The sequence below is a fragment of the Dipodomys merriami genome, unplaced genomic scaffold, assembly GCF_024711535.1.
Source record: "Dipodomys merriami isolate MVZ:Mamm:240054 unplaced genomic scaffold, mDipMer1.0.p SCAF_7, whole genome shotgun sequence".
Lineage (NCBI taxonomy): Eukaryota > Metazoa > Chordata > Mammalia > Rodentia > Heteromyidae > Dipodomys > Dipodomys merriami.
This window is the reverse complement of record NW_027206290.1, coordinates 28,744,494-28,816,582: the sequence shown is the minus strand read 5'-3', so window position 1 is coordinate 28,816,582 and position 72,089 is coordinate 28,744,494.

Sequence of the window (72,089 nt, the reverse complement as noted above, 5' to 3'; positions counted from 1 at the left end):
TAATGCTTGACAGTTTTTGCCTCAGTGCCTTTGAATTCCAAGTGCATGCACACATTGCTGACTGCTACAACAGGTCTTTCCCCAAGGATTATGTGGGTTATGACTCCTGATTTTTAATTGTTTAACCAGGAAATAACCTTAGATTATCTTACTACAATGAAGACGAAACAGTGGAAGCTAATGATCACCATTAAATTCTTAGTTTGTCATTAAAATCAAGTAGGAACAAATCATTTAACTAATGTGTGACAAAATAATATTTTCTTCTAGACAGACACTGTGGCTCGTGCTACTCAAGACAGTGAAAACAGAGGATTGCAATTCAAAGCCAGCCAGGCCAGACAAATCTGAGAGACTCTACATCAAGAAAAAGCACCCTAAAGTGAAGGTGTGGCTCAAGTGGTGGAGCATCAGCCTTGAGCAAACAAAGCTAAGCAAAAGCAAGAAACCTGAGTGCAAGCTCAAGTACTAGCTCAAAAAAATAAAAATAAAGGAATATGTATGTGCATTTAAAAACAAGTCATTTGTAGCCAACACAGCATATAGGATAACAGTCATTTTCTGCAGTTACACAATCTGAAATCTATCTGATTGAAAATCTATTTTAAATTGAAATGAATTTTCTCTAATGGGTGAAAGTTTTAGTTATACAAGATATATTCTTGATTGGGATGCTAAAATTCTGGGCCAACTTCCACCCCTCCTGCCTCTTCCTCCTTTTTCCTTCTTCCTCTCTCTTTCTCCTCATTCCTTTTCCTCCTCCCCCTTCCTTTTCCTCTTCCTTCTTTTTCTTCCTTCTTTCTCCTTCCTCCTTCTCCTTCTCCTCCTCCTCTCTCTTCTTTACTTTTTCTTGACTGTTAAGAGGTGGTCATCTTTATGCCACCATATGTTCCTCTGTTACTATCCCATAAGCTCAGTGTAAAAGGCTATAGACAGAAACTTGTGAAATATGAGTCAATATAAACTTCTCCACTTCCAAGTGTTTGTTTTTTTCTTTTTTGAACATATTTTATTGTAAAAATACTGTATAGAGGGGTTACAGTTACATGAGTAAGGAAATGAGTACATATCCTATCCAGCATTGTTACCTCTTCTTTTGTTTTTCCCCTACCATCCTTTCCCTCACCACCTCCCCAATTCCTTCCCACCCCTTAGTTGTAAAGGGCATTTTTCAACATAGTGTCTTGCACATCTCATTGTTACAATGGGTCAACCTGTACCTTTATTTCAGAATTTTGTTATTTCCTTTCCCCTCCCCAAATTACAAAAATGTTTATACAAGATGCAGGACACTGGAATAAAATACAGTGACAACAGGGGTTATACCATGGGGGAAGAACATATATAAGGAACACAAAAATCACATGGTCCATTATAAATACATTATAAAAACAACAGCAAGAAAGATAAAAACTACTTGTGTCCCTATCTTTGGGGTTCATTTCACTTAGCATTATCTTATAGGGTCATATGTGCAGAGCTTTTGACCTTTTCTGCTTGTCCTAGACATATACTAGTTATTGCAAATAAGGGAAACCATGGGACCTATGTTTTTTGGGTCTGGTTTACTTCATTTAGTATAATTTTTTCCAAGTCTTTCCTTTTCCTAACAAATGGGGTGGGAGTCATTCTTTCTGATGGAGGCATAGAAATTGTGTGTGTGTGTGTGTGTGTGTGTGTGTGTGTGTGTGTGTGTGTGTGTGTGTGTGTCTATCACATTTTCTTGATCCATTCATCTATTGAGTGGCATCTGGTTGGTTCCATATCTTAGCTATGGTAAATAATACTGCGATAAACATAGTTGTGCTAGTAGCTTTTTCTTTTTAAAGGTATTCTGCTAGACTAATGGAAAACTGTATAATTTAGGGTAAAACTTCACTTCAAAAGTTCATTTGTGTCTCAGGTAGATAATGCAACAGGCATAAAAACTTTGGTCATTCAAACAATGAGAATGTCTGAGCTAGGGCAAGGTATAAAATAGCTGCAGAAACAGAGAAAGGAGACTGGCTTTAATTTTTCTAGTGTTTAGAGACTAAAGTCTACAAATGAGTCACTTCCGTTGTACTTTGCACTGATGCCAAAGGAAAGAATCATCTAGGTGTCTGATCAGCTTTTCCAGATGTTGACCTGTAGGTAAGAGTAGATGGGTTGAAAGCTTTTGTGAGCGAATTATCAAGAGTGCAAAACACATTTAATGATCATATCATAGAATTTTTCTACTCTTAAGAGTGATTTTGAGATAGTTCATTTTCATTATAAGTAAGAATCTTCTCTCTAATTCATTAGCAAAAAGCTACAAGTGAAAGTTTGGCTCGAGTGATAGAAAGCCAGCCTTGAGCAGAAGAGACTGAGAATGTGAGGTCCTAAGGTAGAGACCCATCACCAGCACACACACACACGCACATACACTACCACCACCACCACCACCTAAATATGTTATGCTGCAAAATCAGCAACACATAGCCTATCACAGAAAATATGTGTGTAACAGAAAGTTATTTCTAATAAGACTATAAGGATATGCATATATTATATAAAATATAAATTATATAATATAACTTACAAAATTTCTTTATAGCTTTTACAAAGACAATTTAAGCCTATAAATCTTTGTATTTTATAACAACTATCTAGTAATGATGTCATCATCAAAAAGAATGATATACATGTTATATATATATATATATATATAATATATGTATATATCCAAAAACATTTGAATGGCTCTTTTAAGTCAATGCAACCTGAACCATTGAAATACAATGTAAAAGCCTAGACCTTTTGCATACTGTTTCCAAAAAAAATTAATGAAAGAAGTCATCAACATAAGTTAGAAAATTAAAGTAAACAATGTTTATATAATTTGGTCAATGGTTACCTAAACAAAAAGAGCTTAATTAGAAGAAATCATTCTCCAAAACATTGCATATATATGAACAGAATAGTTAAAATTTGTGGTTAAAAAGGAAGAAGACTAAGTTTAAGATATTCAAGATTTAACTTTTTAAATTCTCTTCAAGCGAAGCACTTTTGGAAAATAAAATAAAAGCACTCCACTAGCTGTCACATCACTTGTATGTGTCTCAACGAAGCATGACATGAATTTTTGCAAAGCAGATACAGCTCTTGTCTTTTGTCCCTTTTTCCTGTATATTCATACTTTTAATGAGGTGACAGCATCTCTTAGGGATGTTTGAAAGTGATTTTAACTTCCATCTTTCTAGTCCCTATTAAGATACATTTTTTATTATCATGGAAAGTTAAATAGATGATACTAAAGATGTATCCAACCTTTAAAAAATTCCACAGGGATTCCACAGTTGTTGGTGGTTCACATCTATAATCTTAGCTACTCAATAGGCTGAGACTTGAGAATTATAGACAAAACCAGCCTAGATAAATCCTTGAGATTAATATGTGGCAACTCTGAGAAATGTGGTGTGAGCCTTAAGCAAAAAAGCTAAGGTACAGAAACCAACCCAGGAGTTTAAGCCCAGTATAGTCCCCCTGTAACTTTCCCGCCAATTCTGGAGGGAAAAGGAAATCTCTTCAGGGTGGAAAGTTTTCCCTAATATTGGGAAGGGAATGTAAACACTTGAAACGCTTTCCTTATTGAACAAAACTGTTTATGAATCAAATATTGAAAACTATTATGCTGTGTAAAAGGTCAAGCATAAATGTGCTCATGTATATTAGTATATTATACTGTTTATATATTCTAGTAGGTTTGAAATGCTTGATGGCTCTAAAACTCATGATTTGTTTCTAAATGTCTAGGTGAGTCTATGTTCCATTGTACTGTAGCTTCAAACGTGAAAATGTATAATTTGTGTCATATCAATAAAATATTTTAACACCTCAAATAAAATTGAATATCCTAGAGTAAGTAATTTTTTAATCATACATTTGTTTTAAAGTCTGACAATAAAGCTGAGTGGTACCATGTATATACCATGAACAAGGTAACCAGAAACACTCAAACACATACACGAGCCCCAAGTGAAACTTATTACATTTGATATTTACATTAAGCAAGTCAGATGTATATTGATAAACTCCACAGATGGTACATCATGTTGGTTATCCAATTTTGATAATAATGTCTTGAAAATTTTTTCTGCTGCTTGTCAATAACTACTTTACTTTAAACTTGTTTTTCTTAATTTTAGTTTTTAGTTTTAGTTTTTTATTGGAAAGGTATTGTACAGAGGGATTATAGTTACATAAGTAAGACAATGAGTACATTTCTTGTAGAACATTGTTACCCCCTCTCATTTTTCTCCCACTTTCCCTTCCCTCCTGATCCCCTCCTCAAGCTGTAAAGTTCATTTCTGACATAATGTCTTGTGAGTATTGCTGTTGCATTGGTTCATCCTATGTCCTTTGTCTCACCATTTCATTATTCCCTTTCCCTTCCCATTGCAGCATTATTCACCATAGCTAAGATATGGAACCAACCCAAATGCCCCTCAGTAGATGAATGGATCAAGAAAATGTGATATATATATATATATATATATATATATATATATATATATATATATACACACACACACACACACACACACACACAATGGAGTTCTATGCTTCCATCAGAAAGAATGACAGCACCCTATTTGTAAGTTAATGGAAAGAGTTGGAAAAAATCATATAAGTGAAGTAAGTCAGACCCAAAGAAACATAGGTCCCATGATTTTCCTTATTTACAATAATTAGTATACATTTAAGATAATCTTAGCAGATGAGCAGAATAGCTCAAACAGCTGTGTGCATATGACCATATAAGATGATGCTAAGTGAAATGAACTCCAAGATATGGACATAAGAGGTTTCTTTCTTTTTTCTTTTCTTTCTTTTTTTTTTGTCAGTTGTGGGGCTTGAACTTTGGACTGGGCACTGCCCTTGTTGTGCCCAGGTCACAGGACCCCCACCAAGAAGACCACCGAGAGTCAAACTTTACAGCTGTTTTAAGGTTTTATTTAGATGGGCTGCAGCTTGGGCCTCATCCTATACTCTGACACAGCGGAGCCTAGGAGAGCCCCAAGCTAAGGATTTGCAGGTCTTATAAAGGCACACAACCAACGAGGTGTTTGGATTATGACCACGTGTTGCTCTGCTAAACAGAATTTGCTGATCTTAAACAAGCAACAAGTGGTCACTGCCTCAAGACGTTAACCCTTCATTCCCCTCCTTGACTTATGGTCCGGAGACACAATCTTGTGGCTCCGGCCCAAAACTACACTCCAACAGCTCTCGATCTTGAATGAGTTCTTTTCTTTTCTAGTCCCTCTCTGACCTTAGCCATACTATTAAACAACAATACCAATAACAATCAGCCCATTTTTCTTTTCTTGAGGTGTACATGGAGTGGTTGGGTAGGATGCTTGGAGACTTCCCATGTTTCCCCACAGTCGTCCAGGGCAAAGGGGTCAGCCAGTATGGCGTGGGAGCAGTGGATCCAAGCAGCAATGCCATCTACCTTAAGGGCAGTGGGTGTAGCCAGTATCACCATGGAAGGTCCCTTCCACTGTGGTTCCAGAGATCTCAAGTTGTGCCTTCGAACAAACACCCAGTCCCCTGGTTTAAACGAATGGGGGGTAGAAATAGAAGCAGAATCATATAATGCTCTAAGCTGGGGCCACACATTTTTGTGGACAAGCTGTAGATAGTCAAGTTTACACAGAAATTCAGTATCACTCAAATCAGCAAGCAATTCAGTCTGAAGGCTAAGGATAATGGGTGGCGGTGTCCATACATTATTGCAAAAGTAGTAAAGCCAAGCTGATAGGGTGAATTTCTTACTCTGAACAGGGCAAAAGGAAGGAGTGATACCCAGTCTGTGTCAGTCTCCAAGGCCAATTTAGTTAAGGTCTCTTTTAGAGTCCGATTCATTCTTTCTATCTGCCCTGAACTCTGGGGTCTATAAGCACAGTGCAATTTCCAATCTGTCCCCAGTGCCTCAGCTATTCCCTGACTTACTTTTGAGATGAGGCTGGTCCATTGTTTGACCCGATGGTGGATGGGAAGCCATACCTGGGTAGGATTTCTTCCAAGATCTTCTTAGTCATGACGTTCGCGGTCTCATGCTTTGTTGGGTAGGCTTCAGCCCTGAAAAGGTGTCTACAAAAACTAGCAAATATTTATATCCAAAATTTTCAGTTTTCATTTCTGTGAAGTCTATCTACTTCCCAATACACACCTGGCCTATCTCCATGGAGGTGAGCTCCTTTTGTAACCACTTGATTGGGGGCATTGATGAGCTGACAGGCTTTACAATTTTTAACAATGTCCTCAATGAGTTGATTTCCTTGCCTAATTTTTACTTCTGAGTGTCGGAGCAAGTCCTGCATTCTTCAGGTTCCCATGTGAGAGACCCGATGGATTCTCTTAAAAATCTCCTTGCCCAATCTTTGTGGCAAAATAAGTTTCTCCTCACCAGTTTTCCACCAGTCTTTGTTTCCTTCTCTGTCCGGGGGTTTATAGGCCATGGGAATTTTCTTTATCCACTCCAAGTCTTCTTGGGGGTACTGAGGCTCAGGAGGCAAAGCCCATGCCCTGGGTCTACTAGAGTCAGTACTTCCACTGGGCTGGAGGGTCGCCTCCTTAGCTGCTTGATTGACCAAGTTATTTCCTTTGGTTATAGAATCAGTTCCATTTTGATGGCCAGGGCAGTGCATAATGGCAATATTTGCTGGTTCCCATAAGGCCTGGATGAGGCTTAAAATTTCTTGTTTGTTTTTAATAGTCTTTCCCTCAGCTGTCAGCAGCCCTCTCTCTTGGTAAATGGCTCCATGGACATGCACAGTGGCAAAAGCATACCAACTGTCCATGTAAATGTTTAGTCTCTTCCTTTTTCCCATCTGTAGGGCTTTAGTGCCACTAGTTCTGCTCTTTGTGCAGATGTTCCCTGGGGGAGTGCTTCTGCCCACACTATCTCAGTGTCCGTGGTGACTGCTGCGCCCGTGTACCTTTTTCCATCTGGATTGAAACTGCTGCCGTCTGTGAACCAGGTATGCTCGGCATGCGATAGTGGCGAGTCCAATAAGTCTGGCCTGAGACAATATACTTGGGCCAGGATCTGCTCACAGTCATGCAGGGGCACTTCCAGATCTGGATCCGGCAGCAGAGTAGCTGGGTTTAATGCTATAGGTATGCAAAAGCTGATCCAGCGGGGTTAAGTAACAAGGTCTGGTAATGAACTATTTGGCATTGCTCTTCCACTGGTCAAGCGGTTGTCTTAGCACCCCCTCTAGAGTATGTGGAGTGGCTTCAGTCAAGTTTTGTCCTAGAGTCAATTTATCAGCATCTTTTTCTGCCCATGCTTGGGGAAACACCTGTAGCCACTCATCCTCTGGAGGCTCAGGCTTAAAATGTTGGTATAGCCTATATTCTTCTTCTAACTTACTGGTTAGCAATATACTTATGGGATTTCCCCTGGAGTCCATCACAGAAGCCCCACTATTTGTGAACTGTATCTGAGCTTGCATTTTTGTTAAGGGATCACGCTCAAGCAATGGAAAGGGACAGTCAGGGATCACTAAAAATGAGTGGGTTACCTGGCCCACTCCCAACTCCACTGTTCTTCGGGTAGTCCATTTATAGGGTTTGATGTCAGTTGCACCTTGCACCCATGTTGTTTTAATTGACATCAGCCCTCTCAGGGCTAGTAATACTGAGTTTTCTGCTCTGGTGTCTACCATGAATGTGACTAAATTCCCCTCCACTTTCAAAGTTATCCTAGGCTCAGGGAGGGGCTCTGAGCCCCGACTCCCTCAGTCACTGTCCTCAGCCAATTCTAAGGTTGACAACACTCAATCTTGCCTTTAGTTCTCTCTCTTCTCTCTTGGTTACCTTTGGGCATTTCTTGACCCAATGCCCCTCCTCTCTGCAATAGACACACTGACTTTTGCCCACTCACAATCGGGGTCTAGGTTTCTGTTCCTTACTTGGAGAGGAGGACTGATTAAACCTTCCGGTTTGCATGAAAGTCAAGATTTCCCTGAGGTCCTTCTTACCTTGTACCTGTTGTTGCTCCAGAATTCTAGCCAAACTCTTTTCTTTGGCCCAGTCTCTCTTTTCATGCTCAATTTCACATTCTCTGTCCTTCCTTTCCTGTCTTTGCTCCTCCATCTCTCTCTTATTGTAAACCTTTTCTGCTGCGGCTACTAGATCCCTAATAGACTTTTCACCAAGTCTGTCTAGAGCCTGCAATTTTTGGTTTATGTCTGGTGCAGCTTGATTTATATAGGCAAACATAATCATTTGAGCTGACTCCTGGGTCTCAAGATCATACGGGGTATATTGACTAAAAGCTTCTATGAGCCGCTCAAGATATGCTGCCAGACTTTCACTTCCTCACTGTCTAACATCATAAACTTTGGACATATTAGTAGGTCAGCCAGCTGCCACCTTGAGACCTGCCAACAGAGCCTGGCGGTAGACAAGGAGTTGCTCCCTACCTTCAACCGTATTGTAGTCCCATGTTGTTTGGATCTCAGGAAAATAGGCAGCAATCAGGGCAGGATCTGTGATGGGTGCTCCTGTGGGGCCATGGATATGTTTCCAGGCCAACTCTTGGATATGGTCTCTCTCTTTGGTGGTTAAAAGGACCTGCAAAAGCTGACTACAACCATCCCAATTGGGCTGGTGAGTAAAGAGAATAGTTTCAAGCAAACAAATTAAATCCTGGAGTTTCTTAGAAAAGGGGGCATTTTGGGTGCACCAATTGTATAGATCATTGGTAGAAAATGGCCAATATTGGAATTGCTGTTGACCATCCGCATCCACAGGACCTATGGTGAGTAAGGGAAAAACAGCTGCATTAGAAGGGGGGTTGATCCCCCGGCATCGTCAAGTGACTGTCCCCTCAGAAACTTTAAGGGCAGGTGCGGAGGGTTCTATAGCTCCCTTCTCCTCTTGATCATTCTCAGGTTCTGCAAAAGGAAGCTGGGAAGGGGAGTATGGGGGAGAAAACATTTCTTCTTCCAAGTTATCTCCCTGAAATACTGGGGGGTACCTTTTCTTTTCCTCTTTCTCGGTTTCTTTTTGTAAGTCTAGGGGGGTAGATGGAGTGGTGCCCATGATTTCCAGTCCCATCAGTCATACAGTCCAAAAAAACCAATAAACAGTACAAAAAAAACCACAGGCAGGCCTGACAGTTATGAAGTGGAGATCTCCCGAATTGGTCAGCTGACTTCTGTCACAGCAGGATTCCTCACCCCCGCCCCACAGTAGAAGGAATGGACCCCACAGTGGGTGAGTTGGGCCTCAGTTAGGCCCTCTTGGTCAGTTCCGACCCAACACCAAACTGACTCCCACCCCACAATTCACACGGTGGGGTTCCAAGGACCCCAGCCCCACAATTCACATGGCAGGGTTCCCAGGCCCCCCCCAAGAGGATCTGGGACATCTCCCAGTTCCTCCAGGGTTGTCATGCAAGCACGTCCACTTCGAGAACTCTTTACACAATGTGAATCAGAGCGGCTGTGTCCTCACAAATGACAAACAGACAACAACAGGACAAGACAAATTAACAAAGACAGCACTGTATTACCTTTGGAGTCTGAGGTCTTGGGAGTCTTTGGGGGGATCCCGGGCAAGCCCCCGTAATGTGTTGTGCCCAGGTCGCAGTACCCCCACCAAGAAGACCACTGAGAGTCAGACTTTATAGCTGTTTTAAAGTTTTATTTAGATGGGCTGCAGCTCCGGCCTCCTCCTACACTCTGACACGGAGCCTACGAGGAGAGCCCAGAGCTCAAGATTTGCCGGGGTTATAAAGGCACACAACCAACCAGGTGTTTGGATTACCACCACATGTTGCTCTGCTAGCCAGAATTTGCTGATCTTAAACAAGCAACAAGTGGTCACTGCCTCAAGACTTTAACCCTTCATCCTGAGCTCTTGAGCTCAAGGCAAGCACTCTACCATGTAAGCTACAGCACCACTTCCAAGAGGTTTTTTTGTTGTTGTTGTTTTTTGTTGTTATTTTTAATATACTATGTGATTTCTTGTTTCCTTTTGTATGTTTTCCCCCCTATGGTATATCCCCTGTTGTCATTGTATTTGATTTTGGTATCCTGGTACTGAATATATGTTTATCTGAACTAGGGACGGGAACGGGAATAACATATTGGCGGGAAAAAGGACAAGGAGGAACCAATGCAACAGCGATAGTCACACGACAATATGAACTGTACAACTTGGTGGAGAGAGATTTGGGTGTAGGGACAATAGGAGAAAATGAGGGAAAGAGTAACAAGTTTGACAAGAAATGTACTTATTACCTTACTCATGTACTCATGTAACTGTAACCCCTATGTACATCACCTTGACTCTGTGTGTGTGTTTGTGTGTGTGTGTGTGTGTGTGTGTGTGTGTGTGTGTGTGTGTGTGTGTACAAGACTAAGGGTACCAAAATCAAAAACGGTGATATCAGGAGATATACCAAAAGAAAAGAAAAAATTTTTAAAAAATGAAATAACTTCACACAGTACATTTAAAACAACAACAAAAAGCCCTCTTGTTTTCATATCTTGGAGTTGATGCTCAATAGCATCATTTTATATGGTCATATGTACATAGTTACTGAGCTATTGTGATCCTCAGCTAGGACTATCATAGACATAATTAATTATACTAATTATTACAAATGAGGGACACCATGGAGCCCATGTTCCTCTGGATCTGGCTTATTTCACTTAATATGATTTTTCCCCCAAATTGTACCATTTCCTTATGAATGGGGCTATTACCTTCTTTCTGATGAAAGCATAGAATTCCATCATACACACACACACACACACACACACACACACACACACACACACACACACACACACACACACACACACATACACACACACACACACACACACACATATCACATTTTCTTCATGTAAAGACAGACGCAGGTGTAGCTATTCACCAGCCTGAGATGTGAGAATTGGGTTCAAAGCCAGCCTGGACAGGAAAGACTGAGAGACTACTAAATTTAATTAACTACTAGAAAGTAAAAAATGGTGCGGTGGCTCAAAGTGGTAGAGCATTAGACTTGAGCATAAAAGTTCTGGGTCTGAGTACAAGTTGAAACTTGAACTTTTCCTTCAAAGAAGTAAAAGCAAATTCATAAGTAAAATAACTTCTAAAAACACAGATGCCTGTCTTAGCATTAGCATTATTTTACGAATGTACCACAGTGTTTGTATGACCAATTAAAGTAGTCTTAGAATATTACATCAGTGTAGAGTCTGTTGTCTTTAGGAATTTTTTTCTAATTGAAACCAGCTATTGTAAAAGAAGAAAACATTAAAAAGATGTAGTAAAAAAAATCTTATTTGCTTTTCTGCTGGAATTCTGACAGGTTGACATGAAGGAGAACTAAAATTGCTGGCACTGGCTGTGTGTAACAGCTGTGCTTACACTATGTGTAGGAGTTGGAACTCAGGGTGAACTACAGTGTTCAAGAGAACCTCAGCAGAAGAAATTTGGAGACTAAGAAAGAATCCAAGTGATTAAAGCAAATCTTGTATTTTTCAGTATTGCATTTAAAAATAAATGATCTCTCCACATTTAGCCATGTAAATCTGTTAGTTGGCCTAAGAGTAGAATACCACCACAATATATATTTTTTTGTATGTGCAGTTCTGGGGCTTGAACTCAGTGCTGTCCCTGAGCTTCTTTACTAGCGCTCTACCACTTAATCCAGATGTCCACTTCTGTCTCCTTAGTAGTTTATTGGAGATAAGCATTGCACAGTTTCCTTCCCCGGGGCTGGTTTGGAACTGTGATCCTCAGATCTTACCCTGATTAGCTAGGATTACAGTACAGTAGAAGCACCAGGTACATGTTAAAGATTTAACTGAGGCTCTCAGATACAAACAGAACAAGGGAAATATGGTTCATAATGTTGGTTGTAGACATTGTCATGAGAATCTCCTAAATGGCCATCAGAATACCTGAAATTTATAAAGCCAAATAAACATGAAAAAGTCAATATCAGTTCCTAAGGAGAATGTAGAGCAATTATAATTTACTCTTATTTAAGGCTTATAATTTGTTTTAACTGGTTTGGAAAACTTTGTCCCTGACTTCTATGTCTGCACATCTCTACAGATACAACCCCATTCCTATCAGCAGGCCATGTTCACCCAAATCCTATGTTCAAGAATTATCCTAATATTCTAATATGCAAATAGCCAAAGTATTGTAAGAGCAATAGGAGAGCTAGTCCTCAAGAGTATTTCTATTCATACAGTGTGACACTCCAGAGCCACAAAACGGAGTACAGTATTGCCACACTTAAACCAGATGCAAATGACTACAGTTGGATTTGTTGCTATCTTTCTAGTACATAAGAAACAACAAGAAATTTTGTGTGCGAAAGTAACATATGTTTTAGTATTTTATAAGTAGCTGTGGTCCTACACCCAGGGAAACTGAATTCAAGCTGCTAGATGGACTTCAATCTCCTTTGAGGCATAGAATTAACTTCAAAACCCATTCAGGTTGTTGACAGAACACAACTTTTGCAATCAGAGGACTGAGGTTCATGATTTCTTGATGGCTTTCAGCAAGGTTTCTTTTTTTATTGTGAAAATACTGTACAGAGGGGTTACAATTACATGGGCAAGATAATGAGTACATTTCTTATCAAGCATTGTAGCCTCCTCCTTTGTTTCCCCTTCCCATCCCTTCTCATCCTCTCCCTGCCCCCCCCAATCCTCTCCGCAACATAACAACTTGTACATCTCATGGTTGCAATGAGTCCACCTATATTCCTATTTAAATGATTTGTTTTTCCCCTTCCCCTCCACAAATTATACCGACATCAAATACAGTGAAAGCAGGGGTTATATTGTGGGGGAGGGACATACAAAGCAACAAACAAATAATTTATAAATGTGTTAGTAACAAACACATGAAAGAAAAAGAAAACATTTGAATACATATCTTAGGGTTCATTTCCCTAACATCAACTTACCTGACCTTTTCTGCTTGACTCAGACATATACTAGATATTGCAAATAAGGGAAACCATGGAACCTTGGAAAAAATTATGTTAAGTGAAGTAAGCCAGGCTCAGCAAGGTTTCTTGTGATCAGCTACTGAAGATTGCCTTCAGGTATCAACCACAAAGGCATCTAACAAAAAGGCAGTCTGTTTATTCAATGATTTCTTTAAAGACAAAATGAGGATGTCTGTAATTTCCAAACTCCCTCTTCCTCTCCACCTCCCACACTGGGGCTTGAACTCACAGCCTGGGCAGCACTATCCCTTAACTTTTCCATTCAGAGCTTGCAAAGTACCACTGGAATCACATATCCACGGTCTTCTTTTAGCCTACCCAGGCTGATTTTGAAGTGGGATCCTAGTATCTCAGCTTCCTGCAGGTTTAGAATTATATCTGTAACTTCAGGCACCTGGCACCAAACTCTCCCTCTCAAACATCTTGATGCATTCAAGCTGATAAACAAAACATATTAAGGATAATATTTCATCTGGATAACTCTACTAGCTCATAATCTAATCTCACCAATCAATTCTAGTGTCCAAAGTGTCTCTTAGAATTCTACTAATTTGGGGCTGGGAAGGTGGCTCAATGGTAGAACACTTGCCTTGCATGCCTGAGGCTCTGGGTTTGATTCCTCAGCACCACATAAGCAAAAAGAAAAAAAGCCAGAAGTGGCGCTGTGGCTCAAGTGGTAGAGCACTAGCCTTGTGCTGAAGAGCTGAGGGATAGCTCCCAGGCCCAGAGTTCAGGCCCCATGACCAGAACCCCTCCCCCCAAAAGAATTCTACTAATTTGTATTTTATGGCTGTATCTACATAAGGTTTGGAAATTAACTTTGGAGAAAGAAATCACAACCATGGTCACCTTTAAGGGGAGCAGCAATGGCTATGGTGGAGACAATGGGAAAGCTTCTCTAGTGCTGCTAACCTGGGAAGTGGCTTGATATTCTAACCTGGTGATTACAATATGTACTCATTCTTCAAGCTGTTCATATATGAGTTTTATGTCTTCTAGCACCTATATAATAATTTAATTAACCACCATACTTAGCTTAACTAAATTATGAATTTTTATTTTTAAAAATGAACTAAAGTATTCGTGTTTTCCTTCCATTTAAGAATGTACTAGCCAGGCATCGGTGACTCATGCCTGTAACCCTAGCTACTCAGGAGGCTGAGACCTGAGGATTGCGATTCAAAGCCAGCCCAGGCAGGAAACTCTGTACCACTCTTATTTCCAATAAGCTACCAGTAGACTGGAAGGCCTGCTGTGGCTCAAGTGGTAGAGCGCTAGCCTTGAGCTGAAGAGCTTAGGGACAGCGCCCAGGCCCAGAGTTCAAGCCCCACAACCAACAAAAGAAAGAATGACATTGCCCCATTTGTTAGGAAATGGAAAGACTTGGAAAAATTTATATTAAGTGAAGTAAGCCAGGCCCATAGAAACATAGGTCCCATGGTTTCCCTTATTTGCAATAACTAGTATATGTCTGAGACAAACAGAAATGGTCAGATAAGTTGATGTTAGGTGAAATGACCCCCAAGATAAGGATTCAAATATTTTTTTTCTTTCTTGCTATTGTTTCTAACATATATATATATATATATATATATATATATATAAAAGATATTTCTTTGTTGCTTTGTATGTCCCTCCCCCACAGTATAACCCTTGTTTTCACTGTATTTGATATTGGTATACTTTGTGGAGGGGAAGGGAAAAAACAAATTGTTTAAATAGGGATACAGGTGGACCCATTGCAACAATGAGATGTACAAGATGTTATGTTGAAAATGAACTTTACAACTTTCGTGCGGTGAGTGGAGGGGCAGGGTGGGGTGAAGGGGAAGGAGGTTGAGGGGAGGAGGGGGGGAGGGGGGAGGATGGGAAGGGATGGTAAGGGAAAACAAAGGAAGAGGCAACAATGCTTGATAAGAAATGTACTCATTATCTTGCCCATGTAATTGTAACCCCTCTGTATGGTATTTTCACAATAAAAAAAAAAGAAAAAAAAGAGAAAAGAATAAAGAAAAAAACTATGTACTAATGTAGACCTATCCACATAACATTCTAAGTAGAGAGTGGATTTGGCAAGACATCAGTTGTAAACTAGGAATTATTTAGTGGTGGTAACTATATATGTAACACATTGCAAATTTGGTCAAACTATTTCTTTTTGTTTTCCATGATCAAAAACAGAAAAAAAATGCACTCTATTAACCTTTTTAGTAATTCTTGATCTATATTGTCTTAATTAACTACATCACTTAAAACTGTAGGCCACAGAATTAAATTTGGGCCAGTAACTTGATGACAAAATTTCATTGCACACTCAGGCTCTTTTCCCCCTAGCTATAGAAAGGTTATATTCTGGCTTCACTAATATTCTGTAACAGCTGAAGATAAAAGAGAAGTGATGAGTGGTGAAGAGATACTTCCTCAAGCTCACTACTTACTTTTTCATTTGCACCACGAAAGTACAGGGTACACATTTTTATCTATCATAGAACTGCCGGTGTCTTTGCTTTTCTTCCATTGAAACGACTATTTCATTGGAAATTCTTGCTTACTTCACGTCGCATAAATACAATCCTCTCTCATGGAAGGCATTAATTTTACTCCCAATTGCCAATGCTGTCACCTGTGTAACCACCTCATAGATTTTTTTTGGTCTTTTAGATTTCTACTATTGGGATTGGCAGAAGTTTATAATCATTAGTGTAGAGGATGTTCTTTATTTGTACTGTAATTCTTTCTGTGGACAACATTCCAGACCCTTATCATAATTTTTGGTGTAGATAACACTCCGTGTATTTGACTTTGATTTCCTTTAAATAATCTGAAGTCAATTACCTTGCCCTCCACCACTGCCCAGCCCTTCCTTCAGATACTGTCTGTACCAATATCTGTATCCCTTGCAATGTCAATTTTCTGGCTCATGTTCATTCCAATGCCTCTTATTTATGTGTATGTTTGTTTGCTTGGTTTCCTTTCTTTGACTTTGTTAATAATTATTCCCTGTTCCTAGTTATCTAAATATCTTCTGTCTTTCAGGCAAAATGTATGTACAATGATATAATTATTCTTTTTTGTATATATATCCTTTACTGTCTTGCAACTCTTAAAACATTTCATTTGTTTAGGTTTATCTAATTTTAATTCACCAGCAATTCTTTGATCCACTGAAGTGGAGCTGTGCTTCAAGTGACAGGGCATTGACTGAGCAAAAAGCTCAGGAACAACACCCAGGTTTTCAGTTCAAGCCCCATGACTGGCACACACACACACACACACACACACACACACACACACACACACACACACACACACACACACACACACACACACACACACACACACACACACACACACACACACACACACACACACAGCCAAAATTAGTTTCAGCTTCCTGGTACATATTTTGTTAAGCTGTTAGTTCTTTGAAAGGTTTATTCTATGGAGTTTCGCACCTCCACTCTGTTTGAAAACACATTGCCTTGATTATAACAGTTTAGTCCTTCACTTATCTTTCTTACCTCTATCTTTGTTCACGACAAGTCAACTTAATCATGGAGGGGTCTAGCAGGAGAGAGGCAGATGAATAAAAAAAAAAAAAACAGGAGGCAAATGCAGTCACAATACTTAAGGTACACATGTGATAAAGGACACGGTAAACGTGAAATGCAGCTGCAGTGAAGGAGAAGATAGGATTGGAGAGAATGATGAGAGGGAAGGCTCTGATTGAGAAGCAGTGAACACATAAATGGATATGCCAAATTATAACTCCCTTGTACAACCTTTTGAAGCCCAGAAAACAATGAACAACAAAAACAAACCAAAGAGAAATGTTCTGGTGTATTTCAAAATGGTTACTTTTCTGCTCCTCTTGCCAGGCCCGTAGGCCCTAGACTCTGCCATTCAACTTGAGAACCTAACAGAACATCCCAGAATTAAGACCGTAAACATGAGGATGCTTCCCAAGAACCATGGTACTCAGGAGGGACATGCTCTTGGATTTGTTCACATGCGTCCCCTAGCAGGTTTTAAGGTAGTTTGGCTAGATATGTATACATATATCTAGATATATGTGTATGTACATAGATGATAGCTGATAAATAGAATATAGATATAGACATATATACATACTACATATACAGTATATATAATATTTAAGCATAAACAAACAATTTGTAAGTAATTGGTGGTACTAGGTTTTCAACTGAAGTCATTGTATTTGTTAAAATAAAAGCCCTCTGCTCTTTTATCCACATTTCCCACAGTTTTTTGCTTCAGGTTATTTTTTTGTTGTTGTTTTTGTTTTTGGTTTTTTTTTTTTTTTTTTGGTCTGTCGTGAGGCTTGAACTCTGGGCTTGGATGCTATCCCTGCGCTTTTCAGCTCAAGGCAAGCACTCTACTGCTTGAGCTACAGCACCACTTCCTCAGGTTATTTTTAGATAGAGTTTCACATTGTTTCCAGGGCCAGCCTTGGACTGTAGTACTCCTCCTACCTATGTGCCCTCCATAGTTGAGATCCCAGACACATGTCACCAGGCTAAAAACGATGCAGATGCCTGTTAGAGAAGATGGTGTCTCGCTAACATGAGTGATGAGCAATCTTGAGCCATGACCCTCCTGATTTCAGCCTCCCAAGGAGCTGAGATTTTAGGCATGGGCCACCATGCGTATGAATTCACTTAACTACCCTCTGATATTTAAAATCATTCCTCCTTTATCCAGTTTAAAATGTTTTGCACAGCATTTCTCGCCATCTAGCATACAATATTATGCATTTGTTTATTAGGTTGTCTGTTTGCAGTCTGTCTCCTTTTGCCCTTGCTTGTACAACATGATGTTAGAATATTAATAATAATAGTAGTAAGCCTCATGGGGAAGTTGAGCAGAGACTTTTGTCTGCTCTGTTCCTTAATATATTCTGAGCACCTAAAATGATTTATAAAGTAATAGGCACCTAATAATCTATAGACTCCAAAATAGAAGAAAAATAACATTGGTTATATTTACCTTCAAAACCAATTTCATTGTCAATTATAGTACACATACACACACGCACATGTATATACACACATAGACACATACACACAAACACCAATTATATTAAGCTCCTTAGCTTACTTTGATTCTAGAGCTCTAATGTTAGCAATAAATATAAATGTTTTTTAATTTTATTTAAAAATATTTCAAGTTATTTAATACCAGATAGGTCTTAGCATAATAACATAATGGTATCTTTTAGTAAGAGGAACCATTGGTAATCACTGAAGTTCATTCATAGACTCTACTTCAATTGTACTTAAAAAAGACAATATATCTTGATCAGTGTCACCATAAACTGCTTTATTAAATGGCAACTCCTTTGTACAACTTCTAAAAGATAATAGTTAAAATGTTTAAATGTAGTCCTAGCTCTGCCTCCCAAGTAGCTGCTTTTCTTTTATTTCAAGATTGTTTTCTTCTTCACTTTAATGAGGTGCAATTGACAAATAAAAATATATATCTGTCACTGTGACTATGGATAGAAATGTGGCAACTTTGTTGCTCCTCACTTACCTGCACCTATTCAGAGTACTATAGTACATCGCCCTTGAGTTTCATTGTTCTCTGTTCCCTTATTCATTCTACCTAGCTCAGAAAGTCTAGGATATTCAATCAATCTCTGTTAATTAATCAGGACATTCTGACGGTACTAAAATTGGTTTTATATTATATCAAAATATCTACAGTTCTGCTAATGTTGAAACCTTGAAGATTTCATATTTTAAATAGAAGATGGTTTTTAAAATGTAATTTTTCAATCATGCTTTCAAATGACTATATGTGGATGGCTCTGGAAATGATCATGAGAGCAGTGAGAATAATATTCAGGATATCATTCCAGGCACTGTGCACACCCAGCTATTTAAAGATCATCGAATTATAAGAAATGCTGTTTGATAGCACTGTTCACTGGTTCTCTACCAATACATTTGTAAGATTTATGTGTGCCTTCCAAATTGGCTCTTTACTCCAGATTCTCAGAAAAAATACATATCTGATGGTTAATAAAAATCTCTTCTACTTTCCATTTATTACAAGCTATACTTGAAAAAATTTATTGAGCATTGAAGTACATTCTTGATATACTATAATAGAAAAGGTTCCTTGGTGTGTCTAAAGAACAGAAAGTAACATTAGTCTCACCATGAATTAATCCTTGGGAAAAAAATAGACAGAGAAAAAAATATGAGAAACTATCATCAACCAAAAGTGGTAATGACACGCATTCTGAAGAATAAAAAGTCCCACATATTCTAAGAGTGTATTATTGAAAATAATACTTACCTGTCCCGGCAAAGATTCCCAACTCAAAAAAAAACACAAAATTATGTCATTCTAGTATGAGTAATTATTATAAAATAAATTGAGAAAGAGAATTTGGAACCAGGATTTGTACATAATTTGTGTTTCTGTACTTTTGAGGAGTCATAAAACAATCCTTTTTTTCAGAAGTGATATTGGTTGTTTGAGGTCTGTTTAAAGTTTTCGTTTCTGAATTGTTTTATACTTATAAAAAAGTTACAAAAGTAGTTTATAGAGCTGATATGTACTGCATCTGTAAAATGCCTGTTTCTTTTCTCTTGTATGTAGAAATTAGACTTACAATATAATCATATATAAAAACACATATGCTCTATTATCTATCTCTCTCTATCTGTATCCATGATCAAACTGATTAAAGTACACACAGAGATAGATCTACATTGTGCAATTTCTTTAAAAATTGGCAGTCAGTTTAAACAAAATGAATACCAGGAAACTGAAACATTTCTTGTCTGGAGAAGAGGTAAGGGCAAGGGTCAGAGGAATGTAAAGAGAAACAGCAGACAATTAGAGACATGTAAAAATATACCATACTATAATAACATTGTTAGTTAATGTACATAACACATTAAAGTAGGTTTGTAAAACCATTTGATAATAATTTTAAAAAGCCTTTCATGAGCATGAAATGTATGACCAGTGTTGAACCAAGTGTTGTGAGTTGTTATGATTTTTACTATAATTTTGCGTGTATTTCAAGTTGGCCTTAACTTTTCATTCCTCGGTCTCAGCCTCTCCAGTTCTGAGATTATAAACACACACGACAAAGTCTGCCTATTATTATTTCTACACAGCTTTATTTAGTCTTTAATCTATTTTTCCTGTTTCTAAGTTTCTTTCAAGATACCATATTATATTTCACTGTCATGTCTCATTAGACTTTTCTCAGCGGTCATACTTTGATTTTTTTCTGATGACTGGAAGTTTTACCATTTCTGGTCAGGTATTTTTAGTGTACCTTCCCCCCTACCCCCCCACACCCGCCCACCCACCACAACCCACATACACTGGTGTCTGAACTCAGGCCCTTGTCCTTGAGGGGAGAGGTGGTGGACCACTTGAGCAAGACCTCCAGCTCTTTTTCATTTAGTAATTTTTGGATAGGGATTTGTGCTTTGACATTGTTTGGCCTAGACCATGATCCATCTACTTATGTCTCCTGAATAACTGACATTGTAGAGGTCTTACCACCATGCCCAGTCTTTTGTGTGGAGACGACATCTTTCTTATATGTTGTTTGCTTTTGTCATTAATCTTCCAATCCCTTTCTCTTAAATTGTTGGGATTCCAGGTGTACACCACCACACTTAATATCTATAACATATTCTTTAGCTGAGATCTGGCAAGACTTGGAATGATGTGTGTTTGGGGTGTGGGTGGAGGGGGAGGGAGGAAAACCACAGGAGTAGAATACAGCTTTAATCACACTATTATCCGCAAGCACTGTTCACAGGAGTTGTTAGAAATGGTGCCAACCATCACCAGCTGGTACAGGTAGTCTTGAGTTTTGTTGCTGTAAAGCTTCCCACCTGCCAATTTACCATGGTAAGTTCTTCAGAAGTAAATTATTATCAGCAGCCTATATTCAGAACAAAGAGCTATAGCATACCTTCTTTACAGAGCACTACCAACTTTGGAACTCTACCCTAGCTGACTTTTTTAATCATTTATTTTCATCAGTAAGAACACAGATAAATGTCCAAGAGTGTGATAACTGGGTTATAGAGTAATTCTAAGACAAGTTTTTTTTAAGGGGCCTCCAAACTTCCTTTCATTGAAGTTGCACTAATTTACATTCCTACCATGGTTGGAATAAAGTACATTTTCCTCATAACTCCAGTTGTATTTGTTATTGTTCATACAGTGTCCAATCTAAGTGGGTGCTGTATGTTTAAATTCTGTGATTTAGGTGTTAATTTATTAGTCATATTGTGTGTGTGTGTGTGTGTGTGTGTGTGTGTGTGTGTGTGTGTCTGTGTCTGTGTGTGTGTAGCAAAGATTTTGGATACTTTGGCATAGTGTTAGTCATTCTGATTACTGCTTTGCCTATGCTATCTCATTTAATACTTGCACCAACTGAACTGTGTAAATCCAATACTGCACTTAAAATAATGAAACAAAGAGATGTTCTGTGTGTTTCTCAATGATATACAATTAATAAAGAACATTATAAAATCAAATCCAGTAGGATTAACAGCACAGATATTCTCTTGAATATCTTTACTCCATCAATTAATATAATTAAATGACTGAGAGAGTTCCTCCATTAGACTATTAAGAAAAGAAATGTATTATTTATTTTTTTTTGGTCAAAAGTACTTTATTTTTTTTTAATTTAATTTTATTTTATTTGTGAACATACTGTACAGAGGAGTTACAATTATGTGGGCAGGATAATGCGTACATTTCTTACCAAGCATTCCAGCCTCCTCCTTTGTTTACCCTTCACATCTCTTCCCAGCCTCCCCCCTCCCCCCAATCCCAATCCTTCTCCTTCCTCCCCCCATCCCTCCCCCCCCACCGACGTTGTAAAGCTAGTTTTGGACATGACAACTTGTACTTCTCATTGTTGCAACAGGTCCACCTGTATCCTTAAACAACTGGTTTTTCCCCATCTCCTCCACAAGTTATGTGTATTTTAATGTTTTTTTCTTTCATGCATGTGTTTCTAACGCATTTATAAGATTATCTCTTTGTTGCTTTGTATATTCCTCCCCCACAGTATGACCCCTGCTTTCACTATATTTGAAGAAATGTATTATTGAGCCAGGTCCCGTGGTTCATGCTTGTAATCCTAGCTACTCAGGAGTCTGAGATCTGAGCTATGAGGATATTCTTATCTCCAATTAACCACCAAAAAAGCCAGAAGTGGAGACATGGTTCAAGTGGTAGACCACGTAAGGGACAATCTTGAGAAGAAAAACTAGGGGACAGCTTCAAGACCTGAGTGTCCTAGCTCATACTAGCACCAAGAAAGAAAAGAAAGAACAGGAGAGACGGGAAGAGAGAGAGAGAGAGAGAGAGAGAGAGAGAGAGAGAGAGAGAGAGAGAGAGAGAGAGAGAGAGAGAGAGAGAGAGAGAGACTGAGAGAGAAGAAAAAATATTCTTAGTAAGTACTTATCAATTACTTTGTATGTAATACAGATCTTATATTCTTTTGTTTTCTTAGGACCGACAATAAATTATGAAATGAGTTTTGTAGAAGCTCGATCCATGCAGCACATAGGTTTTTCTCTTACATGTGATTGCAATGCATAAAATAAAAAAAGACAAAAAACTCATTAGGATGAGAGTGAGTTATTTTACAATGAATATATATATGCATATGTGTATGTATGTATGTTTGTATATATATATATATATATATATATATATATATATATATATATATATAAAGTAACCATAGAGGTTAGTGTGAAAGACAAAAAATTATTGACAAGGAAAGATAACGGAAAGAAAGCTCAGCACAAGGAGCAACAGACTGCAATATGGAACAATTGGAGATGAAGCGTGAGTACTCAGACTTTTGGTAAATGTTATAATCATAAGCATTTCCATATTATTAAGCTAGCCTAGAGTTATCAACAAGAAAATGAAGTTTAGAAAAAAATTCATTCTCTCCAAACAGTTAAACTTATTAGTTCAGTTAACATTAAGAGAGTTCAATAAAGCCCATGTCAGAAGAGATGGAGGTTAAAGGCAGGTAAACTTAGAGAACTGTGATAGTCATCTCTGAGTGGGTTCTTGTTAGCTGAAATCATTTTCTGACAGTCAAGAAGCAAGAAATGTATGGGTAATTTTCCACAAATTAATTTTCTTGGTTTGTTAGCTCTGAACCTGATGGATAATTTGGTGTACAGTATGTCATTTGTAACTTCAACTTCACAAGTATGTGAGGTTTATTAAATGGAAACCCTTCATAGATTATATTGAAAGTTTTATAAATTATTCTATGAATGACATTTATTCTGGTAGGGAGATTACACTGAAGAGACAATGAAAGTCAAAGGGTTGCAGAAATTCTATTTTTTTTCAGGATAAATTATTTTCATGATATACATCCCATTTTTAAATCTTCATGCTTTTCAAATGGTGTTTGAATAAATACTTTATGATAGACCCATGAAAATTTTTTGATGAAATTTGAATGTTTTTCTTATTAAATGTGTCTAAATATAAAAACAGTGTAGAAATAACTCAGAGCTCTCTTTGTGGTGAATGATTTTGAACATTAAATGGGTAGCCAAATTAAAAATCAGACAATAATAATAGTCTTTATGCAATTCATTTTTAGTTACAGCATTTAACATTTTATTTAGCTACGGTGTAATTATCTTTTCATTTTAGAATGCTCTTCTACATGTTCTTTATCTAAAATTTGTTTGAATTTCTGACACCCATCACATTTAAATACATATTTTCAACTCTTCTGAAGATATTTTTAAGGAAGTTAATCCTGAGATCAAAACACCAATTTGTGCTTATAAGAGTGTATATTAGAATATAATGCTATATTTGCCCATTTGTTGACCCTTACTAGCAAGGAGCCAGTAACCAAAATGATGTTACTTTTATTTTATATTAGGAAATTAGGTATAGAAACTTCAGTTTATGTTGATAATTCAGCTGAAACCAAAATACCTCTGTCTTTGAGTATCACAGATTTAGATACATTCGTTCAATATATAACCTTTAATTTGTGGCTAATCATGTCTAATAGAAAGAGTAGGGATATATCTAGAAGTTCCATAAATTCTAAATATTATTTGTCATTTATAGCTTATAAAAAGTTGGAATTAGCTGAGCGCTGGTGGCTTGCTCCTAAAATCATAGCTGCTCAAGAGCTTTGAGAACTGACGATCTTGGATCAAACAAAAGCTAGTCTGGTCAAGAAAGTCCATGAGATTCTTATTTCCAGTGAACCAGGAAAAAGACAGAAATAGCAGGGACTCAAGTCATAAAAAGCTTGCCATGGCAGAAAAAAGTAAAGGACAACACCCAGGCAAATGAATTCAAGTTCCCATATAAGCACATGCATACAAAATGTTGATAATATTAAATACTACTCATCTGAACAGCTACATTATTATTAAACTCTATATAATATCATTAAACCTTCCCTTACTTGCCTTTGCTTTTTTTCTTTTTGTTTTTCTTGCCAGTCCTGGAGCTTGAACTTAGAGCTTTAGCACTGTCCCTGAGCCTTGTTTTGCTCAAGGCTAGCACTCTACCACTTGAGCCACAGCACCACTTGCAGGTTTTCTGAGTAATTTATTAGAGATAATAGTTTCATAGACATTCCTTTCCAGTCTGGCTCTTGAGTTTAGTTTTTGCATTAATTCTAAGTCTATTATTTTGGCTGATGATAGAACATAGAGATGGATTTTATGAGTAAATTCTATTTCAACAAAATCAAAACCTTTTTCAATTATTGTGGCAATTAAGTTTAGTGGTTGCTATAAATAAAATTTTGTAAGGAAATAAAAGATGGGGTAGAGGTGGGAAAACTATTAACATGAATGCTTTTGTTGAAATTTGAATCTACAATTAGAAAAACATCGTTTGTTCCATTATTTATTTTGTTGGTTGAACTAGGATTTGAACTCAGGGCAAGCAGCTATTTTGCACAAGCTATTGTTCAGATACGATCTTCATTTTGCCTGGCCAGCCTTGTACCCCAATCCTCCCGCCTTTTCTTTCCAAGTAGCTGAGATTACAAGTTTGAGCCATTATTACTAGCTCATCCTATTAATTTTTAATGTCATAATTTGATTTTTTGGCTCGTTGTAGAATTCTATACTCCATGTCTGCACTGTAATTTCTAAAAAAATCATATAAATTACTGAAGAATTAATCATTTTTTTGCTTGATTAAAAGCTTAAATTTGAGGAAACACACACACACACACACACACACACACACACACACACACACACATCACTATTCAGGAAGGAGGATGGATTTGACCATAGATTCATCTCCAAAGCATGTACCTGTTGTTGGACACACGTACTAATTAAAAACAGAGCAGAATACAGCACATACTATTTATATCACATCAAAGACTTTGCTTATGTTGTTGATTGAAAACAGAAAAGAACAAAAGCCATCAGGTAAATAATTTAACAATGAAAAGTATGATTTTTTAAAAAAAAACTATTTTCAAACTAGAAAGAAAAATAAATCAAAGCTGTCAAATGTGAGATAAATTGTTCTTCAGATCTACAGTGTTAACATAAAGTTTAATTTTATTATGTGCATTAACTGTATTTTGAAATTCCCCTGATCTGATTTTTGTTCAAAGGAGCACTTCCACTGAAGAATTGACTAGGTTTTCTGAAATATGTGTATAGGGTAGGATCAAAGGGAAATTATGAGAGAATTTATTTACCCAATTTTTCCTACCTTGTTCAGAGAGATACTTAAAGTGGTAGATTCTTATCTACTACAAGCTTCCAAGGGATTTATTGATTTCTTCATTTATGTAACTGTAAGTGTCAACATTGTTTAACCTGTTAGACTTTATGTTATTTGAGAGTATTCAGTTAGGCCTTCACTACGTGTAGTAACCCCTGTGTCTACCACACATTTTATCATATCTCTTTTAGTCTAAATAAATTTTGACACACACAAAAAACTTCCTGCTGTGCTATGGTTGTGCTTCTCATATTTGATTCCACCTTAACACTAACCTACAATTTTAAACAAACAAACATGTCCTGCACAAAACTCAGAAAAATTAGATTAAGATTTTCAATTATGAGAGTGGAATGTAATAATATGTAGTGTTTAAAACTCTTCAGAGTGTGTGTGTATAATGTATGTCTCTCACATATAAAATATATAGAATGTGCAATAACTTGTAGTGCTTAAAATTGCAGAATATATATATATATATATATATATATGTAGTCTATGAATAGGGAAAGTAGAGCCTTGAATGCATTGTAAAGTACTTAAAAATAAGGTAGCTATTAAGAGACTATATGTATGATTGTAGGATCATTTCCTAAATTACCAAAGCATAAGCAATCAACTTCCCAAACAAAATGTCAGGAGTCAATAACACTATCTTTTCTTGGTAGGTAGTAAATGAAGGATAAGTCGTAGCAACAGGAGTTAAAGTTAATCATACATCCGAAGAATATGAGGGAACTTTGATTTAACTGCAGACTTTTTCATACCATATAATGTGTTCTTGGCGACACACAGTAAATCAGCATTGAAGAGACTGATAGAAACTGATGTATAACACCAACCTTTGGTCTTAATAATCTTCACATTGGCTGGAAGATCAAACACTTTATTTACCAATTATACTCTCCAATTTGTATTCTGGAAAATAATGTTAGCAGGCAATACCCTGCTAAAGAGGTCTTTTTCATTTTTTTCTTTCCTTTTTTGTTTCATCCAGTGATAGGTGGCTTTGTCTGGATATTCTGCTTTTATAAATTTTTAAACAGATCAGTGTATTTGCTAGTAGTTTGTTCTTGAAGCTGGATGCAGTTTATCACATTGCGGGCCTCTTTCTGTGATGATGTCTTCACAGTGTATATATTTTTGGAATCTCTGTTCTGAAGTAAAAGATAAACAAACTATCATCTAAGACATATAGTGTGTTACATAAGCAGCATAAATCTTTCGTGCTCTCTCATAAATATCCCTGTGTGACTGGATCTTGGGATTTCCTAGTGCAAAATGTACTTTTGGTAACCAATGGTTCTTGGCTAACATCATTAATCAAATGTATAGGCAAAACCAATAATGTGCCCATTGTTATTTTCTCTAGCTTAATAGATGAGATATATGCTTTAACAAGTAGAACTTGTGGGTGAATTCAAGATATCCAACAGAATTTTACTTACGTTCTTTCCTATTCAACTCACTTGCTCATCCTAATCCTCAGACCCTTCCCCAATAATTTTTATTCCAAGGCTGGAAACAAAGAATCCGTTTCCAACATATATTATTTAGATCTACATGATATTTTTCAACTGTGGTAATGAAGTAGAAAACATGGTATCTTTGGAGGCAGGAAATTAACATAGCAGATTCTTCCATTCATTCTGAAATTAGGCTCCTAGACTACAGATCTGACCATCCCTCAGTAGCATCTGTTCTAGGATTAATGAAGCAAATACTCTCTGTTTTACTCTTTGAATCCTATATAAAATACGAATGACATATACCAATTCCACAGGGTTGATTTAAAGCTCCATTAAAATCATTTAGAGAATATTTCTCATTTTGTGCTAAAATCTTCAAACTCTTTTTGTCATAGTCTAAAAATGTTTTTGTATCTTTGGCTTGAATTTAATTTAGCTCATGATTTTGACTAACTGTACTGATGAGATAAGAAGAACTAGGTGGGAAAAGAAAACAAGTAAGTAAACAAAATAATTTTGCACATGGAAAATGCTAAGAACATGGACAATAGTTCATACCTTAATATTTTATGTATTTTAACAATAGTTCATACCTTAATATTGTACGTATTTTAAATATAGTACAATTTAATCATCACAGCAAACCACAAATTAAGCTAGCATAATTTAAGTAAAACATACCTACCTGACAGTTTACTATTCAGTTTAATTCATCATCTGAAACTCACAAGAACATTTCCATATTCTTATAACCTAATGGATTCATTATATTGAATCATTGAAGAGGGCATCAATATTAAGGGTATTGCATAAAATTTTCTCCCAGTCACCTTTCATTGGATATTTGGGTTATTTCCAATTTCATGGTATATATAACTTTTAGCTCCCTTCTTGGCTATGTCTCATAATTCTTATTTGGTGTGATATTAAAAAGGAACATGGAATGAGTTAAAACTGGCTAATTCGTAGGGTATAGTGGGAGATGTAGCATCCAGGTGTACACACGTATATGGAGCATATATGGTCCACATGTACTTGGTTCACCTTATCTGAAACTTCCTTCATTGCAAATTCAACGAACCATCAAAATTTATTTTGAATCCCCAAATCAGTAATTCTGTGGTGTCTCATTCATTATGTGCACAGAATGTCAAGACTTTGAGTCAGCTGGGCAAATTTTCTCTTTTAAGTGGCTCATAACCATAATGCTGGAGTTCAGTCTAGGGTTCCAAAGTTTAAGAAAGCTGTGATATACCATAAGAAGAGAGAATATGTGTCAGACAGCTGCCTTAACATGTAATTTATACTATGGTTGAATGTAAGTTGAATGTGATGAACCAGTCGAATGCTGATGAACCAACAAGATATACTGCAGTGTCATTAAACTGAAATCAAGGGATTACTTTAGTTAATTTAATAAAAATGCATGGCATGGTTATTAAAGTCAGAGTTCCAACTTTATTTAATCTCAAGATCTGAATAATCAAATCACTTAATGTTGCCAAAAGAATAGGCCTATAGGTATTTATTTATTTTTTATTGTGAAAATACTGTCCAGAAGTGTTACAATTACATGGGCAAGATAATGAGTACATTTCTTATCAAGCATTGTAGCTTCCTCCTTTGTTTCCCCTTCCTATCCCATTCTCCCCACGCCCCCCCAGTCCTCTGCTGCCCCCCACCAAAGTTGTAAAGTTCATTTTCGACATAACGACTTGTACATCGCATTGTTGCAATGGGTCCACCTGTATCATTATTTAAACGATTTTTCCCCTTCCCCTCCACAAATTATACCGACATCAAATACAGTGAAAGCAGTGGTTATACCGTGGGGGAGGGACATACAAACCAACAAAGAAATCATCTTATAAATGTGTTAGAAACAATAGCATGAAAGAAAAAAAAACATTTGAATACATGTCTTAGGGTTCATTTCCTTAACATCAACTTATCTGACCTTTTCTGCTTGACTCAGACATATACTACATATTGCAAATAAGGGAAACCATGGGACCTGTGATTCTTTGGGCCTGGCTTACTTCACTTCATGTAATTTTCTCCAAGCCTTTCCATTTCCTAACAAATGGGGCAATGCCATTCTTTCTGATGGAGGCATAGAATTCCATTGTGTATATATACCACATTTTCTTGATCCATTCATCTACTGAGGGGCATCTCGGTTGTTTCCATATCTTAACTATAGTAAATAATGCTGCAATAAACATAGTTGTGCTGGTAGCTTTAGTGTGGTCTTGTTTGTGAACATTTGGGTAAATGCCCAAAAGTGGGATTGCTGGGTCATAGGGGAGCTCTATGTGGAATCTTTTGAGGAAACTCCATACTACTTTCCAAAGTAGTTGAACAAGTTTACACTCCCACCAACAATGAAGTAAGGTTCCCTTCTGTCCACATCCCCTCCAGCATCTGTTGTTATTAGAGTTCTTGATTTTAGCCATTCTAACTGGAGTGAGGTGGTATCTCAATGTTGTTTTGATTTTCATTTCTTTTATGTAGGCCTATAGGTATTTAAAAACAAAACAAACAACACTATAAACAGGAAAGAGAACACAGAAACAAAACAAATTGATCTTTGTTAGAAGACCAAAGAAAATTCAAAGTTCTTTTTTTTTAATTAATAAGTTTTTTATTGTTAAAACACTGTACAGAGTGGTTACAATTACATGAGCAAGGTAATGAGTACATTTCTCATCAATCATTGTTGCCTCCTCTTTTGTTTCCCCTTCCCATCCCTGCCCTCCCATCTCCCACTCCCCACCAAAGTTGTAAAGTTCATTTTTGGACATGTCTTGTACATCTCACTGTTGCAATGGATCCACATGTATCCCTATTTAAACGATTTGTTTTTTCCCTTCCCCTCCACAAATTATACAAACATCAAATACAGTGAAAACAGGGGTTGTGCCATAGGGAAGGGACATAAAAGAAACAAAGTAATAATCTTATAAATACATTGGAAACAACAGCAAGAAAGAAAAAACATTTGAGTCCTTATCTTGGGGTTCATTTCACCTAACATCAACTTGTCTGACTGTTTCTGTTTGTTGCAGACATATACTAGCTATTACAACAGAACTGAAAGAAAAGAACATTCAAATACCAAATACATGCATACATACATAAATACATACATACAAACATACATAGGAAAGAGAAAAAGGAACTCAAAGACGATACAAACTTTATAAAATCAAACCATACCATAAATCAATTCATGAAATACACATCTACAAAATAAATACAAATAAACTAGATAATGTTGCATTTGAGGGTGAGTTTTTAGATGCAACACTAAAATCGAAATCCATAAAAGGCATGTTTTTTTCTCATATGTAAATCTTCAGCCCCAGAATACAATCCCCCATGTAAATGCTCAGAGGGGAATATATATGTATATATACACTGACATCTTGCTTAAGAATATGCAGGAGAGAAATGTCATGATATAAAGACTTCGCACAATTAACAGCCAGTTTAGCAAAATAAATATTAGGAAGCTGAAACATAGTTTGAATGCAGATGATAATGAGAGGAGAGCAAATAAATTGAAAAGGGAATTATTTTGGACAGATATCACTCAATGTACGTATGTGGAAAAGCAAATGAGAAACAATGTGACTGCTAGGTGAAGAGGTAGGGAGGGAAGGGGAGATGATGGAAGGGGTGACACAAGAATGGACATATTCAGTTTTAACTCCATATATAACCAGATAAGAACAAAAGAAAATGAAAATTACATTTAAAAATACATGATTATGAGGATGGAAAAACATTAAGTACACATTGGGAGAAAGTCTTCAAAAAACACTCATCTGTTAATTGACAATTATCTAAAATACACAAAGACCTCTTTAAAAAAAGCAATAAGAAAATAAACTTACCAGTTGATACATATACCAACTAAATAACTGATCAGATTACTGACTAAAATAAAATAAACACAAGAAAACAAAAACAAAAAACTACGTATATGGCTAATAAATACATGACAAATTTTCAATGTCATGTCATTTGGAACTCACAAAGTAACACTGAAATATTATTGTACATCGATTAAGAAGGAAAAGAATAGAAAACATAAAATCAAACATTGGCAAGAAAGAACAGCAACAGTAATGCAAGACTGTATTGTTTATTTGTATATTTATTTATTTATTATTCTTATTTTTTGTCGGTCATAGGGCTTGAACGCTAGGCCTAGGCGTTGTCCCTCAGCTCTTCAGCTCAAGGCTAGCGCTCTACTACTTGAGCCACAGCACCACTTCTGTTTTTTTCTGTTTATGTGGTGCTGAGGAATCAAACCTGGGGCCTCATGCATGCAAGGCAAGCAAAGCACTCTACCACTGAGCCACCTTCCCAGCCCCTATTTATTAATTTTTATGCCAGTCTTGGGGTTTGAACTCAAGACTGGGGGCTGTCACTGAGATTTTTTTTTTCTCAAGGCTAATGCTCTGCCGCTTGAGACACAGTGCCATTTCTGTTTTTGGTTTTTGGTTTTTTATTTTTTCCCTGAGTAGTTTACTGGAGATAAGATTCTAATGACTTTCTAGGGCAAGCTGGCTTCAAATTTCAGTCTTCAGAACCCAGCCTCCCAAGTAGCTAGAATTACAGACATGACCCACCAACACCTAGCTTGTTCTTATATTTTATGAAAGTAAGCAAGCTACAAATCCAACAGTTAGGATCATTAGCATTTATTTAGTTGAATTTAAATAGTATGTACACCCTACCACTACAAAGTTATCTTTCTAACAGCTTGATAACAATTTCCCAAGTTTAGGATTGTCTAGTGAATATTTTGAAAGTTGAGTAAGTGAATGAATGGCACTGCATTACAGCTATGGAGTATTTCTCAGAAATACAATGAAATGAACTGTTAAGACATGAAAAGACACTGACAAAGGGTCAGTATGCATTGCTGTTTTAAAGAAGCCAGTCTAAAAAAGGCTGAACACTATTGATTTCAAGGGACGATGACATTCTGGAAAAAAGATAAACTAGGGAGACAATAAAAAGAGTAGTGATTGACAGTAGCCAGTGGCTTACACCTATAAACCTAGCTACTCGGATGGTTGAGATTGGAGGATTGCAGTAAAAAGCCAGGGTTTGCAGGAAAGTCTGTGAGACACTTATATCCAATCAACCACCAAAAAGCCAGAAGTGGAACTATGATTCAAGTGATAGAGCATAAAAACTCAGGGACAATGCATGGGCCCTGAGTTCAAGCTGCAGGACCAGAGCCACACAACCACACACACACCAAACACAAACACATACACACAAACACATAACACAAGCACACAAATTAAGCTCAGTGAATGGTGGATGCTAACATGAATGCAGAGTTTAATAGTGAAAGCACAGAAGATTTTTAAGGTACTGGACCTATAAATCCAGGTGATAATGTAATTGTGAATATACGTCAATGTGTATTTACTAATCTGTAATGTGCACAATATAAAGAATAAACCCGAATATAAACCATGAACATGTAGTCATTGAAACAATCAAGTAAGTTGTAAAATATAAGTATAGGTATATCTCTGGTTTTATATATATATATATATATATATATATATATATACATATATATGTCTGTGTGTATAAGTATTTATATATATATTTCTTAAACTATGTTCATATATATGCAGTTTTATACATAATAAGCATGTGTATATATATTAAATAGAAATATACAGTAAGTAAATATATAATAGGAATATATTGTAGGTATTTATATATGAATACATATAAATATATAATATATAGTTCATATAAATATATGTGTATATGTATACATATACACAACAATGAAGGCCTCATGTTCTCAAGTTTTCTAGGCAGATTTTCTACCACTTGATGCATTCTGTCAGTACCTTGATATAAATTCTAAGAAAAACTTATTTGAACAGAGACATAGTTAATTAAAAACAATATTACATATTTAATAGCCTTGTTGAATCACAGTATAATGTTAGTTTTGATCATGTATTTTATGTGAAGTCCTCAAAGATGAGAATAGTTAGATGGTGAGAAAATATATTAACAATACACTTGCTGATATTGGAAATCGGGTACATTTAGAACAAGGATGATGATCTAATGAAAAAACTAATTACTAAAAATAAAAAATATTAAAATCAGTAGAGAGTAAGCTACAGAAAAATTTGTGATTAAAAGCATATCTTCAGCAAAGGGTACATTATAGAAGGCAAACCATGATTGGGGAGAAATAAAATCAACTGATAATAACAAACAAAATAGCATTTGAATCTATGGGAAAATTAAGGCACAGAATGCACTCAAATAAACTCTGATGGAATTCGCCATGACTTTTCTACAACAAAGCAAATAAAGCAAGAAAAATGAGAGCAAAATCACGGAAAGGCAAATTTTGAGAACCATTTAGGGGTATTTTGTCATAGATTCAGACATCCTAAAATACAAAAGAAAACTACAATTGGTGAGATCTAAAACTTAGGAAAACTTATTATAAGATATCAGGGAACAGGAATTTAAACAAGAAAAAATAATAAATTATTTTACATGTTGTTTTTTTCTCACAGGATTTATGACCAGGGTTTTTTGGATGGAAATTTCAATGTCTCCTGTACTTCCATACTTTTGTGACTAGTTAAATTAAATTTCTGTCAATGTTTAATAAACCCACAATTTAAACAACTAGCAGTAGCCAAGCACCTTCAAATTTCTGAAGATTTACATATTGGAACATTCCACATTCCATTATCATTTTCCTCTGTAGTCATATCCTTTGAGATAGACATTTCATTTCAAAGTAGACTGCCTTGTTACTTAATAAGCTGTATTTAAAAACTATATATTTAGCATGTCCTCATTCTTCCATGAAGGCTAATTTACAACAATATCTCCATTTACTTAGATTATCTTGTTTTCTTTAAAAGAAAAAAATGCCTATATTTTCCCTCTCTACCCCTTCAGACTTATTGCAACCAGCTAAAATTACATTCTGCCCCTGGGGTGTTCAACCTTTAAATATTACTGGATAGCTATCATTTATAGTTCTCATTTAGCCAAACCACACCTATTGTAGTTTGTTTCAATCACTGCTCATAAATCAATCTCTCAGTCCTTAGAAAACTGAATAAAATAGTGTGTCACCTGCTTTCCAGTCTGATGGGTTTTCTTACTGAGATTGGAATAGAAAGCAACTCTCAGTACAAAATTGCAGTCCTCACTTCAAAAACCCCACTCTAGCTGCAAAGAAAGCAATAGTATAATAGCATTGCAGAAAGACCTTTAGTAAGTAAGTGACATTTCTTCAAGTTTTGCCTAACTTAATCAATAAATCAGTTCATGTTGGGTAGAGGGGAGTCAGAAAGGATAGCCCTGAACACTGGTTATGCAGATTTGTACTAGTTGCAAAAATGATGCAGAGAGATAATAATAGAAGGCTGTATATAATTATTCATTTTCCTTCTTTTCCTTCATATTTTCTCTTGAGTTCATTGCTGTGATTGCTTTTCATGAACATATGAAGTAGTACTAATGGATACCTTATTTGCTATTTAGTTAACATCCTTAAATTAAATGTTTGGTTTACTTGTAGTGAAATGGAAGGCTTAGATGATTTGTGTATTCAAACTTTTTAATCATACCCTGAATAATTTCTCCTTTCATAATTAGAAGAGGGTTTCTGTGTTTTGTGGATTATATACTGTAAGAAAGCCTGCAATGTTTGAAAACTTCAATAATTTTGTTGTTGGCCATTTACGAAACATTTCTACATTTGGCAACCTGGGCTAATTCTTAGGTTAATATTTAAGACCTATATAAAGCTAGTTGGTTATGTTCTCTCTCATCAGTTGTCTTCTACTTGTTGACTCCAGGAAATCCTTTGTATTATATAAACACATCTCTCCCTGAGGGTTCTCCTTCAAACTATTTCTTCTAGTAAATGCCAATTTCATGTTCTCCAATTCCTCTTCACCATTTTGATCTTATTATTTACTTACTGTAATATTTGTAGGTAACTTTTTTATTTTAACAATTGTTTTCTTTAACAACATCTCACATATTTATTTCAATCTAACCTCATATTCTGCTTCAGCTTCTATGGAAAAGACGACCTTTCATGTATGACTTTCACTAAACTCATCCACCTTTAGTGGAGTGAGTTTAGCAATCTTGTTCCAGAAACCACTCTTCCTGTCCATAAACTCTGGACAATATATTACTTGCTTGCTATTCTGATCATTTTTTCTTAGTGAGATTAGAATGGCAACAGTCATTACAAGTTTGCAGGCCTTCAAAAACTTAGCAGCAACAGTGGGCATGATAGTGTAATAGCATTAGAGAAAGATCATCATTAGCAAGCCCCTTCCCTTCCCAGCTACTGTCCATTGAGCCAATACTGAATGAGGGTAAATTAGTCAGAGCCAATACGACATGCAAAGGAAAATAGGACAAGACTAGAGATACTTTCTTGGGTGCTACTGTTGCTTATTGCACATCTACTTCTGACCAATCTGAGAGGCATCCCTTTATCTAGAAGAGAATAAAGTCTCACATTAAGCAAGAGCCTTCATCTTAAAACTAGCCTTTTCCTTATTTTAAATGCCCATCAGGCTAAAAAGCCATATTGCAATGGTGTATGATGAGCAGAAAATCTAGGCTCTAAGAGGCATGGTTTAATTTAGCCATTCTAACTCGAGTGAGGTAGAATCTCAATGTTATTTTTATTTGCATTTCTTTTACGGCTAGAGAAGTTGAGCATTTCTTCATTTGTCTATTGGCCATTCTTGTTTTCTTTTCAGAGAAGTCTCTTTACTTCTTTAGCCCACTTATCCATTAGGTGGTTGTTTCTTTGAGGATTTATTGTTGGAGGATTTAATTTTTTGAGTTCTAAGTATATTTTAGATATAAGCCTCTTGTCTGTTGTATGGCTAGTGAAGATCTTCTCCCAGTCTGTGGGCTTTCTATTGATCTTGCTTGGAAATAACAAAATTCTGAAATAAGGATACAGATGACCCATTGTAACAATGAGGTGTGCAAGACAATATCTTAAAGATGAACTTTACAACTTTAGGGGGTGGGGAGAGGGGGTGGGAAGAATTGAGGATGTGGGGATGAAAGGGATGGTAGGGGAAATATAAAGAAGAGTGCAACAATGCTCAATAGGAAATGGACTCATTACCTTGCTCATATAACTGTAATCCCTCTGTACAGTAACTTTAATATATATGTGACTATATATATACATATATATATGTATGTATATGTTTTAGAAACCAGAATGTATGTATGCTGTAGAGCTTTGACATTGTCTACTGATTTAGCCAGGAAGAACATCAATTTCCTTCTACACCTTTTTATCATTTATTTTTGGAGCTCAGATTTTTCTTCTTTTGCATCATAGGTTCCAATTTATTGATCACAAACTTTGCAGGGAAAAGAAAGCAATGGTATAATATAAAGTGTTTTTGAAGCCACATGTACCTCAGACAGATGGCTCTATACCAAATAGAGAAAATATCTTAAATGTATAATTTAATGACACTATTAAATTTATGCCAGTATAGGTTTAATCTTTTGAGTGTTTTCTAAATCCATAGAAATTCAAAACAGCTTTTGTGTTTATGTGAAATGTTTTCTCATATTCAATAAATTAAAAAGAAAGTTCCAAACTAGATATTTCCTTTGAACTTTATTCATCTGAAGGTAGGAGAGCCAGTGATACTCAGAAATATGTTATTTCAGACCAGAAAAAAAGACAAGAAGAATGGAGACTGGAGGAAGATGGCAGAGGAGAAGCTGGAGGCTAAACAAGCTCTTACATAGAAAGCAGTTTTAGTGCTCCAGTGAACAATCCTAGACTAGAGAATCACACCAAGGGTGCCATCATAGTAGAGAATTTGGCCAGAGAGGGAAAATCCAGGCAGCTTGGCTCAAGGAGACAGATCTGAACACTTGATGTTAGCCACAGCTGCAGTGACAGTGGCAGTGACAATGGCCACCATGCCAACAGAGAAAGTCCAGGACAAAGGCACCAGATGCAAAGTAAGAGCAGATTCTACTCACTACCAGCAAGAACTAACAAGGAGCAGAAATCTTCATCCTGCTGATCACAGACCAGGGACGGCCCAGGAACCAAGAGTCTGGTGTGAGTAGAGCCCTGACACCCTCACTCCTTCTCATGAAGCAGCAATGGAAAGGTAGCCCCTCCCCCACCACTGGAGAAGATCTTCATCTTTGATGCTGACAAAGGTCTGGCCAACCAGCTAGCTGCAGCCCAGGCATTGGAAGAAAATAATTGGAGCCATTAGCAGGTTACAGGAACCTGACCTGATGGGCCAGGCTCAGCTCCACAGGGGAAAATCACCCTACCCAGGCAGAGAAAGCTCTGCCCCGGGAGAAATGACTTTCTTTACTGGGTAACCAGATCAAGAGGCTGCCCCTCTCCACTGCAACTTAGACAAACAATTGAAACTCAGTAAACATAAACCCTGAGAATGGCTCCAGAGTGGGCTCTGTGAATGTCTCAGAAGCTATCCCCTCAGGGAAAAGCTACTGATTGCTAGGCCTCAACCTTACCCAGAACCTAGCCTCATCACAGCAACTCCAAAGTAGAGGAAACAGCCATCTCCCTCTTTTGTGATACTCAAAGTGGATCTCTCTCCCACTGAACTAGCCAAGGAAGTGGATCACAAAGTCCTGGGTAAGGCAGAGCAGTCTGCCTGCTCAAACAAACCAACTTAAGAAACCAATTAAGCCACAGAAAAACCAAACACCACAAGTAGACCAGAGAATCCATCAAGAGACTGGTTACCGACAGGGAAGGTACAAGATCTTTCCCTGCCCTCCAAAAAATCAAAGAACTATTTTTTCTACCTATTTTTTAAAATTGTTTCCTATTATTTTTTTCATTTTATCTTTCATAATTTTTAGGAGTGTATGTGTGTGCTTCTTTTTTTAAAAAAAAATCTCTTTTGACCTTTTGGTCTTTTTTTGTGTCATTCTTTTTTTTCTTTTCTCTTTATTTCTTTTTTGCATGACTTAATTGCAGTTCTGCTCATCCCCTGATACATACCCGTCTTTGATTAGTAGACCTTATTCTTCATTGTGCACATACTTAATTCAGAAACTTATTACTCAATTCAAAACTTCTTAGGCTTCACTTCTTTAAGAGTAGTGTTATTTCTTTATACCTATCTAAATTTTAAGTATTCTAATTTTAAGAATTTTTATTTTTTCATTTTTCCTTTTTATCTTTCCCCTCCTCTCATTCTATCCTTTTCTTCTCTCAATATCATTTCTTTAAACTTAAATAATGTTTAAGTGTTTCATTTTTTAAACTTAAATTTATGTTTTCCCATTTTTTATTGTTCTTTTTATGTCTCTCCTATCATTCTGTCCTATCCACTTCCCTCTCTGAGATTAGGACTTGGTTAAATTCACTCTCCTTTTGCTTCTCCACTTCCCTCTAATCCTATTTTTCCCCACAATTTTTCCTAAACCTAATAATTTCTGATTTGCTGAATCCCTCTTTTATGTTCTTAGCCCATTAATCCATAGCTGTTCCATGTTGAATAGATTGTATCTGTTAAACTAGATTGTAGCTGCAGCCATTCTGACTGTGCAAATACAAGACTCTGGTTGATGATTGCTTTAATATAATGTTCTAGCATAAAATTGGTGTTGCTTTCATGCCAAATGCGCAGAACAAGCCAGAGAAACACAAGAAAAATGGCAAGTCTGAGTATCTCAGCTCCCACTCAGGATAATCAGGTGACAGAACAGTTAATGAATAATCCAGAGGAGTTTCCAAAAAGCTCTACAAACACTACTGGTAAACATGGTGAATGAAAAGATTGAAAACTTGCAAATAGGACTCAATATATGCATGATAGGGAATGAGACAAGGCAAGCCAAAGATTAATACAGGAACTTCATGAGCATGTTGAAGCTAATTAAAAATTACTACAGGATCTCATGAGCGTGAGGAAGCTACTCAAAGATTAGTAGAGGAAATGCATAAGCAGACTGAGAACAGTCACAGAGAAAGACAGGAATTGCATGAGCAGGCTGAGAACATTCAATGAGAAACACAGTAATTGTGTGAACAGGCTGAGAACAAAGAAAAATACAGGAAATGTGAAAGCGTGAGGAAGCTAATCAAAGGGTAATATAGGAATTGCGTGAGCAGGATGAGAATAGACAAAGATTGAGAATAGACAAAGATCAATAGAGGCATTCATGGAATCCATGAACAGACAGCTGAAGGAATCCAGGGAGACCACAAAGGGAATGCTAAATGGAGCCTGTCAGAAGGAAAGGGAGTCCAAGGAAACCATAACCAATCAACTAAGTGATTTGAGAATAAACACTGAACACAAATTAAGGAAGTAAAGAAGTTCATACGAGATCTAAAACAAGGTTCCAACAAAGAATTTGAAACCATCAAAGCCAACCAATTAGAAGGAAAGGAAATAAGTAGAAAGTCTTGACAGTAGGTTAGACCATGCAGAAGATCAAATCTCAGGGATTGAGGACAACTTAGATGTTATAGAGAAAGAACATACTACTGTCCAAGACAAATCAAAGAAATATGATAGATCTATTCAACATTTGGAAGATACCATCAGAAGGTCTAATCTGAGCATAATAGGTGTAAAGGAGAACTTAGAGACAGAAGTTAATGGTTTAGAAAATTTATTTAACAGGATCCAAGCAGAGAACTTCCCAAACATGCAAAAAAATAGGCCTATTCAGATACAAGAAGTTTTTAGAACCCCAAATAGACCAGACCAGAACAGGACATCCTACCATACCATCACATTATAATCTGACAGGATCAATTCAGACCGATAAATGGATGCTTAAATGTGTCAAGGAGAAAATATCAATCACTTATAAAGGGAAACCAATTAAAATAAACTCATATTTCTCAGCAGAGACAATTGAAGCAAGAAGAGCCTGGAATGATGTATGCCACACCCTAAAGACAAATAATTATCAACCAAGAATAATGTACCCAGCTAAACTCTTCTTCATGACAGAGGTCAAATAAAAACTTTACATAGCAAAGAAAAATTGAAGCAATATATCTCCACCAAACCAGCCCTACAAAAGATTCTTAAAGATGTCCTACACATAGAAAACCAACAAGATCACAATAAAGGCCAAGAAACCACACCCAAACTGAGAATCCAAGAACTATAGGAAGAACCCAGCTGTCACAGTCCCCAAAAGGTGGATAACATGGCAAGAGATACCAAATACCTCTCAATCCTAACTCTCAACATTGATGGATGTAACTCTCCAATTAAGCAACAGATATTGTCTAGTTGGACTAAAAAGCATGATCCTTTTACCTGCTGCCTTCAAGAGTCACACCTTGCCCATAAAAACAAACATATTCTGAAAGTTAAAGGTTGGAACAAAATTTACCAAGCAAACGGCTGTCATAAACAGGCAGGAGTTGCAATCCTAATATTAGAGAAAATCGACTTCAAATTAAAATTAGTGAGAAGAGATAAAGAAGGTTGCTACATACTAATTAAGTGATCTCTCCTTCAGGAGGATATTAGAATTCTAAATATCTATTCACCAAACAGCTGAGAACCCAGATTCATCCAAGAAACTTGGCAAAAACTCAACAGAGAAACCGCAGATCTAAATGACTGCATAGATAAACTAGATTTAACAGACATCTACCGAATATTTCACCCAGCAGCATCAAAATACACGTTTTTCTCAGCAGCACAGGGAACATTTTCCAAAATAGGTCACATTTTAGGTCACAAAACAAACTTGTCCAAATTCAGAAACATTAAAGTTATACCTTGCATTCCCTCAGACGACAAGGGAATAAAATTAGAACTCAACACCAAAAACCACCAAAGAAAGTCCTGTAACACATGGACACTGAACAACACACTGTTGAATCACCAGTGGGTCATGGAAGAGATTAGAAGAAAATTCAAATTTTCATGATATTCAACAAAAATAAAAACAAATTATTAGCTCCCCTGGGACACAGCAAAGGCAGTACTCAGAGGCAAGTTTATAGCTCTGAGTTCCTATATCAACAAATTGGAGAGATCCGAAACTAACAACATAATAAGACACCTGAACCTCCTTGAAAAAGAACAGCAAGCTAAACCTCAATCCAGTAGATAGAAAGAAATAGTTAATATTAAATCAAAATTATATGAATTAGAATCCCCCAAAAAACATAGAAAGAATCAACAAAACAAAGCGTTGGTTCTTCGAAAAAATTAAAAAATTGATAGACCCTTAACAAATCTTATCAGAAAAAGAAGAGAACACACCCAAATAAACAAACTCAGAGATGAGAATGGAAACATCACCACAGAAAGAACCAAGATTCAGAACATTATAAGGGAATACTTCTCAAACATTTATGCTAATAAGTTTGAGAAACTGGAAGAAATGGAACATTTCCTAGCAAATATCGACAAGCCGAAACTAAACAAGGATAAGTTAAACCAACTTAAAAGGCCCAAATCAAGCATTGAAATAGAAACAGCAATAAGAGATCTCCCATCTAAGAAAAGTCCAGGACCAGATGGATTTATAGCAGAATTCTACAAGGCCTTCAAAGCAGAACTCACACCAATACTCCTCTAAGTCTTCAATCAAATTGAAAGAGAAAGTTCACTACCAAACTCATTCTATGAAGCCATAATAACCCTCATCCCAAAACCAGGCAGGGACTCATCAAAGAAAGAGAACTATAGACCCATTTTTTTGATGAACATTGAAGCAAAACTTCTCAACAAAATTTTGGCCAATTGACTTCAACAATTCATCCAAAAAATCATACACCATGATCAAACAGAATTCATTTCAGAGATACAAAGCTGATTCAATATACCCAAATCAATTAAAAGAATTCATCACATCAACAAGAGCAAGTATAAGAACCACATGGTTATCTCAATCGATGAAGAAAAAGCATTTGACAAGATCCAACACCCCTTTATGATGAAGACTCTGGAAAAGTTAGTGTTCCATGGAACATTCCTCAACGCAATAAAGGCTGTATATGACAAAACTACAGCCAACATTGTACTTAATGTCGAAAAAATAAATCCATTTCCTCTAAACTCAGGAACAAGACAAGGATGTACAGTCTCTCCACTTCTCTTCAATTTAGTATTAGAATGCCTAGCTACAGCAATAAGACAAAATGCAAACATAAAATATCCAAATAGGGAAAGATGAAGTAAAACTCTCTCTCTTTGCAGATGACATGATCTTGTATTCAAAGAATCCCATGGACTCCACTCCCAAATTGTTCAAGCTGATTCAAAATTTCAGCAAAGTAGCAGGGTATAAATTTAACCCTCAAAAATCAATGGCTTTTCTGTATGCCAACTATGACAAGAGTGCTGCTGAAATCAGGAAAGCAATTCCATTTGTAATCGCACCACAAAAAATAAAATTCTTCCATAAATAAAACAAAATTAATTTAACCAAAGAAGGGAAGGATCTCTATGATGAGAACTTTAAAAACTTGAAACAGGAAATCAAAAGAGAACTTAGAAAGTGGCAAAATCTCACATGCTCTTGGATTGGAAGGATTAATATCGTGAAAATGGCAATACTTCCCAAGGCTATCTACAATTTCAATGCCATACCTATCAAAATTCCAACCTCATTCTTCAAGGAAATGGAAGAGGCAATCCAAAAATTCATATGCAACAATGACAGGCCACAAATAGCAAAAAAGTGATCCTTTACAGAAAGAACAGTGATGGAGGAATATCAGTACCAAATTTCAAACTCAACTACAAAGCCATAGTAAGAAAACCAGCTTGGTACTGGCCCAAGAACAGACTTCAGGACCAATGGCATAGAATTGAAAACCCAGAAATGAACACACAGACCTATAGCCACCTAATCTTTGATAAGGGAGATAAAAAGATAGAATGGAAGAAAGACAGTCTCTTCAGCACATGGTGCTGGCAAAATTGATAAATCACTTGTAGAAAAATAAATCTAGATCTTTATATATACCCTCCACCAGAATCAACTCCAAATGGATCAAAGACCTCGGAGTCAAAGTAGACACCCTGAAAACATTACAGGAAGGAATAGGAGAAACCCTAGGTCTCCTTGGCACAGGCTGAAATTTTCTTAATGGAGACCCAGAAACACAACAAATCAAAGAAAGGTTGGACAAATGGGATGAATGAAGTTGCAGAACTTCTGTGTGGCAAAGGACATAACTAGCAAGATCAATAGAAAGCCCACAGATTGGGAGAAGGTCTTCACTAGCCATACAACGGACAAAGGTCTCATATCTAAAATATACTGAGAACTCAAAAAATTAAATCCCCCAACAACAAATCCTTAAAGAAACAACTGCCCAATAAGTAAGTGGGCTAAAGTCTTAACAGAGAAACTTTTCTGAAAAGTTACTAAGAATGGCCAATAGACTCATGAAGAAATACTCAACCTCTCTAGCCATAAAAGAAATGCAAATCAAAACAACATTGAGATACCAACTCACCCCAGTTAGAATGGCTGTAATCAAAAACTCTAATAACAACAATGCTGGAGGGGATGTGGAAAAAAGGGAACCTTACTGCATTGTTGGTGGGAGTGTAAACTTGTTCAACCACTTTGAAAGGTAATATGGAGGTTCCTCAAAAGACTCTATTCTACATAGAGCTCCCCTATGACCCAGCAATCCCACTTTTGGGCATTTACCCAAATGATCACATACAAAGCCATACTAAAGCTACCAGCACGACTATGTTTATTGCAGCATTAGTTACCATAGCTAAGATATGTTAACAACCCAGATGCCCCTCATTAGATGAATGGATCAAGAAAATGTGGTATATATCCACAATGGAATTCTATGCCTCCATCAGAAAGAATGACATTGCCTCATTTGTTAGGAAATGGACAGACTTGGAAAAAATTATACTAAGTGAAGTAAGCCATGCCCAAAGAAACATATGTCCCATGATTTCCCTTATTTGCAATAACTAGTATATGTCTGAGACAAGCAGAAAAGGTCAGATAAAATGATTTTAAGTGAAATGAACCCCAAGATAAGGACAGTAGTGGGTTTTTTTTCTTTTTCTTTTTTTTTTTTTGGTGTGTTGGTCCGGTCGTGGGGCCTGAACTCTGGTCCTGGGCACTGTCCCTCAGCTCTTCAGCTCAAGGCTAGCACTCTACCACTTGAGCCACAGCACCACTTCCAGCTTTTTTCTTTTTGCTTATGTGGTGCTGAGGAATTGATCCCAGGGCCTCGGGCTAAAGCGCTCTACCACTGAGCCACCTTCCCAGCCCCTGGTTTTTTTCTTTCTTGCTATTGTTTCTAACATATTTGTAAGGTACCACATGATTTTTTTTGTTGCTTTTTATGTCCCAATTATATTAAGTGAAGTAAGCCAGGCCCAAAGAAACATAGGTCCCATGGTTTCCCTTATTTGCAATTACTAGTATATGTCTAATACAAGCAGGTGGACCCATTGCAACAATGAGATGTAGAGACCTTAAGTTGAAAAATGAACTTTACAACTTTGGCCAGGGATGAGGGAGGGTAGTGTGTGTGGGGGTGTTGTGGGGGAGATGGGAAGGGCTGGGAAGGGAAACGAAGAGGGGGCAACAACGCTTGATAAGAAATGTGCTCATTACCTTGCCCATGTAATTGTAACCCCTCTGTACGGTATTTTCACAATAAAAAATATAAATTAAAAAAAAGAAAAATGAACTTTACAATTTAGGCAGGTGGGGGGGGAGTATAGTTGTGGAGATGGGAGGGAAGGGATATTAGGGGGAAAACAAAGGAGGAGGCAACAATGCTTGTTAAGAAATGTACTCATTACCTTGCTCATGTGATTGTAACTCCTCTGTATGGTATTTTCACAATAAAAACTTATTTAAGAAAAGAAATTTGTTATTTTAGTGAAACATATAAATTTAATATTCCCACAATATCACAAACAGATTTATTTTTACTGTACATCTGCTTTTACTTTCAGAATGATAATTCTGATGATATCTGAATTAAATTCCGAGTATTCGTTCAGGAAAATATTGCAATATCAAGTAGTACCTATATATTCATCTTCTTTAAACTATTTTATTTTATGGTGCTACTTATTCTGACTTCTTGAAACATTCCTTTCTTGTCATAAAGGGAATGAATTGATTATCTAAGTGTCAGGTCTCGAAGGTTTGCCCTGGCTTTTAGACCCAAACACTTACCTAAGTGAGTTCTAATGCAGACAACATGTGTTCTAACCCTGAGCAACACAATTCCTTCAACAGCTGTTACAGTATCAACTACTGCAGAGCATCTGAGTGGATGCTGTGCCATACATAGTAAAGGGATAGACCACAGCTAGCCTTGGATGTGAAATTGGATCAGGACACTTAGAAAAAACACTTCTAAAGAGAGATACTGTCAGTTTTACAAGTCTGGAAACCATAGAAACTTACTAAATTTTTGAGGCTCTGGTGAGATCAGAAAAGGTCCACAGGGGCATTTTTTTTCCTTCAAATTTTTAGGATAAAAGAGACATTGCAAATGTCTCACCCTTAATAATTCATCAGTGTACTTTGTGACGGATGTTAATTGTCTGCTTTTGTCAGGGGTAATTCTTCCATTTATTCGTCCATGTAGTGGAAGTCTTTTGCGACTATGCACCTTCTGTCTTTATGCTACGTATTAATATAATGTCTATTATCTCCTGATATTATGTCTTTCTATCTTTAAAGAATGTATAACCCACTTGAGAGAATTAGATTTATTTTGAGATGATTCCACCTAATTTTATTCATGTACCAAGAAACAAGCAGCAAAGCTACTAGAGGCACGATTTTTATTCTTAGATATAATCACATATTAATTTGAGGTATATGGTTCAGAGTGTTTCAAAGAGAGTGTAATTTAAAGACAGATTTTTTTTCTAGCTAGAAAAAATAGAGAATAATTTTGAACTTGTTCTCCTTTTTATATCTCAAGTAGTTTTTGAAAAGAGAAGCATCTTGGACTTCTGATGTTTTATATATGATAAACTTGGGAAACCTTATTTCTTGGAGTACAAATTGGTAATGAAACTCATTCATGTTTATTTTTTAATATCTTTGTTAAAATATACTATGTTAAGTATTCCACTTTTAAGATTTTAAAGATGAGAGTCTTAACTGTAGTCAAGTGTTCTTCTTAAATATAAGTATTGACCTGAGAAATTCTTTAATGTCTATTTTGTTGTTATCTGTGTCTAGCTATCATCTATTTGTCTGTATGTCTGTCTGTCTATCAAACATCTGTCTATCTGTAGATTATCCATCTGTCAACTGTTTAAAAATCATCTTTCTACTTATTTATCTAGGCCTATCTACCTATTTCTTTATGCTACAAAGTGCTAAGAATATTAAATAGATGAAATATTATGAGCAAAATATCATTTGAAATTTTCAATATTCTTAAACTAATGAGTCAAAATTCCATATTTTAAAGACATATTTAAAAGACAATTAATTTTGTAGTGCTGGTTGGAAAGAGCAACACTGAAGTCATTGCACGCTAGTAGCTAAACAATAATTTATGTACTGAAGGAAGTAGGTGGAGTTGCTGAAGGGTATCCCTTAGGTAGGAATCCAGTTACAAGGAAATTTCTAAAGTAAAAAGAATTTCTGATCTGACACAGTGAATAGGCAGAGAATAGGGTCTTTGGGCATACCAAGAAACTTGTCAGAAAGATGGCTCATTAGCCCAAGTGTTTTCCTCACTATGAAGCAACTTGCTCATTTTGTATCATCGCTCAGAAAAAAAAAAGCTTTATATTTCAGCACACCTCAACTAAAGACACTTACAGCTAAGCAGGGTCTTTTGCATTGCAAGAGCAGCATGAACCATGGTGTTTATGATGTCAAAATTTAAATTGAATTTAATGATTCTGGGCAATTCAAAAAACAATATGGCAATGTTTCATATGTCAGGAAATCCTCTAACAAACTTTCGATTTCATTCTCTGATAAGAGTTCGTGATTTTGTGCAAGCTGGTTGTGGATCCTGGCTCTACCTCCCTAGTAGTGAATAGCACATGTTTGTGCCACCAGACTGGACCCTAGACCACATTCAGGGTTGATTAAGTTTACCTGGAGGAGAAGGTAGAGCACTCAGCATAGACTTATCCTGTGATTAAAGTCTAGTATAACAAACAGGACACAGAAGAAAATCATCAACAAATGGCATGAGTCTTCAGTGACCTTACACAGAATGTACTTTTTTTTTTTTTTTTTGTTGGTCGTGGGGCTTGAACTCTGGGCCTGAGCGCTGTCCCTCAGCTCTTCAGCTCAAGGCGAGCGCTCTACCACTTGAGCTACAGCGCCACTTCCGGCTTTCTGGTGGTTTATTGGAGATAGGAGTCTCACGGTCTCTCCTGCCCGGGCTGGCTTTGAACCGCGATCCTCAGATCTCAGCCTCCTGAGTAGCTAGGATTACAGGCTTGAGCCACCAGCGCCCGGCACACAGAATGTACTTAATTGTCCCATTGAGACATACATGGAGTATTTTCTCCCAAGAAAATTTGTTACAGGCTCCATACCCAGAGTTTGTATTGAAGACTAGACTCGAGGACTTCCAGATTTCTACTTGCCAGAAGGAAATCAGGCAAAAGACACAAAGTGTTTTTTTTTTTCCCTGCAAATGACATTATTATTTTTTTGTGAACATACTGTACAGGGGGTTACAATTACATGGGCAAGATAATGAGTACACAAGCATTGCAGCCTCCTCCTTTGTTTACCCTTCACATCCCTTCCCAGCCTCCCCCCCACCCCCCCACCCAATTCTCCCCCCCCACCTGCACCAAAGTTGTAAAGTTCGTTTTCTACATGACAACTTGTACTTCTCATTGTTGCAACGGGTCCACCTGTATCCTTAAAAGACTGGTTTTTCCCCATCTCCTCTACAAGTTATACTGACATCAAATATAGTGAAAGCAGGGGTTATGCTGTGGGGGAGGGACATACAAAGCAACAAAGAAATAATCTTATAAATGGGTTAGAAACAAATGCATGAAAGAAAAAACATTTAAATACATATCTAAGGGTTCATTTTTCTAACATCACATTATCTGACCTTTTCTGCTTGACTCATACATATACTAGATATAAGTGTTTATACAGTGTTTATATAAACAATTTAGGCCAAGTGAGTCACATATATAACTTCTGGGAATGGAAAAACTCTCTGGAAATTCAAGTTCCCAAATGCTAGCTAAGCCAAGGCCAACCTTGTAAACAAGAGTATTCAAAGCATTGTGGTTATGTAGTTACCCTTGCAATCCTCCTCCTCCTCCTCCTCCTCCTCCTCCTCCCCCCCTCCCCCCCTCCTCCTCCCCCTCTCCTCCTCCTCCCCCCCTCCTCCTCCTCCCCCTCCTCCTCCTCCTCCTCCTCCCCCTTCCTCCTCCTCCCCCCTCCTCCTCCTCCTCCTCCTCCCCCCCCCCCGTCCTCCTCCTCCCCCCTCCTCCTCTTCCTCCTCCTCCTCCTCCTCCTCCCCCCCCTCCTCCTCCTCCATGTGTTACATGGATTGGATTGGATCCAGGGCATGTACTTATAGACACACGCTCAATCAGTGTACTCTCAGCCTTTGTTTTTTTTTGGGAGACAATATTTTTATTTTTGTTTTTAACATATATATTTTATTGTAAAGATACTGTACAGAGGGGTTACAATTACATGAGCGAGGTAATACTTCCATTCCTTATCCAACATTGTTACACCCTGCTTTATATTTCCTCTACCATCCCTTTCCTCCCCACCTCTCCAACTCCTCCTTCTGTTTTTCCACCAACCTCCTCTCCCCACAAAGTTATAAAGTTTGTTTTCAACATAGTGTTTTGTACATCTCATTGTTACAGTGGGTCAACCTGTATCCTTATTTCAGCATTTTGTTATTTCCCTTCCCCTCCACAAATTAGAAAAATGTATATACAAGATGCAGGACACCGGAATCAAATACAATGAACACTAGGGTTGTACTATGGTGGAAGAACATACAAAAGAAACAAAAGAATTACATAGTATATTATAAGTACATTAAGAAGAACAGCAACAAAGATAAATTCTCTTGTTTTCCTCTCTTGGGGTTCATTTTGCTTATCATCATCTTATATGATCATATGTGCATAGCTTTTGACCTCTTCTGCTTGTCTTAGACATACACTAGTTATTGCAGATAAGGAAAACCATGGGACCTATGTTTCTTTAGGCCTGGCTTACTTCATTTAATATAATTTTTCCCAAGTCTTTCCATTTCCTAACAAATGGGGCTATGTCATTCTTTCTGAAGGAGGCATAGAATTTATATATATATATAATATGATATATATATATATATATATATTTTCTTGATCCATTCATCTACTGAGAGGTATCTGGGTTGGTTCCATATCTTAGCTATGGTGAATAATGCTGCAGTAAACATAGTTGTGCTGGTAGCTTTAGTATGGCCTTGTGGCCTTGTTTGTGATGGTTTAGGTAAATGTCTAGAAGTGAGATTGCTGGGTCATAGGGGAGCACTAGGTGAAGTCTTTTGAGGAACCTCCATAATTGCTTTCCAAAGTGGTTGAACAAATTTATATTTACACCAACAATGCAGTAAGGTTCCATTCTGGTCACATCCCTCCAGCATCTGTTTTTATTAGACTTCTTGATTATAGCCATTCGAACTGGGGTGAGGTGGATCTTTCAATGTAGCTCAGGCTTGCCTTGAACTCAAAAACTTCCTGTCTTCTGAGTTCTTAGGAATACAGGTGTACAGCATCACATCTGGTTGTTATCTTTTCTGTACACCTTATCACTCCAATTCCAGTCTTTACCATATGAGCTACATGCTTCCAATGATTTTCTATGATTTTTCTATGTGAAAAACATGGTATATTTAAGACACAATGAATTAAATGAATTAGGTTGTTCAAAGAGTCAACAGTACTCAGCCTCCTCCTTACCTGCCCCCCCCCAGCTTCTCTGAGGTCTTGGGGTGAAACCACATTGCAACACCTCAAATCCATTTGTGTCACACTGAGGTTATTCTGTGCCTGGAAGAAAATATTGAATTTGAACACAAGGAGACCATATAGGGGAAAAATTTCTTTGTAACTCATTTTTAATATTGAAAAATTGGAGTGACTTAAAAAGTCTATAAACTGAGGAACAAATTATTATATTACATTCATGAACAAAAGTATATTTCCAAAAGTGAAAATAAATGGCCTAAAAATGAGCATGTATCAAGATGAATAACTTCTACAAATAGAGGATTGAATGAAAATTATTAAGTTATGGACCATTCCTTTAGATAAAGTTCTAAACTTGCAAATGAAGAACCATATTTTTGGTGTCTACTAACAGAAGTTGAAAAGTTATATCAGAAAAAAGTAAAGACCAAGTCCAGAAAGTTCTTCTCTTTAAGAAATCAGTTAGGGGGCTGGGAAGGTGGCTCAGTGGTAGAGCTCTTGCCTTGCATGCATGAGGCCCTGGGTTCGATTCCTCAGAACCACATAAGCAAAAAGAAAAAAGCCGGAAGTGGTGCTGTGGCTCAAGTTGTAGAGCACTAACCTTGAGCTGAAGAGCTGAGGGACAGCGCCCAGGCCCAGAGATCAGGCCCCATGACCGGACCCAAAACAAACAAACAAACAAACAAACAAAAACAACAAGAAATCAGTTAGGAATGGGAACTGAGGAAAGACTATATGGGCTTAGATTATATCAATGGCATTTGTGCTTTAAAATCTGAAGCAATTTTGCAAATACTCATATATTTGATATTGTTAGGAGGAGATATACAAATCCATGTTTTTTCTCCAAAACATGTCTAAACATATTTCCTAAATTTAATTAAATATAGATGGTAGTACTCAACTTATGCTACAAGTATTTTAATTCTTTCACTAACGACAATTTGAAGAACCAGTTGAATCTTTGCAATGAACTTTCGCATAATCTTGATCACATTTTGAAGTGTCATAGCAGTATGAGAAGAATTGCAAGTAAGTTAAAAAATATATTTCATGAGACTCAAACATAGAAATAGTATTGGTTATATAGGAAAACTAGACAGTAGTGAGTAAAGTAGAACTTTTTATCAGTGTGCATATGTTGCTTTGAGTAGTTTAATAGTTTTGAATAATTCTAATCATGCTTCAGATGAGACCTGAAAAGAACTGGCCAAGGAATTTCTGAATTCCATAATTCTTTACACCTTTCCTGGTTGAGTTTCTTTCCTGTGTGTGTGTGTGTGTGTGTGTGTGTGTGTGTGTGTGCGTGTGTGTGTGTGTGTGTGTGTGTGTGTGTGGGTGGGTGGGTGTGGGTGTGTGTGCCTGAACTAGGATTTGAACACAGGGCCTGGTCACAGTGCCTTAGCTTTTCTTTTCTTTTTTTTTGGGGGGGGGTCCAGTCGTGGGGCCTGAACTCTAGGCCTGGGCGCTGTCCCTCAGCTCTTCAGCTCAAGGCTAGCGCTCTACCACTTGAGCCACTGCACCACTTCCGGCTTTTTTCTTTTTGCTTATGTGGTGCTGAGTAATCGAACCCAGGGCCTCAGGCATGCAAGGCAAGCACTCTACCACTGAGCCACCTTCCCAGCCCTGCCTTAGCTTTTCTGCTCAAGATTCAGCACTCTATCACTTGAACCATAGATCTACTCCCAATGTTTTGGTGGTTAATTGGTTATAAGAAAAATCGTGGATTTTTTCCTGCCCAGGCTGGCTTGGAATCTTGGTCCTCAGATCTCAGCCTCTTAAATAGCTAGGATTGCAGATGTGAGCCACTGTTGCTGACCTAAATTTAATGAGTGATAGATTCACAAATACTTCTAATGCTGGGAGCATTTTATCTGAAATTAGTTCAGCTCTTAGTAGTGTGACTTTGTTGTTCACAAGTATCATGGTTATTGTTCACTTCCTGTGTACGTACTCAACTTCTGTTAATATTATATCAGACAAGAGGAAATAAATGGTAATAGACAGAGTTGCTATAGACTTTTGATTCCTTACTATTGCAAAATATGGACTCAAGTCCTCTGTAATATAAGTAGAGTATAACAACTTCTCCATTTTGATGGTAGGCAATCATCTCAAAGGATGTTTGATGTATATGAGTTTCTTTCTACCCCATATTACCATTCCTTTTAAGTACAAATTCTTATATTTATATTTATTTTATATTTTATTATAGTCTGTAATCTTCCTTATGCTCATTTCTTATGCTCAGACTGCCCAGGATCATTGGCTAGATCCCTTCCTCATAACTCTCAGCATTTCCTAACTACCATAGTTGACCTTTTTGTATTCCCTTATCCACATGGGGTCAAGCTGCAAGTTATATTGTTACCTTCTCAGGGTGGCATGGCTTCTCACCGTATAAAAGCTAATGCTTTTTAATTGGTCTAAGAAGACATAGCCTCTACCCTCTCATCAACCTGATCACATTTCATTTTTCTTGCTTGATTTATTTCAGAGAGAATGAGATTTCTGTATATCTTTTAATGCACCCAACATAGGCCATTCCACGACCTTTGTATTTTATTTTTCCTCAGACTGAAAGAAATATGCCCCTGATATTTTATGGCTTACTACCATAAAGATGTCTTTTTTAAAAATAAATTCATTGCTTTGGTTCTCTTGATGTAATACTTCTGCTGATTGTATATTCCTAGCATTCTCCACTACAACATAGACCATGAAGTCTGGGTGCCTGTTTTGTGCAACAGTACACTCGAGGGTCTAAAACACTTTTTATAAATAGAAACTTATGTGAACATTGGGGGGGTGGGCAGATAGGATCTAGGGTCCTGAAATCTTGAATATTCCACAATCAATCACCTGTAAGGACAAGGCACAAGAGAGCTTATACAGATCCAGGCAGCTCCAAAATTCAGTGTCCAAATCCTAATACAATTTCCTTATGCAGTAGGTTGATTTCTATGGGTCAGCAACTCCTCTCACTGGAACTAGGAAGACAATTTCTAGCATCTACCTATACTCCTTATCTCCTTATACTTATTTCCAGTAAAACTTTACCACCTGATAAAGAATAAAAGAACAACACAATGTAAAGAGAATGAAGAAACATATCTCTCCCTCCCCCCCTCTCTCTCATTTAGAACTAGATGAATGTACCTCTTGAAGGACTTCTTAGCACTGGATTCCTTTATGTGGAACAAACCATCATTTCACATTAAGTTTTTAGGTGCCTAAGGCCCTAGAGTGATGAATCTCCACAGAATCCTAAAGAATAAAGAGAAATGTTTAATCCTATCATCTAGGTCTTTGCAATAGCCCATCGGAAGGAAAAGAGGAAAGATATGAAGGGATTTAGAGCTCCTCCTTGTGGCAGGCATCTAGCATTAACTAATAATCTTTCAGTTTATGAGAGAAATCCACTGGAATGAATAAATGATTAGAATTATCTTTGCCTAAGATAATTGAGTACTGAAGCCATAGACTCAAAGCCAAACCAGCCCATTCATTCTACTAGCAATCTATCTACATGTTAGTTTAAGTATCTCAAATATGAACAGAGTATAGCTCAGGAATTCAGACTTACACATCCAAATGCCCAAATAGTATTTCATATATCAGTGATTTTTGTCTTCCAATTATCGTGTATGTACATTGTTTCTGATTTCTACAACAGTCAAGTCATTTGCATTCTATTATTACTATTTAACAGGGGAGTAACCAAGTATAAAGAGATTTAAATGAATCTTTGAAGGTCACAAAACCAGTAAGGGTCAAAAACAGGCTTTAAAAGCACAGCTTGTCTGATTTGAAACCCCTGTGCTCTTGTCTAGTATGCCCTGTGACTTATTCTAAATTATGACAAAGGTCTCAATGCAGAGAAAAATTAAGAAATACATCACTGATGTTCTATATCTCTACTAAGTTATTATTGCTGATGCTGTTGCTATTTATGTGAGGATGGCTGAAAGAGGAAGAAAAAATATGAGTCACTGTATACACATCATGTCGCTAATGTAGTCACTGTCTCCAGAGCCTGTCACCGCCTGTAGCTCTGTTGCTTTCCTTCACCAGCTGTCCAGGCCCTTTGCACAAAATGAGCTATTCCATATCTGATTGCTCAATCCCCATGTGAGTTGGCTGTTCCTGCCCTTCAGGTGCCAACAGCCAAGGCTCAGTGCTTCAGGATAGCTTTCTAGATTTCATTGTAGATCTAATTTGCATCCCCAGAGTTACTGAACGGATCCTAATTTGTGCACATGAACAACAACTGTGATCTCAGGACCACAGATTACATTCAAGATTTAGTGCTCTTCTGCTCTTATTGCAAAAATATTGATTTTTATAAGAAATCAATGCTTTTAGCTTTAATATATTTTATTGTAAAGAAACTGTACAGAGGGGTTACATGAGCAAGTAATGAGTCCATTTCCTATTGAACATTTTTACCCCTTCCATTGTTTTTTCCCTACCATCCCTTTCCTCCCCACCTCCTGATCCCCCTCCATATAACCCCTGTTTTCACTGTATTTCATTCCCATGCCCTGCATCTTGTATATACATATTTCTAATTTAGGGAGGGGAAGGGAAATAACATTGTAACAATGAGATGTATAAGACACTATGTTGAAAACGAACTTTACAATTCATTTATTAAGATGCATACGAGCTTTAAATATCTTTTAAAAATCATCCAGTTCTTCAAATACACTGTCAACATTGAACAGTCAGGGAATCATTTATACATACTGTTTATAAACCACAACATAACAGTTTGATGTTATGTGTATTCACAAAGTTAGTAATTACACTTTGTAATGACTCAAGATCACTTTTTCTTAAAATTCTTCCAGGGTAAGAGGAAAGGTAACTGTACCATGGTGACATAGCTTAGGGACTAGAGGGGGATCGTTTTCCACAAATGGTCTAGCCCTGAGAGTTTTGATATTTCAAAAACAAATGTCAGAAAACAGGTTCATTTGCACCACTCCACAGTGTTTCAGTAAAATACTGGCTTGTCTTATTCGTTTGCCAGTGGCGCATACTGGTGGACACAGGTCCGGCTTTTCCTCAGATATCCCATGTTTCAGTGAGATGTAAGAGCACCTGGGCAAAGACACCTCAGCCAGCCTGGACCATGTCTTATCCACGTGCCTCTTGTAGTAGTGAATGTTTGTTTGAAGAACGTGAGCTGGGAGTGAAATTCAGCATCAGCACGGCTGAGATGGAGCCATTTGGAATCCTTGCATTGAGATCGCACAAACTGATTTAATTTTACTGGCCATCACAAAGGTTGTGTTTTGCCTGAATTATAAGACAAAAACAAAAACAAAACCAACAAACAAAAGAACTGCCACGAGCTCTTTTGAACGCAGACTTTTATGTCGATTCCTACCTATTGGGATCTTATCAGTCTATCACACATTTCATCAAATGCTTTGCTTTCTGGGGCTCACTTTGTCCAGTGCTAGATTGAAAGATGTGGAGGTTAATTCGAACCACAATGAAAATGAGCTGTGCTCTTAGGCCCCATGTGGGGATTGTCTTCTGGAGGTTAGTGCTAATGACGCGTCACGATCTCTCTGACAGCTCGCATACAGGCATGGTGCACTCAAAGCTCAGCATCACCCTTCGCAGAAGATAGGAAGGAATTGAACTGTCAAGTCAGGCCTGCATCAGTGACAGCTGACACACTTGAGATTACCTCCCTGTTGCCAGGGACCAAGAGAGGCCTCTACTTCCTTTTCTCTTCCTAACAGTGTAATAATTTACTTTATCAAAGTCATTAGGGAGTTTACAGTTAAACATAAAGTCACCAGTTTTGGAATCCTTATGAACAGAAAGAGAATGCACCCAATGGAAATCTGCTATAGAATTTTTACTTCATATGTAATGAAATGCATATGTTACATTGCCAGTTATTTCTATTAGTGGTATTTGTGATTAAACTTTGTATCTGTGCATACTGCATTGTTCCAGTCACAAAAACAGGTAAGTATCAGCTGTGTGCCCATAGCCTATGCCTGTAATCCTAACTATTCAGAATGTTGAGATCATGGTTTGAATTCAACCCTGGTTGGAAAGCCTGAGAATTTTATCTCTCATAACTACCTCGCTCCCAAACCTGGAAGTGGATCTGTGGCTTAAGTGGTAGAGCTCTAGCCTTGAGCAAAAACAGCTCAGAGACAGCAGTGAGGCCCTGAGTTCAAGCCCCAGTATCTGTACAACACATCCCAACAAAAAATAGGCAAATATTGATTGATACTGTATCAGTTTAGATATAAAATATATAATTTCAAATGAATGGTTTTTCTAATTTCAAATGAGTTGATTACATTTCTCTTACTCCTTATTAGGATATAACTTTTGTTACTATTTGGGGTTTGAACTCAGGATTAGGTATTGACTCTGCAGGCATCCAATCACTTGAGTCATGTCTCCATCTCTTCCTACTGTGATTATTTTCTAGGTAAAGTTTTGCCTTTTTGCCCAGGCTGGCTATTCTCTTATTCATGCTTTCTGTCATAGCTTGGATAGGTGCCTAGCTTTCCCTATATTATTTTAGTAGTCTGAAAACATAAATACTATTCATGAAGTAGAATTAGTCTTTAGGTTATTAGGTGCCACAGATTGCAAAAAAATTGATGTGAAAAATTCAGAAAGTGATTGAAATAAGTTTTTTTCACCTCTACACATGATTTCCAGGAAATCTGTGCATGACATTTTTAAATTATTGATCTCTAATACAGATTATGATTTGAAACATAATTCCTTATCACCAGAATAATTATTTTGCATTCAATCTGTTGTAATTAACATCTATTGAAAGCAATAGAAAATTTCCTTTTTCAACTTTATTATTTTTGGGCATTTATTTTGGCTCCATCTGACGTTGACAATCATCTCCAAGGCAGGCATGAACCATCATGGTTTGTTTATTAATTCGGCTGGCTTTGAATCCTATCTTCTCAAATTCTACTTCCCTTGTCACTGTGATTACAGGCATGAACCACCATGCTTGGCTAAACTAATTATTTTACTTTTTATAGCAGTAATAGTAGTTTAATGAATGTACACTTGCATACACAAAGATGTTGTAGAATCCCTATGTCTCCAAAACATTTACTACATTGTCATTCATATGTTTATCTTTGTAATCTACTTACATAATATATACTTTGGATTATTGGAGAAAGATAAGTGTTTCCACAAATTATATCAATTAAACTAGAGCAGACAATTTCCACTTGGATATAAATGAACATAATAGTATTTATGCTGAGATGGCTTCAATGCTATTTACTTTATCTGCAGAGCAGAGCAACTAAAGATGATTGACATTTTTTTCCTAACCTCTCTGTCCTTTCCTCATGAAAATGCTTAGTTACTCTTGGGAAGCACAGCTGTTGAACAAAGCACAGGGTCCAAGGCTGTGCCTTTGGGAGGGCTAACAGAGAAACTTAGCCAATCACCTGGCAGGCTGAAAAATGTCAGATCAGATATGCCAATCACCATAAAAAAAAGATGATGACCTGAATAGGTGACAGTGCCAACTGGAAGCTGATCTCAGTCCATGAAGCAGAATTTTCTTGCTTCTGATTTTATATATTTATTTGGGGCAGTGACAAGGAAATCTGCAGAAAATAAAAGCTGATAAAGAATTAATACTTAGAGACAAAAACATGTATCTATGGCAGAGAAGTTTCTTTTTGTCAAAAGAAAACCGACAGCTCATCTTCTAAAGGAAATGAACTCCCAACCTTTTCTGTATATTTCTGTGTCAGCAAAAGTATAGACATCTAGCTTGCCTTTAATAAAGCCAAAAGATTATTCATTGTTAAACAGCGACAACATCTTTAATATAAAGAGGGTATAACCTCAACATGTCAGAAGTCTTTGTCAGTGCTCACCTATTTAGTTAAAATAAGCATTACTTTCTAATAAGAATAACAAACAACAGCACCACTACTGCATTAATGAAATTTATGTGAGTATCTAGTTTATGTTCATGGCTAATTTATATTCAATGAGGAGCCAAACAGATTTACTATATATTATTGTTTTTCTTAACCCGCTATTCAATTTTGATTTCCATTTTTTGAAAGAGAAAATAACATGAAAACTCACTGCCATCACCCACATTTGATACTTTTTGGTTATATGTCAATTACAGCTGAACAATAGCAGCAAAACATCCTGAGTTGTAATGTTACCAATTACAATGTTAGTGGGTTATATAACCTGCCAATTACTACCAAAAATAAATGCCAGGTGTTTCAATCCCAAGTCATTAAAATGTGCAGGCTGGGCTGGGACTGCCCTGGGGCTGCCTGGCTAGCATGCAACATGAAACTCATTAGAGGAAGAAACAAAGAAAAAGTGGGGGGTGTGGGAAAGAGGATTGTGTCTTCTCTGTGTGCATTTCCTTGATTCTATGTCGTCTATGATTCTATGTTTGGTTTTACTTATTTATTTTTTTGCAAGCTTCTCTCTTAGAAGTACTAGAACATTATTGTGTACACTTCAATAGTTATGCAAATGTTAGAATGCTTATTTTACATCCAAAGAAAAATACTTGGTCTTGGTTGAAATGTGTGTCCATGATGTTTGTTCTCTTGATCTCAAGATTCCTCAGTAGCTAGAATTACAAGTAGCTAGGATTATAGGACTGAGCTACCATGGCTGGCTTATTTTAATTTGTTTTTAATACACTTGGTTTAAATAGTGTCCTCATTATTGCCTTAGTTGGAATAACAAAGTTTTAAATGCTAAGCATGTAATTGCCCAAAAGATTGGGTAACTGTCCAAGTAAGCACCATTTTGCTGGACATGTGGAAATTAGTTCAATTCTATGTCTATGGAATCGGCTTTATATGAACATGTAATTTCAGGCTGAGTCAGGCCTTCCATCTGTAATTATCCCTATAAAATATGCAAAGATAACACTTATTTCTTTTCAAAAATAAACCTAGACCTCCTATTTCCTTACTGATTCCGTGCCATTTATCTTTCTAATGTCAATAAAAATCCCCTAACCAATGGGCTTTGTATCATTATTGCTTTAGATTACACTCAGTCAAGTTTTGGACCCAAAGACTCCAACACACCATCTGAAACAAAACACAAACAAACCAACAAAAAGCAGAACCTTACTATTTAAGTCACACACACACACACACAATCTCCAGGTGATAAGCATGGTTTTCTGTTTGCCATCAGCTTCTTCTTCAAGGAATTGACAAGTAATCACACCTACTTCTCTGGAGTCCTTTCCCAATGTGTTGCTAACTTACTGCTCTTTTTGTTGTCTCCGCAGTTCACCCCATGCTTCCTCTTACACCTGTGGGTGGTTTTTCCTCCCTTTATGGTTAGCTTTTGCTCCTAGCTCCTTACTTTTGTACAGACTTATTTCCCAGGTAAGAACATAGTATTTCAGAGCTCAAAATAACTTTATTTTTCTGGTAACAATTCAATGTATATCAACCACCCAGAACTCTCCTAAATTGAAGGTATGGAAATAATTTTTCCTTCTCAACATCTCCAATTTAGCATACCGGAGACATCTCAAATATAGTATCTCTCAAATAACTTTGTTTTCCTGATCAGAGGATTTTTACAAATTCAACAGGGTAGTTCTATTCTTTGGTTAATCCAACTCAAACAGGGTAGCTCCATTGTTTGGTTAATTAGGCCAAAGCTCAAATGGCATCCTGGATATTTATCTTTCTCTTACTCTAGACTACTTCTTCATCTTTCTTATCAACATGACCAAGATATTTACAAGTTCTTACCTGGGCACCTGCAATTGTTCTCTAGCTGTTTTCCTTCTTTTCCCTTTGCCCCATTCTTTCCATCATTAACGATCCTCAAGGAAGTAGAATTCCTATTTTAACAGGTAAATCAAACATCTGGGTCAGGACTCTCTGATGTTCTCATTAAAATATTTTAGGAAACTCACAATCAACTATACCATTCTACATAATATAGTTCTCTAAGAACTCCCTGAAAACATCTGCTATTCATCTTCCTTTGCTCATTCTGTTCCTGCCATGATGCCCTACTTGATAGCGCTACATACCCTTAGCATAGTCATCATGCCAAAATACATAGGTTTTACGTGTTGTGTCCCTTTTTTTAGATATCAAACACATATGTCTTTATCATAGATGGCTCATTATAATGCATAATATAAAATATCCTTTAGTTATCTATGTTCCTGTTCTATTATTTTTTAATTTAAAGCACAGGATTGTATTTCATATGTCATAGATTCATTTGTTTACACCTTTTCTCTGCCCCCATAAAGTTCAATTATAACAAGTTAGTGAGTGTTTGTTTTACTACTGCCTCCTCAGTACTTAGAACAGTGAATGGGGCATACAAAATGTTTATTAAAGATGCTTGTGTGTTGAACACATGAATAAATTGAAAGTATGGCTTTTGAGTACATGGTAAGAGAATTCAGTCTATTTGAAATAGATTGATAGTGGCCTTTTGGGGAATACAGTTATTTTACTAGTAATAGAACAGTAAAGAAACTATCTGAAAATTTTCCACATTTCTCTACATATATATATAAGAATAATGGAAGTTGTTGAGATTGTGTTTGTGAGGACATGTATGTATGTTTGTGTGTTTGCTATAAGGTTTACTGCTGGAGAAGACATCATGACTCCTCTATTTCTCATCATTAAAAAAAGTCCATTTAGCTGGGAAGGTGGCTCAGTGGTAGAGTGCTTGCCTTGCATGCATGAGGCCCTGGGTTTGATGCCAGAAGTGGCATTGTGGCTCAAGTGGTAGAGCGCTAGCCTTGAGCTGAAGAGCTGAGGGACAGCGCCCAGGCCCAGAGTTTAGGACCCACGACTGGACCCCCCCCCCAAAAAAAATCTATTTAATAATCCAGGTTAGATTTTATGAATACCTTTTTGTTATCAACCTTCCCATTTTGGACACTAATTAGTGTCCTTTAAGTATTGCTGCATTTACCTACCTCCTCTACACAGTTCTTTCATTTGATACCTAGTATTTATACCAGTGATAGTGCAATGGATTCAATGCTTCTCTTCAGTTCTTACAATATAATTTATAACTATCACAAAAATAAAATTGCTAAGACATTAATTACTATGCAAATATTTTGTACTAGAGGTCTTCACTATAAAATGAATTGGGTATTGGCTTTATTGAGTTAAATCTACCTGATGATCCTTTACTTTCCTGTTTCTGGATATTTATGTCATTTTTTAGGTTTGAGAAATTTTCTGTTATCTATTTGAATATACCTTCTATTCCTTCTCCATGCTCAAGTCCTACTTAAATTCTAGTATTCTAAATATTTATATTAAGAAGGACTTGAGCATGATCAGTTGTAGGGCTTGAACTCTGGGCCTGGGCACTGTCCCTGAGCTCTTCAGCTCAAGGCGAGCACTCTACCACTTGAGCCACAGTGCCACTTCCAGTTTTCTATTGGTTAATTGGAGATAAGAGTCTCGTTGACTTTCCTTCCCAGGGCTGGCTTTGAACAGCAATCCTCAGATCTCAGCCTTCTTAGTTGCTGGGATTATAGGCATGAGCCACCAACACCCAGATGCTTTCTACATTTCTATTAGCATTCTCCATTTCTTTTTTTTTCTCTTTCAAAATATGTATATTCAAATAGCCAATCTTTGAGTTTACTTTTTCTATTTTTCCCTTTTTTGATGTTATTGTATTTTCAGCTTTACTGAATATATTTTCAAATCGAGGATTTTTCTTTCTATCTCTCTTTTAGTAATTGCTTGTATATCTGTGTTAAATATGTTGGTTCAAGCATATTGGGTTTCAATAAAACACTTGCTTTATATTTTCCAAACCAGAATTTGCCTACACTGGTTTCTATGTGTTCAGTGTGTGTTGACTTATTTTGACTGTTGGGTTGAGTGAAGTAATGGCTTCTGGAATATTCTTGATATTTGCTGATAGGAAACCTTATGTGAACATGCTTGGTGATCTGGTTTTCTCAGGTGTGTGTCTCTACAGATATTCTAGGATGAAGCTTATTTTCTCTACATTTATGGGAACTTCAACTACTTAAACACTTTGATGATATGCTTAGTCCAGGTTTGCTGTCAGTGTTTTCTTTTTTAATGAGTTTTTTATTGTGAAAATACTGTACAGAGGGGTTACAGTTATATGAGCAAGGTAATGAGTACATTTCTTATCAAGCTTTGCTGCCTCCTCCTTTGTTTTCCCCAACCATTCCTTCCTTCCCATCTCCATAACTACATTCCTCCCCCCACAAATTGTAAAGTTCTTCGACATAGATCTCGTTGTTGCAACGGGTCAACCTGTATGCCTATGTAAACAATTTGGTTTTTCCCTTCCACTCCCCAAATTATATCAAAGAAACATAGGTTCCATGGTTTCAATTATTTGCAATAACTAGTATATGTTTGAGTCAAGTAGAATAGGTCAGATAAGTTGATGTTAGGGAATGAACCCCAAGATAAGTATTCAAATGTTTTTTTCTTTCATGTGATTTTTCTAACACATTAATAAGATGATTTCTTTGTGTCTTTATTTTTTTCCTCAATATTTGAGTTTGAAACCAGGGCCTTGTGTGTTGCATTGATTTGTTTGCTTAAACCATGCCTCCAATTCAACTGTCTGCTGGTTTACTGGGGATACAGTGGAGCCTTGCGGACTTTTTTCCCAGGCTGTCTTCAAACAGCAATCTTCCAGCTCTTCCCTTCCTCTGTCAGCAGGATTACAGGCTTGACCCCACTGATGCCCAGCTGTGTGACATGTTTGACTTATAATAAGAATACTTCTGGACAGTAATTATTATATTATATGGTTAAAATCTTCTAATTAGTGCAATGACTCTGAAGATTATTTTATTGAAAAAAATTCCTGTAGAGGAGTGTGAAACTACAGAATAAACTAGAGAAGGAGCCAGAGAGACTTTTAACTCAACTGATTATTACGACCAGAAGCACTTCAGAACCTCTGGCACCCAACACATGAGAATAGCTACTGTGATTATATTTTTAATTATCTGTTGACAGGAAATGATCTGCCTTTCTTACTATAGACTGATCAGAAGTTGTTTTAAATATTTCATGTTTTACCAATGTTTTAATTCCCAGAGTAGGTCAAATTTTATCTTTTTAATTCTGGGATTAAGTGAAATGAACTTGCCTTAGATCCTTTTACAGCCTTTGAAATACACTAATTTCTATTCCCAGAGAGAGCCAAAGATCTTAGATATTGACCTCTTGTAGTTCTCATTTGAAATTTTTGCTCTACAAAATAAGATATTAATCTACAAGGAATAAGTTATAGCTATAATTATTTTGTTAACTTAAAAGCATGGTTGATGACAGTATGGAGTTAACCTATGAACTTTATAGAGAATGACAAGATAATGAAATTATACATTTCCAAGAAAATTCCACAAGTAGAGAGTACAGTTATATTTAACTGTTCGCTGCTATATTCTAAAATATTCAATTTAGAGTTTCAGAGCATACCCTTATTCAAAGGTTTCTAACTAGAAAATATATCCATATTTTTATTGTCAAGTTTTATTTATAAAGTAATTATCAACAATTACAAATCATCACTAATTACAAATCATTAATAATTATGTCTTCCATAGGCATCTCATTTTATATGTTCTTTCCTTCTCTCTCTTTGTTTCTCTCTCACACTTGGTCTTTTATCTCTGACCACAAAATTTTAGATACATTTATTATAGCAAACAAATGGTTATATTCTATCATGTAGAAATACATGATGTTTCATATCATTTCACTCATTTCATAAGGTAGTATTATATTTTGGGGATTAAATTAGAAATAATATGAATGTCAATGTTGCCAGTATTATAAAGACAAATTTCATTAATTGGACATATTTATTTCTGTTTGGTCTTTAAAATTTACTACAAAATGATTACATCATTTTCAAGTTGGTTACAATATTTAAATAGTTATAAGTATTTATAAGGCTTTTAAATTCTGATTATTGACCTAATCTCTTCTATCACTGTATCTTTGACAGCAAGAAATATTAACCTAGAAATGATTTAGTGTATTCTTCTTCCTTTTCAGTATTATAGAAGACTTTGTGTGGAACTTAACATTATTTCTTCTTTAAATGAATAATGGAATTTTCTATTGAATCTATTTGTGCCTAAATCAGGCATGATGGTACATACTTGTAATCCCAGATTTATAGGAGGCAGAAATAGAGATATTAAAATTATGAATTTAACCAAGAAAAGGTAGCAGCAAGACTTTGTTTCAAATGTAAAATAAACCCAAAAGGCCTGGGTATATAGCTCAGTTGGAAGAGAGCCTGTTTGAAAAAAACATGCTGCTGCTGCTTCTTCTTCTTCTTTCTTCTTCTTTCTTCTTCTTCTTCTTCTTCTTCTTCTTCTTCTTCTTCTTCTTCTTCTTCTTCTTCTTCTTCCTCTTCCTCTTCCTCTTCCTCTTCTTCTTCTTCTTCTTCTTCTTCTTCTTTCTCTTCCTCTTCCTCTTCCTCTTCCTCTTCCTCTTCCTCTTCCTCTTCCTCTTCTTCTTCTTCTTCTTCTTCTTCTTCTTCTTCTTCTTCTTCTTCTTCTTCTTCTTCTTCTTCTTCTTCTTCTTCTTCTTCTTCTTCTTTCTTCTTCTTCTTCTTCTCCCTCTCCTTCTCCCTCTCCTTCTCCCTCTCCCTCTCCCTCTCCCTCTCCCTCTCCCTCTCCCTCTCCCTCTCCCTCTCCCTCTCCTTCTCCCTCTCCCTCTCCTTCCTCCTCCTCCTCCTCCTCCTCCTCCTCCTCCTCCTCCTCCTCCTCCTCCTCCTCCTCCTCCTCCTCCTCCTCCTCCTCTTCTTCTTCTTCTTCTCCCTCGCCCTCTGCCCTCTGCCCTCTTCCCTCTTCCCTCTTCCCTCCTCCTCCTCCTCCTCCTCCTCCTTCCTCCTCCCTCTTCCACTTCCTCCTCTCCCTCCCTCTTCCTCCTCCCCCTCCCTCTTCCTCCTCCCCCTCCCTCTTCCTCCATCTCCCCCTCCCTCTTCCTCCATCTCCTCCCCCTCTTCTTCCATCTCCTCCTCCTCCTCCTCATTTTTCCTTCTTCCTTCTCCTTTTCTTACCCTCAGAGCCAGATCACCACCCCTGAGCTTTCCTACTACTTTATCCAAAGCCCTACTTCCAGTTTTTTTCTGGATAATTGGAGATGAGTGTCTCACAAACATTCCTGCCCAGGCTGGTTTCAAACTATAATTCTCAGATCTCAGCCTCCTGAGTACCTAGGATTACAGGTATGAGCCACCAGTGTTCAGTTTATAATGTTCTTATCAGTTACTCTATTTTTAGGGAAATTTGCATTTGTGTTTTTTTTTAAATATCCCATATCACCCAATTTCTCATTTTTATACACAAAATTTTGTGTCATTCTGTTAGTGGCTATCAGCTCTGAGGTGAAGATCCCAGGTTCTTTGGCATCTGAACATATAATTGAATAAATCAAAGAGTTTAAGAGAAAAAGCAAAATTAAGGGATAAGTCATGCTTGAGCTGAGAAGCTCAAGACACTAATTCTTATTGGAGGTGTTTGAATAATGGTCGTTGACTAGTCTTATAGAATAAAAGGCTCATGACTATATGTTTAGAAAGGAACTTCATGTGTACTAGTTTGCTACATGTATGAGATGCAAATGTGAAGTATATGCTATTCTGAAAAGGTCAAATCAAAGACAGGCATATTCCCACTGTTCATCATCTGGTTAGAACTGGAGAAGTTCTAACAAATTACCTGCACAATAACCAGGAGAAGGAATGGTAGTGGGCAGTACTGGGGAGTAGATAGAACCTAGGATGTTTCCTAGGGCATAACCAGGAGGGAGGTGGCTTTGATTTTCTTTTGCTGTAGCTACCTGCTTCCATTTTCCTCTCATGTTTGATCTGAGCAATGGTCCTCACAAATTTTTTTCCTTTGTAAGTCTTGCTAAAGTTTTATTGTCCTTATCTTTTCAATTCTTTGTATACTCTTAAGTCCCTTCTATATTATTATTTCATTCTAATTTATTTGTTGCATCTTTACTGAATTAATTTACCCAGTTTTATCCTTACATTTGCTTTATAGATCCTAACACCAATAATCAATCTTGTATAGCTTAGATCCATAGATCATCAATAGAAAGAAGAAAAGTTCATACTTAAAAAATCTATTACTAGAAAACTAATACTTACATCTTTATATCATTTCCCTTTGAAGTTATGTATTTCTTATAGATTTTCTGTACATATTCAGAAATCTAATTGGCAATATTATGCATATTTTAATATGAAAACTTACTTTAAACCTTTCAGGAGGGGCATGGCCTGTTCCACTTAATCAGATATCAATGACCTTATTGCTTTTTTATTTTCCCTTCTGATGTTCCAACTTTTCATATTTCCCTTTGGTTGGCAACACGACTTCTAGTATTTGAGAGTCATTGGTGACCAGGTGGCACTGTGACAGGTGATGGAATTATTGAGAAGTGGGCTTAATGGGAGGTCTTTTAAGTCATTGAAGTTGTACCCAGTTCCTTCCACTTCCTTCTGGTCTTGGGCTTGTGATGAGAGAGTTTTACTTTGCCCTTAGCATCTATCACAATGAGAAAAATCATCACGCATGAACAGAAGCCTCTAAACCCATGACCAAACATAACTAATATCTATTTTATCTCTGGTGCTTTTTTATTTCTAGAAAGCAATATAACATGGACATTTACCAAATAGAACTTTCACACTTCCTTCAGTCCTTGAGGAAGGTTGTATAATGTCCTCCAGCTTTCTGTGATTCCTTGAGACAAATATGCAGTGATTTGAATAATTGATCTGCATGGGTTGATCTGAACTTGTGTGTGTGTGTGTGTGTGTGTGTGTGTGTGTGTGTGTGTGTGTGATTTGTGTTTAGCAGTTTACTTGATGTGAGTGTGAATGAATTTATTTGTTTTATTTTTCTGATTGTGGTTTATAAGCATCTCAATTCAGTATGGTTACACTTATATTTTATGATATTAATAAATAATTTTACAAAGAGGTTATAATTCCATAAATCAGGTTCTAAGTACAACGGATCTTTTTTGTGGGGGGGGGGGTCCAGTTGTGGGCCTGAACTCTGGGCCTGGGCGCTGTCCCTCAGCTATTCAGCTCAAGGCTAGCGCTCTACCACTTGAGCCACAGCGCCACTTCCGGCTTTTTCTTTTTGCTTATGTGGTGCTGAGGAATCGAACCCAGGACCTCAAGCATGCAAAGCAAGCGCTCTACCACTGAGCCACCTTCCCAGCCCCAGCACAACGGATCTTACTTACCCCTTCTATTGTTCTTCCCCATCTCCCCGATCCTTACTCTCAATTTTTGTAGTTCCATTTTGACAGTATATTGAATACAATGATTGTACTTGCACTAGCCTTTTTCAAAACCTTTGGTCATAGTGAGGTTTGAACTCAGGACACTGTCCTTGCTGGGTAGGCACTTAGCCTCTGAGCAATGCCTCTAGCCTATTTTATTTTATTTTATAGATATGGTCTTGCTTGTCATTCAGGTGAGTGCTTGGATAATGATTCACTTCTTTTATGCATCCCTTCATGACTTGAGTTGACAAGAGGATTCCACACACCTAGATTTCTTCCTTTGATGTGGAATCTCAGAAATTTTTTCACCTGGGCTGCCAGGATCCATGGTCCTTTGACCTCAGCTTCCCAAGCTGCTAAGAATTTTAAGATGAGCTTCTTGTTCCTCACTTCTTTAATGGTTTGATTTTGCAGTAATTTTGAAGTTGTACAGCCATTATTACCTCCAATATTTTCTCATACCAAGCTTTTCCTATTTTGGATATTAAATATAATAAATGTTAGACTTCTGTTACTATTTAACAAGGCTGTAAGGCTCTCCATTAATTTTGGAGCAATAATTTCTTTATAACATTTAGATAAGGTAATGTATTAGATCAATTGGATTCCTTACTTTTCTCTGGACATTGTTCTGATTTTTGAGCTTAGGTAGTTTGTGTTCAATTGTATTTTTTTCATAAATTTCCAATATTGTGTTTGTACTAACTTTTTACTTTTATTTTCTGTATTTCCATTTGTTTTAAGGGACTTTGTATTGCTTTTTGGAAAAAAAATTGTGAGATAACAATATCTGCTCTCTCAGTATTTATATTAATGATTTTCCTTTGTCATGCAAATGGAAATTTCCTTCATCCTTTCAGTTGTATCCTGTACATTTTGAATATTGTAAGAATTTGAAACATAGGTAAAATGTATTGAGATTTTGATCATATTCTTTAGAAGACAATCTTCAATTCAGTTCACAACTCTGGGTTGGGAATGTTAGTTCAGTTATCATTGTTTTGATCTGTTATTTGGTTCTGTCCTGCAAATGTACTGCTTAGTGTAAACTATCAATTTTGTTCAGATCTTTGTTATTCTGATTATTATTTGATCCATTAACATTATTATTAAAGATAACTATGAGTGACAAATATGAATGTGCAAACAAGTTTTTGGATTGTTCTTAAGTCCTTAAAACATTGAAGGTTCCAGAAGATCTTTGTCTGGTCATCTGCCCAGAAACCTGGATTTTTATTACCTCACTTTTCTGTACACTTCCTCAATGGGTCTGCAAGCAAATGCAAGCAGAGGAGGAATGCGATTGAAGATCACTCTACCTACTAACTAGAGATAGTGACTTTCTTCCTTGGTGTTTGGCTCTTGCAAGGACCTATGGCAGTTACAAGATAGCCTGGCAGCTGTGAATGGGAAGGCAAAGACAAGTAAATAAAAGTTGTGTTTTTGCCCTTTCCTGAAGTGTCACAGGATCCTTCTCTTGTTCTTCAAACAAGTACTAGAAAGCTTCTCCAAGCATTCTAAGTCAGTCCCAAGAACCACCTCCTGATTCCACTCTAGATTGAAATTATATCAAAGAAGATAGAAGAGGAAAAATTGTATGTAAAGTTCTGATCTGTGTGTGTGTGTGTGTGTGTGTGTGTGTGTGTGTGTGTGTCTGTCTGTCTGTCTGTCTGTCTGTCTGTCTGTCTGTCTGGTATCTGTACTGAAACTTGAACTCATGGCTTCATATTCCTGCTCAGCTTTTGTACTCTAGACCAGCCTCCTCCCATTTGTCTATATGCTTATATTCTTTAATTTCAGAGTCCTGGGTCTGCAGTTCTTTACACTTTAGACAGAGTGTATGGCTTATTCAGCAGAGAAGGTTCGGTGTGTTCTTACTTCATCTTATGTGCTCTCACAGTTGTGCTCCTCTTAGTCTTCTTCGTTCTTACCCGAAAGTGCATGCACCATAATCTTCCTTCTTCTTTCTCTATTGGAAAGCAAAGGATCATACATAACAATCCTTCTTTGCTTATTCTGAAGGACTTCTTATTTATTTTTTGACAAAAATTATCTTAATATTAATATACAGCATGTTATCATAGATACATACTTGGTGCATTCTGAGAAAGATACTTGATGTCACTTAGACTTTTCTTTTGTAACTCATTTCTTCTTCTCTGCCAAGGTTAGGTTGGATGGTTTGATTAATATTCTTAAGTTGTATAGAGTCTCTAGACCCAAGGTGTCAGTTTCAGAGTTTGCTTTATTCTCCAAACTCACATTCATAACTGCTCACTTTTAATCCCGATTTGATACTTTAATAGACATTCATTAAACATGCTTTAAAAATAATCTTTTGAATTCTCCATTTCACATCATCCTGCACATGCTCTTCCCCAATCTTTCACTTTAGCAATAGGAACCACATTTCACTTACTATAATCAAATCTTGATTTAATAGATCAACATCATCAAAATGGGGTCCTCACTGGACCCCAATCTGTTGGACATTGTGATGTTGGACTTGATCTAGTACTATCTCCAGAACAGAGGAGGTATAAATTTGGTTTATTTGAAAGTTGATTTAAAAAAAGACAAAAAAAGGAACCCAGCCTAACATGTAAGTCTACGTCTGAACAATGAGTCTTGAAGAAAGTGTTCTCTTTCAAAATCACTCATATAGTGTTGGTCCCATGATACTCCTGACTGGCAGAAGTTTGTTTGGAACTATGAGCATATTTCACCGCTGAATTGTAACAGTGAATTTTACAGGAAAACACATTTCACACAAGACTGCATTATTGGTAAAAATGGCTTAAATGACTCTTAAATATTTAAATATATAAATATGACATAATACACATATTATGTATACATGTATAAATATAAATACATAAGCTTAGTCTGAGCATGATATTACATTAGAAGAACAGTGCAATACAATAAACATGACCCAAATTCTTTGCATCTCAGTGGACCATAGAATGTATCATATAAAAAGCTATCTCAATGTTTCTTTTAGTTTCCTACTTCTCAGAATTTCTTATGAATATGATGTACTCCAGTACCTAGTATCTAATGAATATTAGTTTCTTCCAATTCACAGGGACTCTGAATTTAGTAAGATAATCTATAACCATTCTCAGAAACATGATTGAATTAATTGGAACAGCTGAAAATTCAAAAGGGAAAATAGTAATCAATCATACCCTTTGCTTCAATTTCTTGAGATATATAAGAAACTACAGTAGCATAAATGTATTTAACTAAAAATTAATCCATAAGACCTACTGATCAATAATTTTTACAAGAAAATTTGCCTATATGGATGTCTACTCATTTATTAGTGGAACTGAAAATTACACTGGGAAAGATCTTTCCTTTTTCATTTGATGTCAGTGTTATAAAAATCTATGCAATTATACCTAACGAGATTTCATAAGGAATAAAAAAAATTGTAACATTGTGTAAGCCATTATGCTTTCATTTGTGCTTAAAATTTGAGGAAATACAAAATTATCTTTAATGATTAAATATCATGCTTAATCTACATTTTTAAATAATAGTTATGATTTGTTTGGTTAAAAAGGTCTTGATTTTAAAAAGCATAATGCTGTTTTAGGATAATTAGTGAAATTAGTATAAGATTACTAACTTGCATTTCAAAATGTGTGTAATAATTAACTAATGTATTACTTATTAGACCTTTTAATAACAATATGCGTAGGAAATTTTATTAGAATTTTCAACTATGATTTATTGAGTAACATTCTTTATTTTTTATATCATATTTCTTGTAAACTTCTTAGTTCTGGAACAGAATGATATTTAATGAAATAATATGACTTTCATATTGTAGGATCATTTAGGACATATTTTGCAATCTCAATTAACAACTAAATCTAAGTATACTCAAACTTTAATTGTTCTAAGTGCTTTTGCAGTATGTCAGATAACCATTTATTAGGATGTGCAAGATTAGAGGGAAAAGCTGAAAAAAACATCTTTATGATTGATAGTAGGTGAAGAATTTGAGATCCATTAATAATGTGATCCTTCCCATTAAACACGCATACTGGCGCATTCGTGTGTGTGTGTGTGTGTGTGTGTGTGTGTGTGTGTGCGTGCGCACATGTACACAACCAAGTTGACTAAGATACAGTATAATGCTGGAATGAAATTCCATGGTGTAAACCTTTTGAACAATTGAACACAATGGATATCAGGAAGCTAAAACAAGTTTTGAGTGAGAGGGAGAAGCTAGTAAGATGTTGAAACAGATGAATAGAAAAGGGATAGTAGGTAAATACAATCAATACTCAATGTACTGTGAAAAATGGAAGTGGAAAACTTGGCTGTGACTGGTAGGAGATGGATTAAGTGGGAGGGGAAAAGATGGAAGGAACGATTCTAATTCAGATTCACTGTACACATAGATAAATGGACATATAAAAGTATAATCCCT